At 39.3% G+C, this 72089-nt stretch overlaps 1 protein-coding gene across 4 annotated transcripts; it reads left to right on the forward strand.

Annotated features, from left to right (window-relative positions):
• Window positions 1–16574: 16574 nt before the first annotated feature.
• SH3BGRL2 (SH3 domain binding glutamate rich protein like 2) lies at window positions 16575–42526 on the forward strand. 4 transcript variants are annotated; one of them, XM_039367078.1, is made up of 5 exons: window positions 16575–16843; window positions 16956–17062; window positions 27502–27685; window positions 39840–39920; window positions 42184–42526. In XM_039367078.1, the coding sequence occupies exons 1-5, from the start codon at window positions 16799–16801 to the stop codon at window positions 42196–42198; spliced, it is 432 nt and encodes a 143-aa protein (XP_039223012.1). In that variant the 5' UTR covers window positions 16575–16798; the 3' UTR covers window positions 42199–42526. The 4 variants fall into 4 exon arrangements, with proteins under 4 accessions (XP_039223012.1, XP_039223013.1, XP_039223014.1 ...); XM_039367079.1 differs by lacking the exon at window positions 16956–17062 and having other exon boundaries at window positions 16582–16843; window positions 27500–27685; XM_039367080.1 differs by lacking the exon at window positions 16575–16843 and having other exon boundaries at window positions 27500–27685.
• The last annotated feature ends 29563 nt before the right edge of the window (window positions 42527–72089 follow it).

Here is a 72089-nt window from a genome sequence, read left to right on the forward strand (position 1 = left end):
AAAATAAGGGATATTTGATCAATACTTACCTGTGGAGATAAATTTCAACACTCTTTCTTGTACTCAGAGGAATGACACCAAAGAGCCGTGCATTTTAATCGCAGTGAGAGCTCGATTTAATAGGCATCCAGTGAAAATGAATTTGGCGTGCAAATAGCTCGGTTTTCAGGGCCAGTCATTTACAAATAAAGTCATTTGTGCAAATGGCACGAATCAGTGCAGTGCTGTTTCTTTTCATTTAACGGATATCTGTGAATAATGGAAAGCCTCTTTCCAGTGAGTACATTGGAAATGAGTACAGTGTGAATATCAATCGGCATATTCATTTAACACAGCTTCAAAATTGCTCCTTTTTGTTGTTTTTGCTTTCTATCAATTCACTCAGTAGTTCAAATACTGTACACTCCAAACTGCTTTTTATTATAAATGAAACCCCTATCCTTATTTTATCTGAATATATTTTATTGTGTTTTCACCTGAAGTGGCTCACAGCAGATTTTTTTTTTAATGTGGAATGCAGAGTTGAAACAAATCTTTGAATTTCAGCTCAAACAGTATAGGTTCTTTATTTTAAAAATACAGGTAGTCCTTGACTTATAACAGTTCACTTAGTGACCATTAGAAGTTAGAACAACACTGAAAAAAGTGACTTATGACCATTTTTCAGAATTATGACCGTTGCAGCATCCCCATGGTCACGTGGTTTACATTCAGACGCTTGACTCTTCTTTTGTTAAAAATTTTTTATTTTTTTAAAACATACAATCATTTATAAAAATACAATAAAATTTTAAAGTAGAAACCCCCCCCTTACCCTCCCTCCCACCCCCAACCCCCCTCCCTTCACTTCCCAGAGCAGAATACAGGGTTAATAATAAGAAAAAAAAATATAATAATTAAGAAAAAAGAAAAAAAAGAGAAGAAAAAAATATCATGATTAACCTTTAACTCCATAACCTATAAAACAATTCTCTATAATATTTAATATTCACTCATAAAATAAATGAAACTTTTTAATTCCATACTTTTTCTGAATATAATCTATCCACCTTCCCCATACAGTAATATATCTTTCTTGTGTATGATCCTTTAAATAAGCAGAAATTTTTGCCATTTCTGCGAAAATAGATACTTTAAATATCCATTCTTCTAAAGTAGGCAAGGAATCTTTCTTCCAATATAAACCTAGTAGTAACCTTGCTGCAGTTAATAAATTCAACATCCAAGTAGTTTCTTTTTCATTTAAGTCAACAAAAATACCACGTAAAAATAGTTGAGGTGTAAACTTTATCTTTTTTCTAAAAATCTTTTGAATGTTCCACCAAATCATAATCCAAAAAGCCTTTACTTTTTTACAATTCCACCAAATATGAAAGTATGTCGCATCATTATTGCCACATCTCCAACATTTGGGCTGTATATTGGAATACATACAAGATAATTTTTTAGGATCTAAATGCCATCTATAAAACATTTTATAAAAATTTTCTCTCAAATTTTGAGCTTGTGTAAATTTAACATTTCTTATCCAAATTGTCTCCCATAAATCCAATGAGATCGGCTCCTGTATATTCTGAGCCCATTTAATCATACAGTCTTTAACCAATTCTGTTTCCGAATCTAACTCTAATAAAACATTGTATATTCTTTTTATATGAGCCGGACTTTGGTTTTTAATCTGAATGACCAATTGTCTATCTTCTAGTGTTAATCCCTCTTTCTTGTCTACAGTCCATCTATCCATTATGTGTAAATATTGAAACCATGACTATAGAATATTTTGCTGCCTTAATACGTCTAGGGATTTCAAATGCCAATTCGAACCAGAGCAAATTAACAATTCTTTATACGAGATTTTGTCAAAATTTGTCCCCTTAGAAGTTCCCTCAATTGCATGTCTGGGAATCCCCCAGATAGGTATTTTATAATTTAATCTATAATAATACTTCTTCCAAACACGAAGTAAGGCATTCCTCAAAATATGTGATTTAAAAGTCCGATCAACTTTCTTATTAAAAATTAAATATGCATGCCAACCATATATTAAATCCCAACCTTCCAGAAAAAGAATATCCATATTTGTTAAATTAAGCCAATCACTTAACCAAGTTAGGGCGGCTGCATCATAATATAATTTCAAATTAGGTGCCTTAAGTCCCCCTCTTTCTCGAGCATCCTGTAATATCTTAAATTTAACCCTTGGTTTCTTCCCGGCCCATATAAAATTATTGATACCCTTTTGCCATTCCTCCAAATTTGCCTCTTTTTTAAGAATAGGTATCATCTGAAACAAAAAAAGAAACTTTGGTAGAACATTCATTTTTACAGCTGAAATTCTCCCCAACAATGACAATTGCAATTTTTTCCAATCTCTTAAATCCTTTTGGACTTTTGCCCATAGTGGTTCATAATTGTTCTTATACAATTTTCCATTTGAAGCAGTTAGATATACTCCCAAATATTTAACCTTTTTTACCATCTGAAAACCTGTGGCTTTAATCAAACTTTCCCTATCTTTAACTGACATATTCTTAGATAATATCTTAGTCTTATAATTAATAACTTTAAAACCAGAAACATTCCCATACTTTGTTATAAGTTCTAATAAACCATCAATCGCCTGATTCGGCTGTTCCAAAATTAAAACCAAATCATCCGCAAATGCCCGCAATTTATACTCATTCTTTCTTATCTTTACACCCTTAATTAACTTTGATTCCCGAATCTGAATCAATAAAATTTCCAATGTTAAAACAAATAACAATGGGGATAATGGACATCCTTCTCTTGTCCCTTTTTGAATATTAAAATTCTCAGTCAATCCCCCATTTACAACAATTTGTGCAGATTGCTGCTGATATATAGCTTTAAGTGCATGTAAAAAATTATCCCCAAAATTCATTTTCTCTACCAAAGAAAATAAAAATTGTCAGTCCAATTGATCAAAAGCTTTTTCAGCATCCAAAAAAATAAAAGCCACAGGAATCTGATTATTTTTATCCAAATACTCAATTAAATTAATAATTTGTCTAACGTTATGTTTCATATATCTCCCTGTTATGAATCCTGCTTGATCACTATGAATCAAGTCTTTCATAACCTGCATTAGTCTATTAGCCAAAATTTTTGTAAAAATCTTATAATCAACATTCAATAATGAAATTGGCCTATAATTCTTAGGCTCTGTAAGATCCTGATCTTCCTTCGGAATCACTGATATAAAGGCTCTTTTCCAAGAAGGAGGAACTTGCATACCCAACAAAATACTATTAAAAAGTTCCTTTAATGGCTCTATCATTTCTTCAGATAAGATCTTATAATACCTAGAAGTCAGTCCATCTGTTCCAGGAGACTTTCCAACCTTTAACTGCTTAATAGCTAAACCAATTTCCTCCACAGTAATTAAACTATTCATCCCATTTTGTTGTTCCTCTGAAAGTCTAGGAAAATGTACTGATTGTAAATATTTATCTATATCCAAACCCCTTATATTATCACTTGAATATAATTTTGTGTAAAAGTCCAAAAAGCTTTTTCTAATCAAATCTTGCTGAAAAACCTCAGTACCTTTATATTTTACTTTCTCTATGATTCTAGCTTTCTGTTTCTTTCGTAACTGATAAGCCAACCACCTCCCAGGCTTATTCGCATTGCAAAAAGTATTGTGTCTCATATACGACAGATTGGTAGCCACCTGATCTGCCATCAACATGTTAAATTGTTCCTTAAGCATCTTTATGGATACCTTTAGATTATTATCAGTAGGGTTAAGAACCAACTCTTGTTCTTTTAATTTAATCTCTTCTTCTATTTCTCTACGTCTTTGTAACCCTTTTTCCCTAAAAACTTTATTCAATTGAATCAAGATTCCCCTCATATAGGCTTTACTAGCGTCCCACACCATAGACATCGATGTTCCCTTATTCATATTTATAATAAAAAAGTCCTTTAAATGTTCTTTACACTTTTGTACGAACTCCTCCCGATTAAATAAGTTCTCATTCATTCTCCAAGATCTTCTATTCCCATCTTCCGAATATAACTCCATCCACACAGGACTATGATCTGACAATGTTCTGGGAAAAATTTTCACCTTCCTCACTCTAGGGAGGAAGTCACTAGTAATAAAAAAAAATCAATCCTTGAAAATGACTGGTGTCTATCAGAATAAAAAGTAAAGTCTCTGTCACTTGTATTCCTTTCTCGCCAAATATCAATAAGCTCCAGTTCTTCCTTCAAATCAAATAAAGTCATAGGTAGTTTAGTTTGAATAAAAGTTTTAGAGGAACTTCTTTTGTCTATGGTTGGGTCTAGAACCCCATTCCAGTCACCCATCAAAATTACTGATTTATAATCCAACTGAGATATCTTGCCATGCAGCAACTTATAAAATTGTTTCTGTTGTTGATTGGGAGCATATAGTCCAACAATAAGAACCTTTCGGCCTTGTAATAATAATTCCACAAAAAGATATCTTCCTTCAGAATCAGCCTCAATTAGTTTAGCTGAAAAAGTTTTCTTCACATAAATTACCACTCCCCCTTTTTTCCCAGGGGCTGGAGCAGTAAAATGTGAGCCCAGACGGGAATTCATCAAGAATTTAGAATCCTTTAAAGTTATATGAGTCTCCTGCAAACATATCAAATCATTATTATGTTGTTTCAAATAATGGAATATCTTTCTTCGTTTCTGTGGCACGTTTAAGCCATTAACATTCCAGGTCAGGAACCTGACCATCTCCACCGGCCTGGAGCCTCTGGAGCATAGCCTGCAAATCTGCTGTCGAAGATCTTTTTGGTCTTGCCCCTCCCACAGGCTCTGTAGCAACCAAACTTTCACCACTCTTCTGCAACTGCTCTTTTTCTTTACATTTATGGGCAGCTCGTGTCATCCTTTGCTCTTTTATGTCAGAATTCTGTGCAGCTTGTTCCATAACCATCATTGATGAGGCTCCTGCCATAAGAGACTCTTCCGTTATCCTTATTTGTGGAGGTGGTGACAATCTTGCTTTTAAGATAGACTGATAAAAATCTCTTGCTTTGGAAACAGTAGTTAATCTATGACGTATCCCTTCATAATTTACTATTATTCCTCTTGGAATCTCCCATCTGAACTGAATTTGACGATGTTTTAATCATCAGACAAGAAAGTAAAATCTTTTCTGGCTCTTAAAATTTTTGGAGGTATCTCTTTTAAAATTATCACATCTTGATCAGCAATTTGAAACTTTTGTTTGTAAAAAGCCTGTATAATTTCATTACGGATAGATCTTCTGGAAAAATAAATAACCACATCTCTTGGTAGATTTCTCTGTCTAGCAACCCGTGAATTAACTCTAAAAATTTTTTCTATCTCCTTCTCAATTATTTCGGGCCGCCAGCCAATATTAGGAGCAATATCTTTCACAATAAGCATCTTTAAGTCGTCCTGAGAGTTCTCTCTCAGGCCTCTGATACGCAATGCGTGTTCCATTTCCCTATATTGTGAAATAATTTGTTCATCCTGTGTAATTTCTATCTTGTTCTCTACCTCCTGCATTCTAAATTCCATCCTTGATGCATTTTCAGTAATCTTTTCCATCTGGTCATCAATCCTCTCTATGTGCAGGGCTAAGCCCTGAAAGGCCAGAAGGATATGGTCTCTTACTTGTTTGTTCTTTTTCTCCAATAATTCTTCTGTATTAGCCCTCTCTGCAATTATAAGATCTTTTACCTCCTCCTTAATATCCAAGGCATGCTGTTTTAAAGCATCTTGTAAATCATTAAGAGAAATTGCAGGAGGAGGAGGAGAAGGTGGAGGTGATTTTGGTTTCTGAGATGCAGGCTGAGGCATTGGAGAAGAAATAGGAATCTTAGGGGCGGGAGGCAGACGTTTTGAAGCCATTTTCTAAAGTTCCAAGAAGAAAGATTCTTATTGAAAAAAAAAAAAGGCACAGTTCTGTAACTTGGCAAATGCACCTCCTTTCACAGTTCTTTTAAATATTCTTAGAAAAAAAAACAGAGAAGAAAAGAGAAAAGAATAAAAGCCAAATTCTTACTTCTGTGTTTAAAGAGTTAATCTCTATCCAGGTTTTACTTTGTAATGCAAATCAGGCAAGAAAGACTATCGCCATTTTACTTTTCACTTTCCCTTTCTTCTAAAGGGAAAGTGAACAAAAGAAGAGGAAGAGGAAACTTGCTGAGATTAAAGGCACCATCAAACTTAAGCACAGTCTCTCCTGGTCTGCTCCGTCTGCTTTCAAATACTCACAAGCAGCTGGAAAAAAAAAAAGCAGATGTGGAAGCGGGAACTTGCTTCATCCCAAAAAACTTCCGGTGGTTCCAGCGACGACGAATGGTGGCGTTTTACAAAGCCGCCCGTTCCTGGTGCGTGTAAAAGCCGCGGGACTTTGACAATCAGCTGTCCCGCAGCTTGAATCTCCTCCCTGGGAAAAAGGGAGGAGGAGAGCTCTCAGGTAGAGGTAAGAGCTCCCCTGGATTCCTGTTATTTTGGGAATCAGAGGGTAGAGCTCCCTCGGAGCCTGAGCAACTCCGCGTTCCAGGGAGACTTCATTCCGAAGCTTGACCACTGACTCTTATGACGGTTGCAGTGTCACACAGTCATGTGACCATCTTTTGCCACCTGACAAGCAACATCAATGGGGAAACCAGATTAACTTAACATGGTTATTAATTTAACAACTGCAGTGATTCACTTAACAAATGTAGCAAGAAATCTCGTAAAATGGGTCAAAACTCATTGAACAAATTTCTCACTTAGCAACTTAATTTTGGACTCAGTTGTGGTCATACGTCAAGGACTACCTGTGTAAAGATATGCAAAACCAAAAAATGTGTCCACACATTGTATAAATAAACCTAGAAAAACATTGACAATTTTGCCACTGTTATCATCTCTTAAACTTGATTATGAAACAGGTTGGACCAATAATCTAATTTTATAAAATAGCGAAAAGCCAAAATTTAAATTTAAAAATATTTCCAGCTTGTAGAAAGAAAATAAAAATAGATTGTGCTTCATTTCCTGGGAGGCATTCAGCAATTTAATCCATTCCGATTTGATTAAATTCTTTATATTTTTTACATCTGTTCCATTTCTTCCTCTTTCTTCTGTGTTTTTTATTTGTTTACTTAGTTCTGAGTCTATTGTCTGATTTGCTCATCCTCAAGTTGGGTTAAAAGTCAAATTATACATCATAATCTTATCTACAAGCTTAAAGCACATGAAATATACAAAGCTAATTCATATTTCCTTCAGAATAATTACCACTGATTTAAAGAGCTTACTAATATCAACTTCTATCTAATTAGTTTATAAGAGTACAACTTCAATTCTGTTTTTATTGATGGCATGTTTTTATTTGAATAACAAATTGATACATTTCATATGTCATTGCTAAATGGATCATTATTTCTGAATTGTGGAGCCTGTAGGGTAGTTCACAGCTTTGAGTTATTAATAAAGATAATAAAGCCAGGGTATGGTATGTATGTATGTATGTATAAATAAATAAATAAAACATATATACATAAATGCATCTAGAAAATAAATATGTATGTTGGCTGAAAGGCATAGAAAATTGTTCAGAGAATATTCTGACTCATACATATCTGCCTATTATATTATTCCTTATGCAAAACGGAGGAAATGTGTAAGGAATAATAAACCAAATAAATTAAGGCACACATTAAAAAAATGAAAGGACATATAATTTATCTAGTTTAAACCAACGTCATCAACCATATTTCTCTATATATACTTTTATTCTTGCAAGCTATCTTTGCTTCTGTCATGCCCATGCAAACCTTTATACTTGCTTGTTCTTTAAACTTCTATTTTCTCTTTTTAAAGGTCTCCTCAACACTGTCCTAAAATAACAAACTCTATTTTCCCCTGCCTCTCTCATTTAACCTTCTTTCATATATTTGTTATTTTATTTTATTCTCATTCTCCCCGGGTAAACAAATTCTTTCAATGTATTTTCATGCAGTGTACATATTCTAGCTTATTAACAATAATTAGGGGCAAGAGCTCTGTCACTAAGTGATGCAGTTGTAAGGCATGATGTCACATGATCATATCAACGTATGACAGCAGTTCTGGGAGTTCTAGGTGCTGTCATTAGGGGAATCCAACCTTGTTTCATGTCACATAGTCAGATGATCACCATTTGTAACTTGCTGGTCTCCCCACTGACTTTGCTTTTCAGAAGCTGGCAGCAAAGATTGCAAATGATGTTAACATGATCACAGGATGTTGCAACATCACAAATGCAAGCTGGTTGCCAAGTGCCTAAATTGCAATCACAGCCGCATCTTAAGCCCCCTGGTTGAATGCCTTCAAACAGTTGCTGAACAAAAGGACAAGTGAGTGAGGACAACCTGTACTACCGATTACTCTTTTTTGTGTTCAGCCCATGTTCATCTACCCTCCTTTTTTGAACCTATTATATCACATATGTTTTTAAGTACTTCATTCCCACTGCATTCTATTTTCATGTTTCTTTTGATATATCCAATTTTCAGTTCCATATAACAAACTATAAACATATAAGAGCAGTCTTATGCATAGCCATTTTTGTAAAGAATATTCATTCTTTATCACTGGCTAAATACCATCTGCCATTCTTCTACCTACTCTTGCATGTTTTAAAATTTCCTCATCCATCTTCCTATCCTTAGTAAACATTCACCTACAATACTTAATCTGTTTTTGTCATGTATAGTTTGCAACTGTTCATTTCATTTTTCCTGTCAGATCAAAACTATCTTAATTTTGATACATTAATTTTCATATCGATCCTCTTTGTTCTGATAACACTATTAAAATTCCTGTCATTACTACTACTTTGTGCTTTTTGATCAGTAAATGAGGATTCATCCATTGGTGTACAAAGAATCCCATCAATTTTCAATAGAAAATAAGTGTTCCACGATAAGCTCTGCCCCTAACGAAACATTACAACGTATCTAGAAAAAAGGCAAAGCTTGCATAATGATGCTCATTTTGTAAAGCAATCCAGGTTCCTAGCACATATTAATGTATTTGAGTTTTGCATTGTTTCACTGAATTTAATAGTTTATTTCCTCCAAATGTGATTTATAGTTATATAATCAAGGGGGCAGAACATTCTAATGCCTGGATACGGTGGTCCTCAACTTAAAAAGTTGAGTTGGAACTAGAATTTTGGTTCTTAAGCCATGTGGTCATTAAGCAAGTCATCACATAACCAGACCTGATTTTACAACCATTTTACCATGGTTGTTAAGTGAATCGTCATTAAGCTAATCATACAGTTGTTAAGCAATTCACTTTCACAATTGACTTTGCTTATCTGAAACTGGTTGGAAAGATTGCATATGGCAATCATGTGGCTGCAGTTGTAGCCATTGCAAAGGAGAACCAGTTGCCAAGTGTGCAAATTGTGATCAAGTGACTATGGGAATGGTACGACAGTTGTACAAGGATAGGTCATAAGTCACTTTTTTTAAGGCTGTCATAACTTTGAACCATCATAAAATGAACTGTCATAAGTTGAGGACTACCAGTAGCTCAGTGTCTCCTGAATTAATTTTAGTTAAGTTGTGGTTTTCCCTACCTTCTCTTTCAACCCAAGTTGGTTTTTTTACTATAATAAATACTTTAAAGTACTCTGTTATACAGAGTACATTTCTTCTCCCATTTCTATCTAAATTTGTCAGTTATATCTACATGGGATTGGGAAGTCAATCTTCCAATTTATTTAATGTTATTATGTTCATACCCATTTTTCCTCCAAGAAAATTGGAGCATAGTATCTTACCCAAACAAAGTATTATAGGATTATTTTTTTTAAATTGTCACAAAAGTTGTAATTGACTTGAGAACTTCCAAGAAGACTTTTGTATCTTTTGCTAATAAGACTGGACTAACTTGTTTTATCTACTTTCTTGAATCTTTCTATCCTTCTACCTACTGTCAGGATTCAGTCACTCTGTTGTTTGCTTGTTTTTGGCTTAGCCGTTGTGGTCCATAAATAGTGTTATATGGTTTAATGTATCTGAACTCATCCAATTGTGACTTATTGGACATGCTGTCACTTAGCATATGGCGTGAACCATCCATCAGGGTCATGATTGCGATTAGTGCTACATTTGCTGCTTTGTGAAATGGATGCGAATATCCCTGCAGTTGTCTATGAATCCTCTGAGTGGAGCTTCAACACTTCTTCAGACAATTGTGATAAAATCCAGCTTTCTATAGCAGTAACTACATACTGGTACATACCAGTATCCTGTAGATTACTAGCCCTGTAAACATAGCTCAGGCACATATTGCAGATTCTATTTTAAATGGTTTGAATACTGATTTTAAGGGAAAAAATAGGGCACTTCCAGTCATCTGCCTTGTCCCAATTTATTTATTTACTTACTTCATTCTATCTCAATGGTTCTCAACCTTTTTAATGCCCCGACCCCCAACCGGTTGTAAGTCGAGGACTACTCAACCGGTCGTAAATCGAGGACTACTCAACTGGTGCAGCACCGTTTGCAGAATGGGACTTTTGGCGGGCTCAGCAGGGCAGAGACAGCCTGGACAATTCCTATTGGCTTTTCAAAGCCAATAGAATTAGACTCTATTCAAGAGAGTCTATTCTATTGGCTTTCAAAAGCCAATATAATAAAAGGGAGTAGCACAGCTAAGGAAAAGGGGAAAAAAAATGGCGGACTGCGTTGTTTGGCGACCCCCGTGAAATGGTCGTTCGACCCCAAATGGGGTCCCGACCCACAGGTTGAGAACCACTGTGCTAGAGCAATGTTTCCCAAACTTGACAATTTTAAGGCATGTGGACTTCAACTCCCAGAATTCCACAGCCAGCAATGCTGGCTGTGGAATTCTGGGAGTTGAAGTCCACATGCCTTAAAATTGTCAAGTTTGGGAAACACTGTCAGAGGATTGAGCTGAAAGTTAATCAGCTCAGCTTCCCATGCCCTCAGAAATCCTCCTGCATGGGGATGCAGGAGGAAATACTGGCCATTTCTGTTGAAAGGATCCCAGATCAGTATGTTTTGACCTCATAGGAAAATCTTGCAACTTGAATCCCAGTGCTTCAAAAAAAAAAAAAAAAAAGATAACAATTACAGGTAGTCGTCGACTTACGATCACAATGGAGCCCAAAATTTCCTTGCTAAGAAGGGAAATTGTTAAATGAGTTGTACTTCATTTTGTAACTTTCTTGCCAGAGTTGTCAAGTGAATCAGTTGTTACATGATTCATGTGGTCATTAAGCAAATCTGGCTTCCTCACTGACTTCGTTGGAAACCAACTGGGAAGGTAAAAATTGGTGATCATACAGGACAGTGCAACTGTCATAAATATATGCCAGTTCCAAGCACTTGAATTTTGAACTCGTGACCATGGGGATATTGCAACGATTGTGTGAAAAACAGTGTATAGTCACTTTTTTCCAAGTGAATGATTGTAAATCAAGGACTACTTGTTTCCTGTTCATTCTTCTGTTGTTGGCAAATGTGCATTACATTTTGAATCTCAAACAAAAGTACACATCTTCATTTTCAGGACTCTTGAAAAAAGCTATCAGGCTCTGTGTCTCACAGATTTAATGATTTATCTTTAGAAGTGTTCATATACAATAAACCAAGAGTTTATCCGAGTGCAGTAAGAACTCACAGCTTCATGATACCCTTCCCATCACAAGGCTAGGTTTATTAGACATTGCTTTCTTTCAGACAGGAGTGTAAATCCATCAATAAAGGAAGATGATCTATATGCTGCTATCATGATACTGCCAACTGTCATATATAATCATGACTGCTTTCTTCTTGCTTCACTTGCATTGTATTAGACAAACCACATGGAGATTAGGATAAGGCACAATTGTATATACTCAGCATTGTAAACGTCTAGACTGGATCAGGTTATTTTGGATTTTCTCATACCATTGACGGACTGCATTTCTGTCTAAAAGATCTCTCTAATCCATTTGTCCATCCTTCTGGGGGTCTTGGCTAGAGAATTCTTCCAGGCCTAATCTTAAATACAATTAAGAAAATAATTATAATTGAATATATTTTGAATATATAAATGTAGAATTGACAAATTTCAGATCTGGTACAATGGCCCCCAACCTTTTTTAGGCACAAGGGACCAGTTTCATGGAAGACAATTTTTCCACAGACCAGAGGGGATGATTTCGCTTGCTTGCATGCCATTCACCTCCAGCTATGCAGCCACGTTCCTAATAGGCCACAGAATGGTACTAGTCTGTGTCCTAGGGGTTAGGGTCCCCTGTTTTAACAGTTGGTTTCTGCAGAACTGGAGATTTTTAAACATTGCTTCTGTGGAAGAATGGCACATTATGGTGGAATTATGTTTTTTTTTTAAAGCAAAAATGAAAAATGATGGAGGATGTTGTACTTTCATGTGAAAATCTCTACTGAGTTTTCTAATCAATAAATTATATTTTTAAAAAAGAAGGGTGTTATTTCCTTGTATCTATGTAGTTACATTCTGCTAGTGACTAATTGTTTATAATAATTATCCACGACAGTTTATTTTGGAAACCTAATATCACAGTTAATCATTATATCTAATCGACATTCTGCTATCTATAAACCGATAGCCGAAAGCTCTGTCTCATTTTACTAGCTTTTACATAAAGTCTGTCAAGCAAAGAATAACTGGAAGGAGTGTGCATGTGTGGATACACTTGTAAATATATACGTATCAGGTTGCTCGAACTAACCAATTTCCTTTCGAGCAGTTTTTTTTAACAGTGTGGTAGAAACAAAGTGGATAGATTATAAATTAGCTCAACAGTAAATAAATAAAAAAAGAAATATTTCTCATTGCTCCCCGCCCCCCACATATACCCAAGTTCAGATGTTACTTTTCTCCTATTCAGAATCACAACATCTTTCTTTTTCTCACATACTGGGATGTGCATTTCTGTTTTTACACTCCGTACAATTTACTTCTAAGCAGCATATGATACTGAGCATGTGTGAGTTTTTCTATGAAAAGGTGAGGGGGGAGTGTTAGATTTCATCACTCTGCTGCTTTCTGGCAATTAAATAACTTTGAAAATACATACTGGAGGAAATATACAGTTAATGTATTATTGTCTGATTTGCCCTTAAGATACTTGGGAGGAGTCTTCTTAATTTTTTTATGGAGGTGTCTTAGTTCATCTAATAGAGAGCTGGCAACCCAAACATCCTAATTTTAGGAGCTAGAATTGCCCTAAGAAAGCAGACATGCTAGATGGAAATAACTCACTTGGCTTAACTAGGCCAAGGGGAGGAGGGTAGTCTCTTACAATAATCTTTGTTAGAAAGGAAAAAGGAGGATGAAAACTGACTTTGCTCATAGCAGAAAAACCTGTATCAATCACCCCAAAATTTGGTGGAGAGAGGAATCTCTTAGAGTACTAAGACTGAATACCCTTATCTTTCATTCAGATTGTATATGCTGTACATATAAGGAAGCTTTATGGCATAGAAACACCAAACATTTCTAGTGACTTTATCCAAGAAAACAATTTTGGATGAATATTGAAATCCCTGACACTTTTTAATTCTTGGAATGGGATAGATGCTTATAAAAATAAGTTTAGTTCTGCTCTACAACTGGATGTTTATAGATCTTGTTGGAATCCAGCAAAATTGCCAGGTTTTTTATTTTAGTAAGTACTTTTGTGGCGACTCAGCATTATAGACATGTCCTAAGTTAACATTTGCAAAGTAAACTGCCACCATAATAAATATTTAGTGAATAGAGTGGAAGAGAGATCATTTTAAATGTCTACAAAGATGGTAAGTCTAAACTTTAAATATAAAATAATGGAGGGGAACAAGATCTTCTTTTTCACCTCACTTGCCCTGTGGAAGAGCATTTAGATTACCGGAACCATATTGGACTTTCGCAAAGTGATAAAGATCTGGCTATTCCTGTAGGCATTTGGGGTGTGAAATAAATAAATACAACTTGGAAACAGATTAGGTGAGCTGCCTGTTTTTGATGTGAAAGAAAATGAAGTCTGACAAATAGCATAGTCACAGATAAATAGCATGTTCATAGAATTCAGTTCTTTTTCTCTATTTCTTCAAGTATATGGAAAGAGATAATCAGATTCACTGTCTGATTGCCTTTTACCCTACTTGGACTGGGATGCCAAATTTATGACTGTAAAGCTACATTTATTCAAAGATGCCAGTTTGCTGTGAGCCTGTGTGAGCTCCACTAGATTTCTTCCGGTTTATATAGCCACTCTTATGGTTTTTACTTGTAAATGGCTCAGAGTCATATAAATAGTGAGATGGCCAGTGTATAAATTTGATTAATAAATAAATGACTAAATCTTTCTGCAGTGGCAGTCTACATTGTATCTGAATGACCTTTCGGCAGATTCTATTGATATTTACAAAATACTTTTCCAAGTGGGTAGTAGAGGGCATCCACTGGGCTTCCATCCCTATCCATTTTGCTAAGGTGGTAGAGGTTTTTTTTCCCCCCAGCAGTTGTTTCCCCTTGGATTTATTATAACTGTTATTGCTGCTAGGTGTGCTACATTTATTATTTAAACCTGAAAAACAGTAGTTCTTTAGCCGTTGTTCTAGTGCTACTTTTCTGCCCTGCTTTCAATAGGCAAATGATTTAAAAGTATAATCAACTAGTGCGTCTATTAATTAATTAATTTATTTATGAGACTTATATACCGCTTTAAGTGCAAGCACTCTCTAAGCGGTGTACACCAGTAAGCAATGTATATATATATTTACATTGCCCCCAACAATCTGGGTCCTCATTTTACCTATCCCGGAAGGATGGAAGGCTGAATCAACCTTGAGCCAGTGAGATTTGAACCGCTGACCTGCTGAACACAGTCAGCTAAAGTGGCCTGCAGTACTGCACCCTAACTGCTGCGCCACCTTGGCTCTTTATTAATAATCTGTTTTGCATTTCATGTGATGACAGTACTTAAACCATTGCGAAAACAGGTTTCCAGAGAAGGCAAATTAGTAGCCGCTAGATGATACAAACCTCCTATCTGGCAGAAAGAAATTGGGACTGCTTAAGATCTCTTTCGAATGGTGGGGGAAACTCTCCGAGCCATTGCTAGTCTCTATGCAATGTTCTGAATAGGATCCTAGAGTAGAGTATGGGGGTGCAAAAAGTTGGTAGTTTCTCATGTTCCCTAGACAGGATTTGAACTTGGATTGAGCAAACTTTTGTTCCTCACCAGTCGCACTTAATATGTATAGGCCGGAAGGGGAAGTCCATGGTGACTATGAGAAAGCACAAATATATTCTAAATGCCGAAGTCAGTTGAAAGAATAAATAATAAAAAGAGATATTGAATAAAATATAAACATTAAACTAGATAAAATATAACTTGTGCTGCATATTTTGAAAAAACACACATATAAAATTATAAGCCCTAAATTATCAGACAAGCAGAGCTAGAAGATTGGTAGGGCTGATGTGTTAAAGATGGTCACAAGCTCAATCAGATATTTTCATGTTGTGATTCCTTGCCACAAAAACCTGCAGGCACTGAAACTTTAACTGTCAGGTCTTGGGTTTCCAAGGAGCAAAGAAAAACAAAGGTACAAGTTTGTAAATCTAAACTAAAATAGCCCCAAAGAAATTGAGAAAATAAATAAAAAGGCAACCACCATCTTTAACTCAAAAGCAAAAGATCAAGAGGAAGCATCTGATAAACGTGAAAGAGCCACCAATGCAATTCATGGAAACATTAGTGCATTAACCTGGGATTAGGAGCCAAATACAAATTATAGCCAAAAGGATGGTTGGAATCAAGGGTACATCTGTGTTAAAGATCAAGAATTTCCACTTTCAAAGCGAACTTTCTTAGTTCTTGCACACCCACAAGTAACACCTATTAATCCATCAACTAGTCCTACTTTAGCCATGAAAGCAGCTGGGTAACTTTGGGCCAATCACTCTGTCTCAGCCCAACTCACACCACAGGGTAGTTGTTATGTAGAAAATAGGAGGAAGAATTGTATATGTCACCATAATAATGGTGGGGTGCAAACAAATTCTATCTTGCTTTGGGTTCTTTTAGGCAAGGTTTTAAAATGGGGAAATTGCATCATTCACGCAGTGTTAGGGGATATAAGTATGTGCAGAAAACGCACAACCATTCAAAAGCTTTTGTCTTTGCATGGTTTCCCCCCCACCCATTCCTTTTTTGCATATCATCTTTCCATAAACATCTGTTAAGGAGGTCAGTGAAATAGCTGAATACTTGTCGATTCTTCATCCCACTGTTCTCAGTTCAGATGATATATTTTTTTATTCCACTGGTTTGTCATTGAAATGACTTTGCTATTTTTTCCGATAACAAAATATACTGTCTCTATTTATTTGTATATCACCTTTCTCTCAAAAGGAAGGGAAAAAAAGGAAGGAAAAAATTCCTCAGTTGGAGTCGGACAGCTTGGTTTTATGCCAGGGCCCGTAAAACTACATTTCCCAGACATCTCTGCACCCTGTATCCCTCCCTGTCCCTCCCCTCCCCTCCCCGCCCCTCCTCTTATCTTCGGATTCCTGCCGCAACTCGGAGTCACTCGCAGCCCTGCTTATCTGCGGCGCGCCCTGCGATCGCGGGCTCGTAGGGCGGAAGGGCTTAGGATCGAGGCAGGCTAGGCACTGGCTAGGCAGACTCTAGGCGAAGCGGCGCCACTCGGAGGCGCGGAAGGCTCGCAGCTTCTAGACTTTGGCAGAGGGAGCTGCCTTGAAGCGCATGTAGGGAGGGAGGAAAGAAGGGAAGATGGTCATTCGGGTTTTCGTCGCGTCTTCCTCTGGTTCCGTGGCGGTGAGTGGAAAAGGCAGGCAGGGAGGCTGGGGAGCGCGAAAGTCCAGCGATTAGGCGAGGGAGCCACTGAATTCATCGCCCCTGCCTCTTGGTTGTTTTTCTTTCCACCCAGTGGTGTCCTCAGATCTGTTGGGCCGGACTACAACTCCCATCACGCCTAGCCCCGCACGACCCATGGCTGGAGATGGTAGGAGTTGTCCATCGCACTCGGGACGCGAGGTTAGGGGAAGCTGTGCCTTCGACAGACCCCCCTGGGAGTATCTGCGGGCGGAGGCTGTCGAAAATCGAAAGCCGACCGAAAGCAAAACGCGCGAAATCTTTCAGTAGAGAAGCGGCGGAGCCGAGAGAGAGATTTCTGCCGAGGGCAAGAAAGTCCGTAACTCTGGAAAGCGGCATTAGTCGCTTTTTGTCGCTAATAGCCTTTTTCCCGATAGAGGCGAGCGGCGCTATCGCAGCCTCCCCTTTGCAGAATCGTTGGGTTTGGGCGGGCAATGCATGTTGTAATTTACCAATAAGTGTTGTTTACTGGTCGCTGGCCCATTTCCTTCAATTTTGTGATCTGAAAGGGTGAAAGAAAATAATGCATCAAAAATATTACTGTCCTTGTTACCCTTTCCGACAAACGGGAGTGACCCCCGTTTTATAATGAAGTAATTAATAGTTAATAATTAACGACCACAATAACACTGTACTTTTTTTTTTAAAAAAGGAGTCCATATGCAGAATTGGGACTGGTAGGTGCACCAGAAGCCCTTACGCGTTTTTTTGTTTTTGTTTATATGTCTGTTCATCTCACTTAAGTGACTCTGGGAGATGTACAGGATTAAAGCACAAAACCCAGCAAAGATATCCTCCAGCACCCAGTGATAAACAATCCACTCACCATCCAACATACCAGAGCTCATCTGAGCTCATAATAGCTTGTAATTATAGTTGAGTGTGAACACATTAAATTCACCATAAAATTGCTGCTTCAAAACATTTTTTAATCAACACAAAAACTCAGAAAATTGTGTTTCTGATGCAAGTCAAATTTAAGTCTTACTAAGATCTTGATATTATACTGTTATCTATTGAAGGAAGGTGGGAGGATTTACCCTAAAATTATTAGAAAGCATATACTAACTAAACCAACACCCACAGCTCTTCAAAAATAAACATTTTAGCTTTGCAGCATGTGCTGTTTAAATAATTAAGCTTCCTCTATAAATGTGCTTAACATTTCAGCTGCATGTGGTTGGATCCACAGTTTTTTAAACGGTTGTTTGAGTGGTCCCCACTAATATCTTTTCTCAGTACTTCTGTTTCTCTCTCAAGATACGCTCAGTCTTTAGATATTTCCCTTTTGCACAGACACAATGATATTTTGGCACTGTAAGGATTGTCACCCAAAGAATGTAGGATGTGCAGTTTGGAAATTAATGGGCACCAAGTTGTAGACATATTGTAGAGCTGGTTTATAATCCCTAGACTTTCTGCTGCTGTAACTAATTTTGCTATCTCTAGAGACCTCTGTTTGAGTTATATATTCTTGTCGAGGTAAATATGGATCTGCATGGCCTTTTTATGAGAGTCATTGAAGGAGATTTTCTACACTCATAATTGCTTATGCTTCAATATTGGTGATACTGAACTTTGCCTTCTATAAAACACACTTATGCTGCCTCTATGGACTGATAAATCTTTAGCTGTGTGATATTTGTGTAATAAAGGCTGAAGTACAGTGTGGTTTGGCACAAAGTATGTATCATGCTAGGTAGCTGTATGCTAACAGCCAATAGTAAGTAATTACCCATTTCAGGAGCCTGCTGAGTAACTATTAGAAGTTTTTAGAACCTGTATAATGAGTAGTCACTGAACATTCACAATAAAAACTCTCCTCCTGTTGATCTATTCTTAGCAAGTGATTTATAGTAATGCATCATCAAAATGTTTAATTTGTGTCACATATTTAAAAACAATGATTAAAATAACCAAGAAACTGAAGATGCTGTCCCTGTATTAAATAAAAACCTGAGATCATCTACTAAGTCTCACTAAGCTTAGTAGAGCTTATATTTTAGCAGGGCATACATCAAATTGCACTATTTATCTTTGGCCCTGTGCCTATTTGCCTTGTGCAACTCAGGAAATCCTTCCTTCTCTTAAAGTTTATTACTCATTTCATTGCCATATCTGTTTTGTTGAACGCATAAACTAATAAAATAAGCAAATTACTCTCTTGCTCAAAGCAAAGGGACTGGATGTCTAACAAATTGGTTTATAAATAAACTTAATGCTACAGTATTTTTTCTAGTTAGTACACTGTGAAAAGTGGTGTGGCCCTAAGCATTTTCACCACCCCTGTTCCTTTCTCAATAATCAGTAGTTCTGAGAAGTGCTACTGGCAAGTCTGAAGTAGTAATACTGCAACATCCATATTGTAGATCACTGCCTAGCATCAGACTACACCATTCTGCTCTTCCCTTTAGCTAGAACACAAATGATAGAGTACTTTACACACAAAGTACTCCATCAGTAGAATCATCTGTCAGAAGATAATGAAGAGTGGATTTCAGTTTTCTGCCTTTTATTTACTCTTTCTTAGTAGTCATGTGCCAGTTGCAAAAAACCTTAATTTCTTGCTTTCAGTTTCTTTCAATTTCTTCTTTCAATCTGGTAAGCAGGAGGGGGAAGGTTATTATTCATATGTTGAAATCTGAGCTTAATGCCATCTACCTCTGCTATTCCCCCCCCCTTTCCGGGAAAAGCTAGATTCATAGCATTGTACGGTTTGCTTAATTTTTACTTAGAATCGTGCTGTATGAATCTAGCTATTGTGGTTTGCACCATGTATAAATAATTTTGCGTTATTTGTATTATTGAGAAGACGATAGCTAGTGCAGTGGGCCAAACCAGCAATTGTATGAAGAACATTCTATACTTGTACCTATCCATGCAATAGTTTTACACTAAACCCTTTACAGTCTGAACAAATTGTGCTTTACATGCACCACTGGTCCTGTACAAAGAGCACATAGTAAATATGTGCTCTTCTTTTGTTAATACATCAGGAATAGCTGTTACTGCAACATGTAATAAAATATAGTAATAAAAATATATTCAAGGAGAACCAAATTCAGAAGATTAGATTATTTTAAATTTGCTGACTAATAAATAGGTTTTCATCTGGAACAAAATGAGGGTGAGGCTGGCCTCAACTACTATGGAGACAATCTTCCATAAAGGTGATGTCATATCACCTTAGTTGTTATTAAATAAAGACATTTTGAGAAGGGACCTCTTCTTTGGAACTTAAAGTATAAGCTATATAGGAAAAGTTTTGTATATTTGGCACCCAAACTGCCAGGGTTTTAAAGTTAGTACTAGAGTTTAGAATTGAGCAGGTAGTAGTGCTTGCTTAAATTTCATTGCCAATTTCAGTTATTTTTTAAACCTTCCTTTGATTCAGATAGCAAAGAGAGAGGTGACGTGGCATGCAAGTAGAAGACACCTCATGCCTTGATGGCAATGCATTGCTATTAAAAAGTAAAAACGTGTAGGATCCTAAAGTATAAATGCTATGGAATACAACCAATGTCTCCCACATTACCTATCCACATACAGTGATAACCTTGGTACTCAATTGCTTTGAAACTCATCGAATTTGGTACTCAATGCATTTTGATGTGAAAATTTTGTCCTGGTACTCATCGTTCTTTGATACTCAACACACAAGCTAGAACCTGTCGATATTGGCTGCCTTATGACTCATTACATTATTCCTTATGGGAAAAAATTGTTTGATACTCAAAGTTTTTATTTATTTATTTATTTATTTATGAGACTTATATACCGCTTTAAGTGCAAGCACTCTCTAAGCGGTGTACACCAGTAAGCAATGTATATATATATTTACATTGCCCCCAACAATCTGGGTCCTCATTTTACCTACCCCGGAAGGATGGAAGGCTGAGTCAACCTTGAGCCGGTGAGATTTGAACCGCTGACCTGCTGAACACAGTCAGCTAAAGTGGCCTGCAGTACTGCACTCTAACTGCTGCGCCACCTCGGCTCGTTTTTGGTACTCATCCTGCCTCCTGGAACCAATTAATGATGACTACCGAGATATCACTGTATATTCCTCAAGACAGAAGTGAAACTATTCTCAGAATTAACCTGATAAAATATTGTGATCATTTGTATAAAAAATAAGCTATAACTCCCTTCCTACTTCCTCAACTGACATTGAAAGTTCACTTAGCAGTTCATTGAGAGTTCACTTAACAGAGGGGCTTCATTTCCCTCAGCCTCCATTTCTTTATTATTACTCCAGTACACTGTTGTTATGGATAGTATATAGATAAATGAAAATGTCGAGGCTTGTGAAATCTCCTTTGCGTTTTATTACAAAGATGAGGTACTACATTTACTCAGTAAAAACAAGGGGAGAGTTTAAATTAATTTGAAAGCCAAGCCCTTTATATATTTTCCATATTTGTTAAAATGGACTCTAATGTGTGAATGTTTCTACCATTTTTAAAATTTGTAATATGCTATAAAATGTGCATTTTCCTACTGTGGATTAAAATGGTTGCCCTTCTGGGATTTTTTACATTTGGAAATACTCTCTACATTATTCAGGGACCTTTCTTCCACATAACTATTGAGGATTACAGCAGACAGTCATTTTTAATAAATTATAGAAGTTACCAGTAACTTCAGTTTGTACCAGAAATTCAGTACTTTTAGGAATAATAGATTCTAATAATGCTAGCAAAATGCAGGACTTTAATCTCAAGTTGCCATTGCTCCTTTTATTGAATGTACAGCACTTTTCAGAATGGACTATCTGTAGGATGAGACCTCTTTGTATAAAATTAAACAACCTATGCCCCATTGTTTCAAAGACATTTCCTTACCTAAACAGAAAAATGGAATAACCAATGTCGGGCAAAAAAGCAATGGGAGAAGTGACTTCCAACTTCCTGCTAGCTTCCCCATTGACTTTCTTAGTGGGAATCTGGCAGGGAGCATGGGAAATCTTCCCACTCGCTCTACCTTTTCTTTCCCCTCCCCAGCAGTCTACTGCTGGTTGAGGGAGAAAATGAGAGATTGCAAGAGACTTGCTGATAAACTGTCACAGAATGTTGAAAATGAAGATCACATGGCCACAGCAGCAGCCAGCAGCCCTGAGGCAGCCACAACTTCCCCAAATTTAATCCCTCAGAAGTCATGGCCCCCAGATTTTGGAGATATTCTGTAAATACATTTGAAGTACCTTGGTTCAAAAATTGTTGTCCTATGATGCACCATTTCACCCTATTAAAGGTCATGACAAGTGTTTTTAGTGGCATATAGATCAGGGTCTTCAAACTTGGCGCTTTTATGACTTGTGAACTTCAACTCCCAGAATTCCTCAGCCAGCATGTCTGGCTGAGGAATTCTGGGAGTTGAAGTCCACAAGTCATAAAAGGGCCAAGTTTGAAGACCCCTGATATAGATACATCTTGTTTTAGAAGTCCTTCCCACTTTATATTGGTCTCTAATCAGTAAGGTTTTTTTATCTCCGTATGTAGATGATTTCATTACATACTGGCATTCATTGGGAAGATGGGGACAGACAATACCATTTGTACCATCAGAAATAAGGGTGTCAGATGTATGTCTAGAAGAGAAATATTTTTAAGGAACCTTAGAAAATGTACCTAATACTCCTACCTCTTATTTTCCCCAAAACAACAATCCTGTGAGGTGAGTTGGGCAGAGAGAGAGAGAATGTTTCTCAGTCACTCACAGAGCTGGCTTTTATACTTAACAGAGGCATAGAATTCAGTCTCTTGATTCCTAGCCCAGCATCTTAACTAATACCAAACTGGTTCTCAGTTTGTGGAAATATATTACACAAATTTGATCAGATTGTGTGGTTTACAAAATATTCAGTATAGAGAATTATATATTTTGAATACTTTTCCTGGTTTCTGATCACACAGCATAAATATGCTGTTCCCCAAAAGCATTCTTAATCCCTTTCCTAGAATTCACATAGGCTTTGCTTAATCAAAGAATATTTCAAAATTCTAAGCCAGAACTCTGTTGAGCAACAGCTGGCATGTTTTTGGTCTTATTTTCCCAATCCCTGACTGGCTGATTTACATTTTGAGTCATTTTAAACTGCTTAATAATATTGATGTTTGCTTACCCAATTCTTGTCATCCATCTGCTGATGGTGATTCCAGATTTAGATCTGGGGGGGGGGGGAATCAGCCTGCAGAAATTCTGTTCTGTGCCTTCTACCAGTTGCTGAGCTAATTGTTCTTTTTAAACAAGAATGCATGATGCCAACAGAAAATAGTCATTTTCAGTGGCTCCATAAATTTTACTACTGTATGCTCTGCATGCAGCCCATTAATCTATAAATAGAGCATGCAGTTAAATGTATCTTTTTAAAGCAGAAGCACACACCACCTTTCAATCTTACATATCAGAAACGTTGACTTGAGGATTTTATGGTGGTTTTTTTTTCACCACAGAGAATATAGAAATAAAATTTGTGCAAACAGGCTAGTTATATTTGCAAGTCTCAAGTGCATGGCTGCATTATTCAGCTTAATTTCTAAATTCATAGAATACTGTACTCCAAAATGTGATTTCTTTAGTTCCAGCTTTGCACATTTTGACAATTTTATATTGTGATTTGTAAACAATGATCTAACGGTTGTACATTATATATAAACTCAGCCATTGTGGCTTATAGAAAAATTGATTAAAAACTATGCTGGCATAGTGCTATATCTGGACTCAGAATATATATTACAGTATTTTATCTGGATACTGCCTTAACTTTTGTGTCTTCAGTTTCCTTAGCCCTCTATTAAACATCTTCAGAATTGTTTATCAATTAGGTCACACCTTGCCACCAACAAAGTGTTCCTAAGCTGTCTATAAACTGCTAGCATTTAGAACATGCTGTGATTTCCGAACTGCTTTATGGGTGATAAGTGCACCATAACCTGGTTTTGACAGAATAATGCCCATTTTTTTTTCTTTTTAGTTCTTTTGCACCCCCCTTTTCTCAGTTACTTGGCACCGTTAATCTACAGAGACCTGCAAATTCTTTGAAAGAATAATTTAGAACAGGGGTCTTCAAACTTGGCCCTTTTATGACTTGTGGACTTCAACTCCTAGAATTCCTCAGCCAGGCACACTGGCTGAGGAATTCTGGGAGCTGAAGTCCACAAATCATAAAAGGGCCAAGTTTGAAGACCCCTGATTTAGAACATTAGAGCAGGGCTTTTCAACCTTTTCATTGATTGTACCATTTTTAGAATATGGCAACATTCGAGTACCACCAGTCACCTAGCGAGGTGTCAAAAACTTGACCCAAAAAAAATGGAAAAAAGTGATAAAATACAGGTAGTCCTTGACTTACAACAGTTTGCTTAATGACTGTTCAAAGTTACAACAGCACTGAAAAAGTGACTTATGACCATTTTTCACACTTATGACCATTGCAACATCCCCAGAGTCATGTGATTTACATTTCAATACTTGGCAACTGATTCATATTTATGATGGTCACATTATTCCAGGGTCATGTGATCACCTTTTGCAACCTTCTGACAAGCAAAGTTAGTGGGGGAAACCAGTTTCACTTAACAACCATATTACTAAATTAATCTCTCTCTCCCTTTCTTTCTCTCTCCCTCTCTTTCTCTCCCTCTCTTCCTTTTTCTCTCTCCCTCTTTCTCTCTCTCCCTATCCCTCCCTCTCTCTCTCTCCCTCTCTCTCCCTTTCTCTCTCTCCCTCTCTTTCTCTCCCTCTTTCTCTCTCCCTCTCTTCCTCTTTCTTTCTCCCTCTTTGTCTTTCTCTCCCTCCCTCTCTCTCCCTCTCTATTTCTTTCTCCCTCCCTCCCTCCTCTCTCCGATTGGGGATCAATTTGGAGGCGGGGAGGGGAGCGGCCAACGGCTGCCCGTGTGACTTTGAAGTGGCCACCTTTGGAAGCACCAACGCTGCTCCAGCCAGGCTTAACCTGGGCAGAGTGGGCAATGGGAGAGGAGCGGGTCGATCACCTTACCAGCAGCCGGGACTCCGGTGCGCCTTCCCGGCCAGCGGGGCCTACAGTATCAGGAGCCCCATGAGGGGACAAGCCGGCATAAAGAGTCAAACCCTTTCTGCGAGGGAGGGACGCATTGAGGGAGCCAGCCAATCATGGGACATAGATTCTGACGGACGGCTAGCCTGAGCCAATGAGGCGCCAGAGGACTGGGAGCCATAGTTGAAGGCTGAAAAGCCTTCAGCTGTAACTGCTCATACATGTGTGTGTGAGTGCGCTGGCCTGGATCAACGCCGCTTTCCAGGAGATTGGTGCTTCTTCGGGGCTCAGGAGAAGCACCAGGATCAGTTCCGGAAGAAGTGCCAATCAGGAAGAAAGGGGAGCTGATCCTGGCGCTTCCCCTGAGCTCTCACGGCCTCGGAGAAGCACCGATCAGACGGAAAGGGGCGCTGATCCTGGCGCTTCCCCTGAGCTCTCACGGCCTCGGAGAAGCACCGATCAGGCGGAAAGAGGCGCTGATCCTGGCGCTTCCCCTGAGCCCTCATGGCCCTGGAGAAGCGCCGATCAGATGGAAAGGGGTGCCGATCCTGGCGCTTCCCCTGAGCTCTCACGGCCTTGGAGAAGCGCCGATCAAGAGGAAAGGAGCACTGATCCTGGTGCTTCCCCTGAGCTCTCACGGCCTCGGAGAAGCACCGATCAGACGGAAAGGGGCGCTGATCCTGGCGCTTCCCCTGAGCTCTCACGGCCTCGGAGAAGCACCGATCAGACGGAAAGGGGCGCTGATCCTGGCGCTTCCCCTGAGCTCTCACGGCCTCGGAGAAGCACCGATCAGGCGGAAAGAGGCGCTGATCCTGGCGCTTCCCCTGAGCCCTCATGGCCCTGGAGAAGCGCCGATCAGATGGAAAGGGGTGCCGATCCTGGCGCTTCCCCTGAGCTCTCACGGCCTTGGAGAAGCGCCGATCAAGAGGAAAGGAGCACTGATCCTGGTGCTTCCCCTGAGCTCTCACGGCCTCGGAGAAGCACCGATCAGACGGAAAGGGGCGCTGATCCTGGCGCTTCCCCTGAGCTCTCACGGCCTCGGAGAAGCACCGATCAGGCGGAAAGAGGCGCTGATCCTGGCGCTTCCCCTGAGCTCTCACAGCTGCTTTACCTCATCCACTTTTCCTTTTTTTAAAAAAACTTTTTTTTTTACTTTTTTTTACATTGTTTTCAACCGGTCCTATGCGTACCATCAATGCATATCTCTGTTGGTACGCGTACCACCAGTTGAAAAGCCCTGCATTAGAGGGTACCCTTCTTTTTAAGCACTTAAAGCACCTGCCCCTGCTTTCAGCCTGCGTGATAGTTCAGAGGTTGCTCCTCATGGTCTCTGCCTCCGGGTGCAGCTATGGCTATTTTGCTTTGTATTAGAATTCAGTGAAACAAAATGCTTGTGAGTATATGCATGTGGAGATAGTCAGGATTAAATGAACAGCTGGGCCAAAAGAACAATCAACCAGAATAAAGCTGGAAGGGACTTTGGAAGTCTTCTAGTCCCCTGCTCAAGCAGGAGACCCTTTACTATTTCAGACAGGTGGCTGCCCAGTCTTTTCTTAAAACCGTCCAGTAATGAAGCACTTACAACAACTGAAGGCAAGCTGTTCCACTTGTTAATTGTTCTCTTTCAACTTTATAGGGAAGGGATCCCCAACCCCCCAATCTGTGGGCCAGCACCGGTCCGCGGCATGCCCAGCAATTGGGCCACACAAACAAGTGAAGCCCCATCCGTGGAATTCAGGCAGTATGTAAAAACCACACTCCCTCTGGTTCGTGGAAAAACCTTTCTCCATGGCACCGGTCCCTGTTGTCCAAAAGATTGGCGGCCACTGTTATAGGGGATATGGTGGCACAGAAGCTTAATGACACCGGAACTGCTGACTTTGAGCCCAGGTGCATGAGATGGAGTGAGTTCCCATCGCTTGATCCCTAGCTCCTGCTCACCCAGAAATTTGAAAGCAGGCAATATAGATAAGTAGATACATGGGTGGAAAAAAACTCTTTGCTATGTGTGCAGAGAGTGGAAGCTGGCCAGGTCCAGTACCAGCTTCCACTCTCTGCACACATAGCAAAGGGATCCCTTCCCTATAAAGTTGAGAGTTTTTATATAGTGTCTAGAAAAATTGTCTAGAATGTATAAAGACACTTGATACAATTTATATTGGAAATGTGAACAAGAGGAATGGATATTTCATCAAGTTTTGTGGACATACGACAAAGCTAGAAAATTTTGGATTAACATACACTGATTCAGAGGATTTTAAATATTAATATACAATTGAGAGGGTTTTCTTTCTGAACATATGGGCAGTTGCCAAAAACTTTGTATCTGTGCATGATAACTTCAGTGAGATAATTATAAGCACAAAGATATAAAAAAAGTTAGTACTATGCTCAATGAATGAAGATGATGGAACTTGCTCATATGGGTAAATTGACTTTTTCTGATCAAGAAAAGACAATATCGATATTATTGCTGACTGAAAACCCCTTTTTGTATACAATAGAAACTTTGCCATGATTGACTTCCATAGTTGGCTGGGCAACAAGTGATTACCTCTTAGTTTTGCCTTTCTTTTTTCTAGAGAAAGAAGAGGCAACAAGACATTGTGCAATTTCTAGAAGCCAACAAGATTGACTTTGAAGAAGTGGATATCACCATGTCAGAGGAGCAAAGGCGGTGGATGTATAAAAATATTCCTCAAGACAAACTGCCTGCACAAGGCAACCCACTGCCTCCCCAGATCTTCAGCAATGATGAGTACTGTGGAGTAAGTAACTTTCCAAAGTTTGCGGTTTGTCCATTTTGTTACAGAAGAAAAACGAGGAATGTGTGGACGATAACTCCAGATAGCATGAATATGGAGGGCATCATGATGATTAGATCCCCTCCCATGTGCTCTAGAGGAGTTTTCAGATTATGCCAAGGAATGATGGGATAATGAAATATCTAGTGATTGATTTTCCATCTCTGATGTATTTCTAGCCTTAGATGAAATTTAAAAAGCCCTTGCCTGGTGGAAACCAACAGGAAAGAGAAGCATGGCTGTTTCTTTAAAGCAGACATCTCTAAGAAATTTTGATTGTATCCAAATATATACATTTCCAGCTATATGTATCCAAATATATACATTCCCAGCTCACATGATATGTCAAACATCTACTCTCCATAAAATAAACACAGGGCAATTCCCCTGTCTTTATCAGATTCATTATGAAGAGTAATGCATTCACCAGTAGGTTAGTATATAATTTTTGTTGGGTCAGGTTTCATCTTATTAGATAATGTTTTGTTTGATTTTACTCTTCGTTCCCCTGTGTTCTAACTCTTCATAAGTTAGAACAGTGATTTAGATATTGATTGGTTGCCACTTCAATTGACTATGCATGAACCAGAAAGGACGTCTGTCTTTGTCTCTTCCTTCCAGTAAAGATGGGAGAAAGATTGCTGGTTTTGTCTATGCTGGTCAGTGACCATAATAAAGATTTTATTTGAGATTTTGGCTTTCTCCTAATTTTTAAAGTAAAAGCTGCAAGCATTTCTGTAGTCCATGAAACTAGAAGCACAAAGACAGGATCATGGTAGAATTACTTAAGCCGAGGAGGTCAGACTACCTTCTTCTGTTAGGGCCTAATTTTCTCTTGAATTTTTGGGAGGCCATAGACCAGGAATGTCAAACTTGCAACGTCACGTGATGTGTTGCAATGTATCGCAACTTTTTTTTCCATTGCTGGCAATGGGGTGGGTGCGGGTTCGCCATGATGCATCCAGCCCACTGGCCGGCAGTTTGACACCCCTGCCATAGACTAAAGGTAAATGAAGCTGAAATTAGAAGAGGAGGAATCATAGGAGGATGGGGTTCTCAGTTCCTTTCTTGGCCAATTACCTTTCTCTTTTTTTTTTATAAATCCCCCCCATTCTCTTTCCAACTCTTTTTGGTTACACAATAGATTGCCAGGGAGGAAAATTATTACTCTTGCCAGAGGAATGAATATGTTTTTTATTATTATTATTATATTTTTTATTAATTTTTTACACAAGCATAAGTCATTCAATAGTTGGTAAACAGTGTGGTGTCTGGGTTACATTTGTAAAAACAATTGATTTCTATAGTCTGTATTCCATATATTAATTTTGTTTACTTTCCTCTTTCCCTGAAATATCCTTTTTTGCAAACATTGCGTTAATACAATTCTTGTCATTTTAATAAATGACAATTTACTATATATTTTTTCCAATATTCCTAAAAAATAATCATCATATTAATACATTTCTTTTCTTTCCATTTATTTGGAATGCCTTATCATCAATCCTGTTACTGCCCTTATTTTAGTTTATTTCTCCCACCAAATTCTAAATATTTTTACTGGTAAAGGTTTTCTCAGCGATTAGTTACATTTACATTGACAGACTTGATTCTATTTTTTCCATATAAGCCATCTTACATTTTTACGATTCTTAAGTATTAAGTCTAAGAGTAAAAAGAAAGGGGAAAAGAAAAAGAATGAAAAAGAAGTAAAAAATAAAAAAGAATAGAAGAGAGCAGTAATAACGAAACATAGAAAATAACATAGTACTTAAAATATATATCCCTTCTAGATTGATAGTATTTATTTTCTCGAGTTTCTTATTCTTTTTAATCATAGTTAAGAATATATTTAATCTTTAAACATTCTATTCAATAAATCTAGTCATCTAATCCCTTAACTCTAATAGGAATGCATATGTTGTTGCAGAGTTTTTGAAATTAGATTAAGAATTCATGAGATATGATTAAGAAACTTACTGTATGTAGTCTGAGATCACCAGATATACAAGTTAAGGCTGTTTTTCTTGCCCTCCTGTCCCTGCTTGGACTATGTAATAAGATCTAGTACGGTAAATTGTTTTGAAGAGATTGCTTTTGCCCAGTGTATCGCCTAAATTAAACAGCGTAATCTAGTGATTCAAATTATTCCATTCTTTGGTTTGGGAATAAACACATTGCAAACAGTAACACTTCATCTTTTGCAGATAAGAAAAATATGTTCCTTCACTTTTATGTTGAATTCCTAACATTATTTTTTCAAAGATATAGTCCTGAAGTGTCATTGCTCTTGTATGGGCTCACCCACAACCCATTTGCAAGTTGATGAGTCATTGCATTAGTTAGCACTTAAAAGCCCTTGTCTATGCCGATTAATATTTCTAGCAATTGAGCCATATTGTTTATATTGGAATAAAGAAATGCTTTTTCCACTTCAGACTGAAAGGAGGCTGAATTGTAATGTGAAGTAGTTACTCAAATAGTAGAAAAAAGCTCCATTCGTATGTTATGTAGGCATTTCATATTTATGGGCAAGGTTCTTAGATCTCTCAGATAAATTTAAGGGTTTTAAAGGTTAAAGGGTCTATCATAAATAGTAAAAAAAACTACTATAAATTATCCATTAATAGAATACCTACTTAGCACTGAAAAAAATCATAAAAAGCACAACATAATGAAATAGTGTTAATGTGTAACTGTGTGTATTCATGTGTGTGTAGGAGTTGCACTTTTGTGACTAATGTGAGTGCAAAAGTTGCCAGCATTTCACTGGATTATTAACCAAACAGTACTGTTGATTCAGTGAATCTATGTTGTGAGTTTGATGTGGATATTCAGACATGGTTGGATGTGCAATAAAAAAGAGGAAATTTGGACTGAGCCAGCATCTGGATATATCTGCCAGTAGCTATGTTCTCTGCATAATTATCCTGATAGCATATCTGAATTCATAATAATTTGTTTAATCCATTTACAGTTGCTTGGCTATTCTGTAATAGAAATCTGAGCTTTCAAAATTGAAGACTAAAAATGACAGGTTCAGTTTTGTGATAAATAAGTCATGGGGAATATAAAAGTATTTTTGGTCTTTCTGAACAGAAACCAAGTGCTACACTTTCCAAATAAAGCAGTCCTTTCACAACAGTGCTTTATAAACAATGAAACTTAATTTGAAACACCTCCCAATAGCTTTCTGTAAAAATGTTAAATATTTCTCTGTTAACATTTCTTTTTCTGTATGTTCTCAAGGGTTCTGGAGAAAATGAAACAACAATCTTTGGATATTTTCTAGTGTTTGAGCAAAAACCGTGAGGCTACTACTTTCTCTGATAAATATATAACAATCAGCAGCTGGCTATGACACAATATTACCCCATGTGTGAACATTGACAAAACTATTGTATTTTTTTCTTATACTAACATAGGTTTTTGAGCTCTTGCTAAATTTTTAGTGCCATAAAGTTGAAATATTTATTTTTAAAGAAAATATATATTCTTTATATTTATACTCTTTATATTCCTGGAACTATTTCTTTAAATGGACAATGATTGGTCTGGTTTTCTAATTGGTCGTAGAAACAATAGTGTTTTTAGGATTAATACAAGTACCCCACAGTCTCAGATTTGATTCAGGGCTTCACAGATTATGAGGGCCATCAACATTAACTAAACTGGTAACAATAATGTGATAAAGTAGTCAGCCAATAAAATTTATAAATAAATAAATAATGCTGTAGCAAATACATTACTTCTGTAGCATATTGACCCTGGAGGAAGTAGAAGCATCAGAAAACCAAGTTATTTATTTACAAAAGGTTGTCTTTCAGGAAAAGGGGGAGGGGGGAAGCACGGGCATGTAAATGTCAAGAGTTGCTTTGGTGGGAGTAGTTTACTTTGGTGTGTTTGTTACAGCTGCACACATTGTTCAATGGAAAACTCCTGATCTTACGTAGGAGGCGGATTGCCAACTGATAAATAGGCTGCAGGTGGTGTTTTACAATCATAACAATACACAATGCACGCCCTTGTTCAGAATAAGATGGGGTTAGCAGAAAGAGCTCCCAGAGGTAGAAGCAGCAGATAGTTAGTGGGATGTACATAAGAACAGCCAAAGATAATTTGCAGGCAGATTAAACAACAACTGCCCATTCTTTCACTTGTTCTGAAACAATAGTCATCTTTGTTTGCACTAGGAGGAAGGTTGTTTGTAGTAATAGAGCTCCCATTAACCACTCAGGCAATAGCTTAAGGGTAAAAGTGGGTCATCCATCATTTCTTCCTCTTACAGTTGTCCATTTTAGACAGTTGATTTAAAAACCAAAGTGATGCAGTAAATGTGAACTCCTTGCTGCCATCTAGTGGTCAGGTGGATTAGTGTCTCCCATTGGTTTCCTTGTTTTTTTGCTATTTGCATCTTGATTCTCCTTTTCTTGTGCCTACTTGTTTGCTTCTTAAGAGCTTGAATTTTGTATTACAAGTAGCAAACAATGTTCTAAGCTAAGGCAATGGTTCTTAACCTGAGGTAATTTGAACATATCCTGGGGGTAATGGAGTGATTTTTTAAATGGTTTGTTTGTGAGCTGAGGATCCAGTTTAAAACTGCTGCTACTGAGACACTTGGGTAAAAGACTCTGGTTTTTGTAGGGATAGCGATATGGAGATAACAACATTATTTAAGACAGGAAAAGGATAACTGGGTCAAAGATGTTAAGGCTCACTGTTCTGATGGCTGCATACTTTCTGGAGCCATCTCCTGAAGGTCCACAGAGTCCTCCAACACCCAATTATGCCACTGGAACGACATGTCTAATTAACTGAAAAGCATTGGGATGTCTGTTAAGAGAGAAAAGTCTATTGCAGTGATTCGTGTTTAACTGTTTTTGGTTAGAGGATTTAAATTTTTCCGTTCATTTTTCTCACCTGGCCCTGCCCTTGTTTATGTATTCAACCAGCTGCATTTTTACCATTCCTCTCTCAATAAAAATGTGTGTAATCCTCTGCCAGTGAAAGACAGCCCATTGTTTGTGTAGAAACGCAGACAATAAATGGCAGAAATAGACATGGAAAAGCTAGGACAGCAGACACTTCTCATATATACATGAGGAATTTTTTTTTTTTTAAAAAGTTCAAAGTGTACTTAAATAAATTCCTGGAAGGTTAAACTTAAAATATGTCTTCTGTGGAGGGAAAGTATTACTAGCTGATTTGCATGAAAACCTGCTTAACTGCATGAGTTGCTGCAGAATAAAATATTTTAGCCCAAGGTATTTTACAGGTCAGCAGTGAAGACCAGATCTTTCGATTTCTTTACATTTTCAACAAGGAAGCTCCTCTTCAGAGCATAAGGCTGCTGGTGATAGAGTAAAGCAGCAAATAGGTTGAAAACCATGCTTCTACAACATTCTACACAGCTATTTTTGTGTCTGTGTGAAATGGTCAACACTTGCAAGCAGTGCTGAGAAGAATCCTTTTTTTAAACTCACAGGCCTTAATTATCCCGTGCGCATTCATTATCTGAGAAACAGGGTGCTTGACTCTGATGATTTGCCAAATTATTTTTCTTACCATTTCCTGTTTTCTATAAATGGAACAGATCGTTTGATTCTGGCTAGCACCTATAAAGGTAATTACTATAGGCAAGTGAATTTAAGTAGGTTAATTGTAGTATGCAGGGACTGTGGGAAAGGTTGTCTGGAGTAGATTCTAGCCTGTCTTGCTAGATTCCAGCAGCTCCCTGGCCAGGAGCCAACCAAAGTACACCTGGCTGGGGCAGCAGATTTTTTTCTCTCTCTCCTTAAGTAAGTAGCTGCCATCAATTTTGATATGGGACAGAAGTTCATTCACTGGATCAGGGATGGGTGGGCCAACTAGCCACATGCAGTTTCTTGCTTCCTATTTGCCTCCCAGAGGCCCATTTTATCCTCACCTTGACAAGTCCCCAAAAGAAAAAAAAAATGGACCACATTCTATCATTGGCTTAAGAAATATTGTACATTATGATTTTATTTATAAAATCATTCTATTTTATATTTGTATCTTTACTGAATAAAGTTGGAAGTTATTCTTTTTCTGAGGGTCTTTATTGACCGCACCCCCATTTTTGCTTTTTCCTTTCTTTTTCCTCTTCTCTCAGTTCTTTCCTTTTTTTCTTTTCTTTGAGTTTTTACACCTTTTCTGTATTTTTCATTGGATCATTCCTATTTTTTTAATTGATTACTCTGTGTAATCTAAGAACTGTATGTATGTCTTAAGATATTTTATTTGGCATTTTAGCTGTTGATAGAATTAAAAGGATCCTGATTTTTTTTTTTTTTAATTCTTGGGTGCCTAAGCATAAAAACAGACTTTGTATACTCCTATGAGTTTCCTCTGTTCCTCTCTCATCTATAAATCTCTTTACTTCCTTTTGTATTATCCTGCTTCACACCACATCCCTTTTTATGTACCATAGCACATATTTATATGGTGCTATTTTTGGTGCTAGTTTTTGTTAGAGTGCTTAAAAGAAATAGGACCAATCACTTCAGTATTCATGCTTGTAGAGTGACATGGTAAAATGTGGAATGCGGATTATTGCAGAAGTAAAAGGTGGGAGGGGGAGCTTGTTCATAATACAAAAACTGTAAAATGAACATAAGGCCTGCAAAAGGCACTAGGCCAGGGGTAGGCAACCTTGGTTCTTTTATGCTGGCTCAGGAATTCTGGGAGTTGAAGTCCACGAATCATAAAAGAGCCAAGGTTGCCTACCCCTGCACTGGGACCTATAGTATGGCTTTGTTTATAACGGTTAAGCCATCAAATGATTGTTCTTGCATTTAATTTAATGTAATGTGAGAACTAGATTACCATCGTTATTCAGCCTCTAGATGTGTGTGTGTATGTTCAGAACATGGCCTTGAACAAGATTGATTTCAGTTTTGGGGGATTTTTTATATGACAGGTTCAGGAATGAATTATAATGTTGGCTGAGAACCTGAATGAATTATAATTAATGTTAAATAGGTTGTGTGATGCCACAAACATGAAAATCTGAAAATTAATATAACAGAAATCAGGATGGTTCTGTTTGATAGGGAAGATGAAAGAAGAGAAGATTCATGCAAATTATGCATAAATGATGAAAAATTAGAACAAGTTGACAAAGAAATTTTAAGATATGTAAGCCATAATAGGAACACAGTGTACGGGATGTGGTCTAATGCAAGGAATGAAAGTTAAAAGCAAAAATCGTTGTGTATCAGAGTGTACTCCTGCCTACTTTATTACATGGAAGTAAGAGTTGTATATTATATGAATTACATAAAGCAAGCTGAGTGCAATGGGAATGGACCACTTAAGAGACACTTGTGGTAAAATAAAAAAGGTCAAAAATGAATGACTGATGAATGAATAAAAATTGATAAACAGCATGACATCTACAGTCATACCTTTTTTATTGAAAAGTTTTATACAAATTTATTATTACAATACAATAACTTTCCCTCCCCCCCCACCCCAATCCTCCCTCCCCCTCACTTCCCAGAGCTGATTACAGGGTTAAAAAAATAAGCAAACAAATTTTAACTAAGCTTATCCAACTATACCAATAACCAAATCCCTAAAATACTTTAACTTAAATACAAACAACTCCCAGTTTAAACTATAAGTTAATCAAAAACTAAATGATACTTTCTAATCCCATATTTATTCTGAACAAAATTTATCCATCTTGTCCACACCGAGATGTATCTTTCTTGTGAATGATCTTTCAAATAGGCAGAAATTTTGGCCATTTCTGCTAAATTAGAAACTTTAAACGACCATTCTTCTATGGTAGGCAAAGAATCTTTCCTCCAATATTGCCCAACCAATAACCTTGCCGCTGTAATAAGATTCAACATTAAAATAGTTTCTTTAACATCACAATCATCAATAATACCTAACAAAAATAATTGTGGTGTAAACTTTATCTTTCTATTAAAAATCTTCTGAATGTTCCACCAAATCTTAATCCCAAAAGCTTTTATATTTCTACACATCCACCAAATATGATAATAGGTTGCATCTAAGTAAACCACATCTCCAACACTTAGGCTGTAAATTAGGATACATGTGAGACAATTTTTGTGGATCCAAATGCCACCTATAAAACATTTTATCAAAATTTTCTCGTAAACTTTGAGCCTGAGTAAACTTCACATTCCCAACCCAGATTGCCTCCCATGTATCTAGTAAAATCCCAACCCAGATTGCCTCCCATGTATCTAGTAAAAGGCTCTTGAAAATTTTGGGCCCAGTTTATCATACAATCTTTGACTAATTCCGTCTCTGAATCCAATTCCACTAATACATTATAAACTCTCTTTATATTAGCTCGACTTTGATCTCTAATTTGTTTTATCAAATTCTCATCTTCTAAAGTAATACCAACTTTTTGGTCTAAACTCCATCTATCTAACAATTGTCTATGCTGAAACCAAGAGTAAACAATATTATCTTGCCATAATTCATCTAACAATTTTAACTGCCAATCCTTCCCTTCCAATTTAAGCAATTGGTTATAAGAAGTCCTATCCAACTTCACACCTCTCGATATCCCCTCTACTGCGTGTCCAGGAATCCCCCAAATTGGCGTTTTATAATTTAATCTACAGTCATACCTTGGTACTCATCGTTAATGGATTCTGAGAGGCACGATGAGTACCAAACAAATTTTTCCCATAAGGAATAATGCACTGAATCACCAGGCAGCTGACACTGACAAGTTGTAGTTTGTGCGGTGAATACCAATCAAATTATGAGTACTGGGACAAAAGTTTCTGTCAAAATAGAAAATTGTGTTGAGTACCAAATTTGACGAGTTTCAAAGCAGTTGAGTACCAAAGTACCACACTGTATATGATTTGGTCATACAAAGAGAATGGATTTCTTAAGAAGTATATGAAGGAAGAATGAATAGTTTGAGAAGAAAGGCAAGACCAAGAAAGTAGTTGAATGAAAATTCTCTCAAAGGGAGAGAAATGAAAAGTTTATAGAGAATAAAAGGCAACTTATGAAGCAATGTGTGAAAGTGAAGATATTTGAAAAAGAATGAAAAGGTATAGAGAAAGGTATTGGTGTGAACTATCGTTAATTTCCTTTCCTATTCTCTTTTCTACTGAATTTATTAACTTTTATTACATGTATTAAATATTTTATTGAATATTTAATTCACTTTAATGTTAAATACTTTTCTCACTCTTTGTCAGCATATGGTACAACATTCTGGCCTTGAAAGAGAATAATGCATATGGACCTCTTGTTTGTGTGTGTGTAGAGAGAGGGAGAGGGAGAGGGAGGGAAGGAGGAAGAGAAAGATCACTGTCAAATAATGCTGAATTATAATTCAACTTTTTTTTCTAGCAGAAATTCAGTGCAAGTTTTTCCTGTTAGAATGGAGTGATAAGAGAAGTTAATCTGCTTCATTTCAGGATATTAATTATTTTTTAAAAAGTACAAGAAGCCTTTCAAACAACAACATACACAATTTGAATTATATGTTATTAATGCACTAGATTCTCCACAGTAATACCAGATTTTAAGAGGTGTGATTAAAATGATTAAGACGGTGCTTTAATTTATGTGAGAAAGGAGTAAATGCAGTATTACATCTTGAATTGTAGTAGGGAAGGCCTGAGAAGAAGAGCTATAGAACAATGCTGGGCATTCAGAAGAAACTTAGCAATAAGTATGTTTCTTCAGCCTTATCGCTCCAATTAATTTGGATTATTTATTTTTATTTTATTTATTACATTTATACACTTCCTGTAACATCGGACAGAATGGGAAACTGTCATAATAGTTTATTTTTTTATTAGATTTTTATCCTGCCGTTGTAACTTTATAAATAATTTAAGGTGGCAAACATACGTATTACTCCTTCCTTCTTCTGTTTTCCCCATACAACAACAGCCCTATGAGCTGGGTTGTTTGAGAGAAAGTGACTGTTAGTGGGCTGTACTCATCCTGATGAGCCTTAATGGAGGAGAACCGCTTTCATGTTGGAACTTGAGGTTCACTTTCAGAAGCTTGTCTAAAAACAAACCTGTGATAGTTTTTACAATAGGGAAAAAGCTTATGGACAAAGAAAATGAGATGCTTGCTGTTTGCCATGAGGGGAGAGCCATTTTAGATTTATTTCATTTGGAGGAAAAAAGCAATGTGCTGTAGTGAACTAATACTGACAGGGTTCACGCATCACACAAACACATGGCTATATAAATGATATTGTAGGTTACCCATAAATAGTGAATTTACATATGCTAACCAATAAACTGGATTTTATAAACCATGATAGATGGGAGTTACATCATATATTTAGCTAAGAACAATTAGCTATCAATATGACAGTGATAATTTAAAGCAATAATGATGATTGGACACTATATGCAAAATACTGGCTTTGCATCTGGTTCTCTAAAGGTATGAAGACGATTTTTTTTCTGTTGTATGCCAATAAGAAATAAAGAAAACAAGGGTCATATAAATTTGAGTATTATGTCAAGGAAAGTTTTTTTGTTCCACTTGATGTGGCACAATAATAGAAGTAAATTATTATTATTTTTTTAAAAAAGTAACTAGCTATATCCTGCTATGGATAAAATAAAGTTGCAGAAATGAATTTCATCCTTACCCCACTTAAAATAGGTCCTTTTTTGTAATGTGTAATCTGAAATGTGAGATCCTCAGGGTAGTGGGTGGGCTACAAATATGTTTAATAAATAGGTAATAAATAGATATGAAATATTTTAAAATTGACAGATCATGATTTCAGGGCAAGGAACAGATATATCAGATTCGTTCTAAAATAAATTTAAAATAAAAATGATGGCACAGGATTTGGCGAACCTGCTTTTGGTGTTTCAGCTTTCATGTTAAAACCTGTTTTAAGATTTTGCTTTGTGTTTTGTTAAATCAGGAGATCCCATCCTGTCCTTGGCTAAATGGGAGTAAATTATTCAAGTCACTCAGTAGAGTTTCAGAGTAACGCTGGTTTGTCATGTTTGGCCTGAAGAGTTAGACATTACAGTCAGAAATCATGAACTCTGCTTTCTTTTCCACATCAACCTTGAAACCAGAAGAAGTTGTAGAACTTGTTTCAAAGGTGTTGGCGTGGCCCAGGGCTGTCTCTGAAGTCAGGGTACTTTGAGTGAAATGGCAAAGCAGGGAATAAATGAACAATGAATCTATATATAATTACCTTATTATAAGTGGGTTTGAGTGGTTAATTATTTACACTTCTGTATCCAGTCTGACAGTGGAATAGATGAGCAGATTAAGCAGCCATTTATAGTCCTTTGATCTATACTGATCTGTGGGGGAGTGGTACTAGGAAGGAAAGTAAATATTTAATTCATTGTTTATCCTGTGTTTTCATATCATAAGAAAAGTAGTACATTTTCTTGTGAGAAACGCTGCAACTTCTTCTATCGTATTTCTACCAAATACTTTGAATGAACAAAAAAGAATTATCTTCAACTCTAAATGTAGTTTATTAAATATGTTATAGTTGTGCACTTTGTTGGATTCCAGGTAGCCTACAAAATCCAGAAGACAATAAAAACAAACATGCACATAAATATAGCAGGGGCCCTGAAAATACATAAACACATGAACCCCAGACCTGGGAACAAAGCCAATTCTTAAAGACCTTCTAGAACCTCAGGAAAATGGGCACCATTTGCATCTCCAGCGGGACATTATTAGTTATTTGTTTATATATCTTAACTGCTTGATCGCACTGCAATTTTGACTATATACCCCACTTTCATGATGTACTGGACTAACTTTTATAATCCATGGCTAAGTGTCTCTCAACCTTGGCAACTTGAAGACATGTAGACTAAAACCCCCAGAATTTCATAATCAATATTGGGAATTCTGGGAGCTGAAATCCACACATCTCAAAGTTGCCAAGGTAAAAGAAACACTGATTTAATTTATGCTGGCAAAGGATTGTGGCAAATAATCAAATACATCTGGAGAGAGAGAGAGAGAGAGAGAGAGAGAGAGAGAGAGAGACCCCAAAAACATATATTTATGTGTTGAAGGATGAACATTTTAAAAGTATACTTTTTAAAAATCCTTTCTTTATCTTTAGGATTACGACTCATTTTTTGAATCCAAGGAAAGCAATACTGTCTTTGCATTTCTTCGCTTGAAGTCTAATTTGGCCTCACAGGTGAATACTTTATAAACTAAAGTTTAATGTGTTGGCATTTGGTGTTTCAATGTATTTTACCTTTCTTGTGTAATCAGAGTGAAATAGGGAAGCAGCATAAGCAATTTTAGGCACCTGAACCAGGAACCTCCGTACTTGTATATGGCTGTCATTCATGAAGAAGTGGAGGCAATTAAAATGTTGCCATATCTGGGCTGCAAAAATCTAGACAGCCACTAGATGGGAGCAAAGCATTAAAAGTTTTCTGTACCTTTTTGATACCATATATTGGGTATCCACACACAATAGCCCTATTTAATTATGTCTGAGTAATTCAGCTGATTTTCATTTGGCTTTTTCGGGAGGGTTAATTCTAATAGATTCTCAAATAAATTTGGCCCTTTGTCACATGGAAAAGATATATTTCTTGTTGGTATTTGTTATGACCTTATTGATCTCAGTGGGAAAATAGTGTAACTTTTCCCTGACTAGATCTCTCTAGTCTAGATAAATGATCTGGAATCTCCATAAGAAGAAAAATAACCTGAGAGGAATAGTTGTGTTGGCTGTCCTTGAAATTTTGAGAGAGACTTAGTGGCAAATGTTTTACATATATATTTTTATGAAGAGAAATGCTAAATGGCTACCTGGTCCCTTATTTATCTGACGTTTTCTCTATATCACTCTGCTGAATATTCAGCATGTATTTATTAGAAAAAAGACTTCTTGTGTAACAAGGCCAGTTTTAAAGATAATTTTCTTAAGGGAGCATTGCGACAGTGCTGGCTTTTAAAGAAGAACTTTGTGATTACTTGGTTTGGAGGGTGTGTGCTTATAATGATATATGTGAGAAAGATCTTGAGAGACAGAGTAAAGAAATTCTGCCTAGGGAACAGTCAAATAAGAGGAGGCATAGTCCACAGTTGTACAGTGGATGGAGAAAGAGGCCCAGAATACCTCTTTAGCTTCTTAGGCTGTAAAGGAGACAGCAGGAGATACGTACTTTCAGAGTTGCAAGATTTTGTTAATGTAACTTTATAATAAATAGAATAGGTCATCTTGTTGTATTTCCTGTCTGGTTTACCTGGGAAACCGTGCTTTATTAAATAGAACAAAAAGCAAAATAACAAATAACAAAAACAGAAAAGGCTAAAATATGAGCTGTGCTTGATTTTTTGGCAACTGTTTGTTACGTTGTATTTTTAATTTTCAATATTTTTAAATTTAGTTATAACTAAACTATTTAGTTATAACTAACTTTTGCTAAACCATTGCTATAATTATGCTTTTTTAATTGTTTATTTTAATCCCAAAGATGCCTTTTCACAAGGCAACTGGACTTTTTTGTTTTTGTAATAGTGGCAAATATCTGTAGCTCAGGTGTAGGATGAGGATGAAGGTTCATTCTCCAAGCTTGTGGGTTGGTTTCTGAATGTTTTGTTATCAGGCTAGGTAACATCTTCAGCAGTGTTTAGGGGAGTTGAAATAGTTCCAAGAGGGCTCCACAGCCACTTGCACTACTCAGGTGACTCTGATGATACAGATAAACTACCAGGAGGCCTCAATGACTCTAAAACAGTGGTTCTCAACCTTTTTAGTGCCGCGACCCCCAACCGGTCGTAAGTCAAGGACTACTCAACCGGTCGTAAGTCGAGGACTACTCAACTGGTGCAGCACCGTTTGCAGAATGGGACTTTTGGCGGGCTCAGCAGGGCAGAGACAGCCTGGACAATTCCTATTGGCTTTTGAAAGCCAATAGAATTAGACTCTATTCAAGAGAGTCTATTCTATTGGCTTTCAAAAGCCAATAGAATAAAAGGGAGTAGCACAGCTAAGGAAAAGGGGAAAAAAATGGCGGACTGCGTTGTTTGGCGACCCCCGTGAAATGGTCGTTCGACCCCAAATGGGGTCCCGACCCACAGGTTGAGAACCACTGCTCTAAAACAATGCAAATGACCAGCTGTCTGCAAGGTGTATAAATCCTTTTATTCTTCACCATCTAGTCAGAGCTGAAGAAGCTTCTTGGATGAGAAGCGAAATGTCTTCAAAGAAAAACAAGAAAGTCCAATTGCCTTGTCAAAAAGCATCCTTGGGACAACCATGACCTGGATGACCGAGAATCTCCATAGACATGTTTATTTTGATTTTTATTGTTTCACTAATTTATGTTGTACACATTAAATTATTTTTATAAGCTTCAACTGTTTGTTTAACAGTTAAACAAAAGCTATAAGCTTCAAAAGGCTGTATTAATTTATATACATTTTTTTTAAAAAAAAAATAGGAATCAGAACCTTAGGAAAACTGCTTGAAGAATAAAAAAAAAAACACATTGTCCGGCCGAATGAATTCCTCGATGTTCAGCCCGCTATACCTTCCCTCGTGGATCACTGTGATACCAGCCAATATGCACCATTGGTATTTTGCTTGCTGCTGAAGAGGTGTGAAATAAGACAACAGATATAAAAACGGGGTGATTTGTTGTGTTGGGTGCTCTTCTATCTTTGCAAATATATCTGTAGTTAATCCTGTGGATCGTTGTTCTGATATGCACTATTCCATTCAAATGATGACCTAAGGTTCTCAAGAATGGCAAATGGCAGCAGAATCAGATCACCCATTATATAGTATCAGAGATTCAAGTGTTTACACTTTGCTGAGTTGAGAATTACTGCAGGGATGACATTGTTCTGTGTTTACAAACATCTTGAGCTTGCAAAGTTCTCATTTTTCAAAATACCAAAAAAAATAATAATTCTCTTTGCAAGCATCTCACTGCTGTGCTATATGTGCTAATGTGTTTATTGTCATAAATGGGCCTAATATATATTCCTGGGAGAAGCAAGGGCATCAAAATATGGCTGGGATTCAGCAGTACAGTGTATAAGCCTTTCTACATAAATGCCCAACTCGAGTAAGGATGTTTTTGCTTTGATGGCCATTCAAGAATGATCACTTTGTATGACCCAAGAGAAACTAACTTCTGGTGTTCAAGAACAATCCCAAATCAATTGATCAGCAAAACTAGCAAAGAAAAAGTATCAGCCATCTGTGACATTCTGAACAATATTGCCAAATTTTATATTTCCATATGATAGACTGCCTTCTGCCTTCAATTTCAAGCATTTGTAACAGTTAACGCTGTCAATTGTAGAGTTAAGTTCAAAACATGGAGTGGTCCATACAGGGTGAGCAACGTCTGAACAAGATGAAAACCATGTTCAATCACTTTAATGGGGAAAAGGGCAGGGATTCTTCAAGAAAGGAACTTTTTCTGCCTATAAAATGTGGTATTTCATATGATTGGGTTAGGTCACAGGTCGGCAACCTGCGGCTCCGGAGCCGCATGCGGCTCTTTGAGCCTTCCCCTGTGGCTCCCAGCCTCCTCTGCCTTTGCAGAGAGAGACAGAGACAGAGAGAGGCAATTGCGCTTCCCTGCTTCCTTCTCTCTCTCTCTCTCTCTCTCTCTCTCTCCCTCTCCCTCTCTCTCTCTCTCTCTCTCTCTCTCTCTCTGTGTGTGTGTGTGTGTGTGTGTGTGTGTGTGTGTGTGTAAAAGATTGCACTCACTGTTCTCCGAGGAGCTGAAAAGCTTTCTGGGCGGAGCTCCTCCCTTTGCTGCGTCTCTGCAGGAAGCAGGAAGGGCAGGAGAGAGCTAGATAGCCCAGCTAGGCTGACTCAGGAATTCTGGGAGTTGAAGTCCATGAGTCATAAAAGAGAGGAGGTTGCTTACCCTGAACTTGTTGGACAACAGCTTGAAGCTTGCCAGGTGAGCAGCAGATAGGAGAGAGAGAGAGAGAGAGAGAGAGGGAGAGAGAGAGAGAGAGAGAGAGGAAAGAGAGAGAGAGAAAGAGAGTGGGGGAAGAGGAGTGGCAGGCAGACCAAGGGCAGATAGAGAGGGAGGGAGAGAGAGAGAGAGAGGCAGAGAGAGAGAGAGAGAGACCCTTTTGACATCTAAAATGAAGATAACACTGCATATATCCTTTTTTTACCTGTATGTGTATGTATGTGTGTGTGTGTGTATACATACATACACACACACACACACACACACATATATATACACACACACACACACACACACACACACAAACACACACACACCTATAATAAAGGTAAAAAAGAATATATGCAGTGTTATCTTCATTTTAGATATCAAAAGGATTTTGCGGCTCCCGGTGTTTTGTTTTTGGTGGGAAACGGGTCCAAGTGGCTCTTTGAGTGTTTTGGGTTGCCTACCCCTGGGTTAGGTGAAGACAATTTGGTATCTTCCACTTATAAGGCACATAAGAACAGACAACCCAGTGGTATACATCTCTAAATGGGTGGGACTACAGAAACTAGGACATTCCTATTTAATTAAATTTAGCCCCTGACAAGTGCACACATCTTATTTAGGTTCTCAGACTCTTATAAAAGCATCACACCTCTTCATCAGTACAGCTAGTTTTGGAAATCAGCTGCCTTCTTGTCAAAGGCACTCTGGAGTTTTTGCCTGCTTGCTTTGGTTTAAAATTGGGCAGCTTCTGTTTGGACATAGCTACCATTCCCCCAAGGATTTATTTATAATTCTTTAAAAATGACAGCTGACTGCATCAAAACTGTTTGGAAATGGAAGTATGCAGAATAAGAAAAGGAAAGGGAAATTGTGAGAGCAGAGGGGTCCTGATGGCATGGCAGAAAGCAACTTCCTGTGTCTTGACAAACGTGTATGTTTTGCGATTGATCACACCACAGTAGCATCCACTGTGTGACTAGAGAAGCTCCTTCATCACAGACACTTTGTAGTAAGAGCACCCGGGACATGTTTCGTTTTGAAAAATCCAAATGTTTCCCATCCCAGTCTTGCATTCTAGAACAACATGTAATCTTTGGGACTAAATGACTTGATGAAGTATGTTAACTTTATTGTATACATAGAGTTTCCCACCTGTTAGAGTTTTGTCTTCTCTTTCATCAAGATGTCTTCTCTATGAGCCTCTTGATTAAGGCAATAAATCCAGGTATTCTGTTTAAGTAGATCTGGGGTACAAATACCTGGATGACCAATCAATCAGGGGTCCCCAATCCTTGGGCTATGGACCAGTACTGGTCCATGGCTTGTTAGGAACTGGGCTGCACAGCTGGAGGTGAGTAGTGGGCGAGTGAGTGAAACAAAACAATACCCCCCCTCCGGGCCCATGGAAAAGTTGTCTTCCGTGAAACTGGTCCCTGGTGCCAAAAAGGTTGGGGAGTGCTGCAATAGATGTTAGGGAAAGGCAGCAGCCACCAAAACCTCGCCCTTAGTTGCCAGGTTGTGATTTTTCAGCCCAGATCAGTTAGCTGCATCCGGGTGAAAGCTTATATTTAAAAGTGAAAACAGGTGAGCATCGTCTATATTCAGTTACTCACTCAAAGCTCAGGGAAGTTTCTGAAGTAGTTGTTATGAACAGGCATTCCAAGGGAGTGGGCAACTTTTAAGAAACCACTGTGTTATCCATTCTACTGTATACATGCAAACCCTTTAAGGTAGGATGAGATTTTAGCTAATTTTAATTGTAAGATGATGTAAATTTCAATTTTCTTTTTGGATTTTTTGGAAGAGGGCGTGTATTATTAGAATGCAGTTGCAAAAAGTGTCCTGTTTTCATGTCTAAATCAGATCACTTAAGCTCACTAGTGAATGCTATTCTGTATGTAATTAAATGTTTGGCTTTTTTAAATTAAAAAATCGGTCAGTCTTTCATTTCTGCTTACTATTAAATTTCTCGTCCTTTTTTTGTTTTAAAATGATTAATTATTACAATGCATCTATCATCTGTTCCTTAAAGTTATCCTTTGGTGAGGCTTCATTCAGGCATTCTAAATTCTGGAGCACTTCCCATGTGTTAGAAACTCTTCTTACACATTTCTATTATGTCATGGGTGGGGTAGAAGATGACCTAGTTGTTTTGGTTGGTATCTTGCCTTTCTCAGGGAGAACAATATTCCTTACATGGGGAATCAAAATGACTTTGCAGATAATAAATAGAAAAATAGGGTTAACATTGGAGTGTGTGTGTACAGGCGTGATATCAAAAACACTCCAAAGGCTGCATCAAATCTCAGTTGCCGGTGGAACTGCATGGATGCAGGAGTTGAGTTTGACTTCAGTGTGTCTTTCTCTTTCTTTTCTCTCCAGCGGTATCCAGAATCATTTCATGAAATTCCCAGCTAGCATGACTTTATGACTAGGAAGGATGAGAATTAAAATTCAGCATATCTGAGAGTATCATTTGGAGAAGGTTGCCTTAAAATAGTTGCTAAAAATAATTACTGCTAAATGGAAGGGTGGAGGGAATCCCATAGGAGAAAGACAGGGGGATTTGAATAAATTAGCCGTCAGGAAGTGTCTTCTGTGAGATAGTTTTGTCAAAACAGATTAAAATTGGCTGCTATTATTATAAAAAGCATTAGGTTGTCTAATTTATTCCATGAAACAAATTTAAAGCATCCATCTTAACAAATATTAAGTTTAATCAATGCAAAATATTTATGTTCTTTATTCCTCATGGACGTTTTCAAATATAGCTGATTTTTTCCCCCTTTTCTCATTTTCCTTTGAAATTTAAATGATCAACCCAGTCTTTAGTCATCACATGTGCTCTCTGCTGGTCAATTGCAATGCTTCAACAAGCTTCAACTGATGCAAAATGCACCCATTAAACTAGGGGTGGTGTCTAGTATTCGGATCCAAGTCCAATATGGAAAGATTTGCACTGATTGCCAACTCTTTCTGAAATCATTTCGGGGATCAAGATATTAAGATATATCAAAGATCAACCCCAGTATTGAAGCCTTCAAGCGAAGCCTTCCTTCTTTAGCAGATTTCCCCAACATAGAAGGAGAATATTCCTGAATAGGTGAGAAAAAACGATGTTCTCCTACATCAGTGGTTCTTAACCTTTTTGAACGAATCTCCCCCTTGAGCCAATGAGGAAGTTGTCATCGCCCCCCTCCCCCAACATAACCTCTCAATCACAACATAGGAAATAATTCTTCAATTTATGCAAACACTTTTTTTGTTTTCTTTAAAACTGTCATCAGGACATATCAATGCAAATAATTTATTTCCAGTCTTTTCCCCATATCTCCCATATTCTGGCCAATGGCGCGCCATTGTATGGGTAGAGGCTGCTGCACAACACGCATGAAGATAAGCGATGCGTATTCACATATGCACAGCGTTCTGTACTGAAGCTAGCTGGAGGAACATTTGAAAACACAATCTACTAATAGCGATCATCTGATGTTTTTGTACGACAGATATACAGCAATTCACTGTATGAAAAAATCTCAAAAGTGTCCCCAAAACTTCTCACTCCATCGCCCCCATATCGCCCCCTTTTCGTTCCTTTGCCCCCACGTCGCCCCTTTTCGTTCCATCACCCCCTTGAAAAACAAAATCGCCCCCTGGGGGGAAATATCGCCCAGGTTAAGAACCACTGTCCTACATCACAAATGTGAAGCTTTTTATCCTACAATTACAGGATTTCTATATGCAGTTTAAAGACTGAATTCCATTTATTTTGTATTTCAGAAAGGATGTGAACACATCTCTTTGTTTTGAATTTGTCCTGCTTAAATTGTTAGCAGCAGAAGGGGGGGGGGCAGAAATAAAATACCCATGGAAAACCATTGAATAATGATAATTTAAATAAAAGTGAAGGCACCACTATTAGCCTAAGCCACAGGCTTGCAAAAGATTGGCCCAATGTACAAAAAAAAGGCAGCAGAATAGAATAAAATAACAGTTGGAAGGGACCTTGGAGGTCTTTTAATCCAACCCCCTGCTCAAGCAGGAGATCCTATACCATTCAGGACAAGAGGCTGTCCAGGCTCTAGTGATGGAGCACCCACATCATTAAGGCCACCCCTTCCAGAAGACTCTGGCCTTACAGTATCCCCCCAAATCCTAAGCAATAGCAAAGAGCAGGAAAAATCCTGCCACTGAGAGTCATCAAAATCCAATCAGCTCCACCAGTCTGAAAGCAAAGCCAGGATTTGGGGGTCCTCAAGACCACCCACAGAGGGGCACCGTCTGGATCTCTGGGGGAGAACTTCTCATTCTTTCTAAGAACCAACCACCCAGTGAGATGGAACTTCTGGCATTTCGACTCTGGAAGGCAGTAAGTCCCATCTCCATCTCCGTGTGGATCCGTAAAGACCCCTCTCAGCTTCAGCCCCACTTCTTCCCCAAGAGGGTCTCCTCGCATCCAGCCTCTCAATGGCCTGTGGGGACCCCACCGGCAGCACCCTCAGCTCTTGCCCCAAGAAGAGGACCCAGGGAGCAACCACTCAGCCCAAGTTCTCTGCCCGTGAGGAGCTTCCTGGGAGGCGGGGGTCTAGTCAGCCAGCCGGCCAAGGACACCCCCCCCCAATCCACCTCAGGGCTCAGCTTGGTCACCACCACTCACTTGGAATGTTGTCTGATGGGGGAGAAGCATTTGTAAAAGCCAAGATTTGGGTTCTCAGTTAAAAACACATAATCATAGAGGTGTGCATATGTGCATATCTCCAAGGGACATACCTCTAACATCACCACAAACGTCAATTTACATAAATCCATTTATACATTAAACAACCAGGAAGGCATATGCCTTTGTCATCCTGCTGAGTGCTGAACCATTCAATAAACATTTCATTCAGACACATGCTGCATTTCCATTGTACACAGTTTTAATTGCATTCAACAACTGAACCAACTCCATATTTGGACAAAGCATTCCTTTATTCATACTTATTCACTTTATAAGTGCTCTGTCTAAATCGGCAGATAACACCATTTCCCCCCTCATTCTAAATGACTTGCTGAAATACCAAAATCTGGCTGCACATCTGCCCAGCATAAAGCCAGGCTGTTTTCCCAAATACAGTCTGCTGCAGTGATGGCGAACCTATGGCACGGGTGCCAGAGGCGGCACTCAGAGCCCTCTAAAAACCCTTCAGCTGGGTTTTATAAAACCTTTTCGCTTTAGGCCTCCACTGCCATGTACAAAAAAAAAAAAAGGTTCAATCAGTCAATTTCAACTTCTCGCAGGACAAAAAAAGGTCTTGCAAAGTTGGAATTGATTGAACTTTTTAGTCCCACCAAGTCTGCCGTTACCACCGCAGCCATGACCACCCAATGGGCCATGCCCACCCAATTTGCCACACCCAGCCAATGGGCCACACCCACCTGGCACTCAACAATGCGTAAGTGGGTTTTGGGTTGCAGTTTGGGCACTCGGTCTCTAAAAGGTTCGCCATCACTGGTCTACTGTAACCTTTCGCACAGAATTAATGAGAACTGTGCCAAACGTTTGCAAGACACCAAATAAACTAAGGAAACAAATTACACCCATGTTTTAATATTCCTACAGTGTGGGGGAATCTGCACGCGCAGCAAACTGCCATGCTTTCCCCCCCCCCACAAACCTCATAACCTTTTGATACCCTTTGTCCTAATGAAGCAGCCAGAAGTTCATACCCTTTTGACTTAATGCCTTACCTATCTAAACAGATAATATGCTTAGTTCCTTCTCCTATCTCTTCCTGTCTTTGTTAGTTCTTTCTCCTGTTTGCTCTTTACCTGATCTCTGACCATGTAATGTTTTACTAGAAAATAGTTGCTTACATGAAGACATTTTCCAGTGAAGAAACCTTTGTCAGCATTTAATGGTAAAGCCTATGTATGTAACAAGTATATAAGAAGCAATAAACTCAGAGTTTGTCAAGCTGTGTCCTGCAGCTTCAAACCTCTGCTCAAGAAATGCCTGCCTGCGTCTTTTTCTTAGCGTCCTACACTACAGTTATACCATCCATGAAGGAAGCTTTCCATTCTTCAACGTTTTCCCAGCATTTATAACTTTGTTTTCATTCTATGAATCCTTCATTGTAACCAAATCAATAATGCTTTTAGATTACTATATATAGTATTTCATTATGTGCTTGTATGAATACTATATTTTTCTTTTTTTACTTAAACCTCATACCTGAAACCAACAACTTTTTCTGAGCAGATTCTCAAACCATTCTCAGGTCCTCAGCGGCCATTCTCATTTATTCCTGGGTCTCCAAATGGCCCAATCACTTTGTTCTTTTCTCGTTCCCACCCATCCTTTTATGTCATTTAACAGAACAATTTCCCCCTGAATTGGATCAATATAGTTCCTCTGTTAGCTCCATTCACTAGACAATAAGGTGAAACTATCACCGACCTATGAATTTCTACTTGCATACATAGCCACAACACCTGGATGACATTTTCTGATATACACTCTAGCTCTTTTATTCACAGTTCAACTTCTCTGCATGTATTAATCAGTTTCACTTCATAAAATCAGACTCCTTTCGTTTAGTTCTATTATATCCTTCCCCTTTCTTAGTTTCACAGGTACACAACAATCCTTCCTTCCTTCCTTCCTTCCTTCCTTCCTTCCTTCCTTCCTTCCTTCCTTCCTTCCTTCCTTCCTTCCTTCCTTCCTTCCTTCCTCCCTTCCCCTTCCCCTTCCTTCCTTCCTTCCTTCCTTCCTTCCTTCCTTCCTTCCTTCCTTCCTTCCTTCCTTCCTTCCTCATTCCTCACCATAGTCTTATGCTATAGCCATCAACTGATAGATACTGGCCTCTAGCACCCATTATGGTTTGTTTTTTTGCACACTGAAATACTTTTTAGTAAGAAAGAGAAGGAATAGACTAGTTATCAGCCTTCGTTGTACAAATTCTATTCTATGATAACGGAAAAGACGACACCAGTCAATTTTGACACATCTTAGCCTGTACTACAACCAAAGCCAGACTTAGCCTATTTTGTACAATCTACGATCTTTGATTTAGAGATACAGTGTAGTCCACATCTTGTCACTTAGGAGTCGTATGCAGTCTGCTGACACAAACTTTGGGTGCCAATGTAATCGTTGCTATAATTTTCAAATCTCTAAAGTGAGAGATAAGACCAAGACGTTTAACTTTTAAGTGCAATGAGGCATTCCCCAGCACAAGCCTACTAGCACTTATTATCTGTTCTGGACTGTTGAATCAAGTGTAATTATTAATTTTTAATTGACAGCATGAATCTTTGCTTGAATACTTGCAGAGTGCTTGTTCTTGGCTTAGCACACTTCAACACTCATATGCTTCATCAGCATTTTCATAACCATGGCCATAAGTGGCCTCTTGAGCCTTGTACAATTTGTCTATATGACATATGGATATTATTAATGGTGAGTAGAATGTAGAGAGACATGGAATGTGCATTCTCGCATCATACAGGTGTTATGTTCATATTAAACACAAATTAACATACATTTTGTGCAAAAATGTCCACCTTTTTCTGTTTCCAGAACTTATCACAGTACTTTATCAAGTAGCTGCGTCAACAGAATATAGAAAAAAAGCTATTTAGGAACTTGACTGAGAATGTCTGCGCATACCACTCACAAGCTTTTTCTTAGTTTAAAAAAGTACATTTGTTTCAGTTGCACAATCTTTAAATACTAAAACCTTTGGCAACTGGAAGGCACGAGGATAAAGCAGAAGTTACTTTTTGCTGTTAGAACCCCCTTTTTCCAAGTCTTCAAGATCTGTCAGCAGAACAGAGAAGAATCCAAAGGAAAGGAAAGGAAAAATTGAGTTATATCACATTCAGTCTCAACCAGTTTAGGGAATAACCTATGATATTGATCAATCATATAGGGGAATGTAGTGAAGAGGTGGATCCCCAGAAGGGAGGGTGTACATTCCAGAAGAGTAAGAGGCAACTCAGCCCAGATATCATGTTTGAGAGAAAGAAGGTGAAGAAAGCTCCTTCCTTATAGTTGGAAAAATTGCCATGGTTTTGAGCCTGATAAAACATACCAAGTTGAGGGCCCAGCAAAGTAATTCCCAGTGAATCTAATGGGGTGCCAAAAAAGGGAATTGCAGTAATTTGAGGTTGTAGAAGATTTAGATTCAGCACTAATTCAAATGACTTAATGCTATTTTGGCTACTTAGAGCTGACTTAGAGCAATTTATTGCTGGAGATGCATGCATTTACTCAACACTGGACTGTCTAAGAAGAAAAACAACTGAAAAAGGTCTAGATCATCTGTTTCTTCCAAGATCTTCTGAAGTTGCAGCATAATCACCTTCTCTAGAATAGAAACTTGGAAAAGGGATAAAAATTGTCCAGGACAGTTATGTCTAGTGGTGGTCTCTTGAGGAAGCATACCATCACTTCCTTCAAGATGAGCAGAATCACCCCGTCCCTTAGAGAGGCTGACAACACTGCATGGATTCAACCACATGTCACATCTCTGGCAGCCTTACCAGCCAGGAAAGGCATAGACCTAATAAACAGGTAGCTTGATTAATAGTCTTAAGGACCTATCTACTTCTCTAGGAGTTACAGGTTCAAACTAATTTCAGCTAATCATGCAAGACCATGCTTCTGTCACATGGTAGGATTTGCCAAAATCAACTCAGAATTTGAGTGACTTTATTCACCAGATAGCCAGGAGCTGGTCCTGTAATTCAACCCGCCCCAGCAAAGAATGGGTCATTTGAAAAAGGTTGCTGGACAGTATCAGCAGATGCAATAACAGTGAAAAAAAGTCCCCCCAGTGTTTTACTGCATTCATTACCACAGTGTAATCCCTAATATGGGCTCTTGCCCATGTTTAGTTGGATTCTTTCTTGTTTTTTTTCTTTTGTTTATTTCTAACCATGCATTTGGTACTCTCCTGTCATTTCATTTCCGAGAGTGCTTCAGAAAACCAACGAATACCCCAGGATTGAGGTACACAGATAGCTGCATAGGAATGAACTAATCCATTTCAGGCCAAGACTGAGATCTTGGTCAAACTACCTACTAGATTCTGGGCTGAAATCTCACATTCCCCCTGGAACCTCTTAGGGTCCTTTAGTTTCCCAGGGCAGATCCTCTAATATTTCCAGGCAGCTGAAAAACAGTCAGAAAATGATTTTGCCAGGAGAAAGAACTGGAACTCCACCATCAACCTGGTGACAGAATCCAGTAGTTCAAGGGATTATGTCACTGTATATCAGGGAGGCCAGTGTAGCAACAATAAATCCAAATTCTCTCTAACTTCAATAAGAGAGAGTCTCACATTCAGTTATCTGTGTAGCAGGATTCTGAAAGCCACCCAAGCTTTCCAGACGACAATTGGCTTGAATATCTGGAGGAAGAGGGGCACAATGGCTTGTCAACTTGAAAACTGAAAGCCCAGATTCAAGACCTGAGCAACACGTGAGAGGGTGAGTTCCCATTACTTGCCCCAACTCCTGACCACCTAGCAGTTCAATAGCAGCCCCAACTCCTGACCACCTAGCAGTTCAATAGCAGGTAAATGCAAGTAGATAAATAGGTACCTCTTCGGTGGGGAGGTAACAGTGCTCAGTGTGCCTCAACGTACAGTCATGCTGACCACGTGACCATGGAAATGTCTTCAGACAACACTGGCTCCCTCAGCTAAGAAACTGAGATGAGCACCACCCGCTAAAGATGGACATGACTGGATAGGGAAAACCTTTACCTTTACCTGGAGGAAATGGAGTGGGATATAAATTTTACTGATGTAACCATAAAATATGCAATTAGCGAATGCATGGGGCCATGAAACAACCATGTTTATATTAGGGCTGTGTGGAGATCTGCATCTGAGAGGCAAATTTGATTCAGAGCATGTGTGTGTGTGTGTGTGTGTGTGTGTGTGTGTGTGTGTGTTGCCTTCGGGGAATGTTATCATCCAAATAAACTGTTGTCTGGGATTACAAATTATCCTGCAGAGGCTATTGGCACAAACCCAGGAAAAGGCTACAGATAGTTCTCGACTTAACGATCACAACTGGAACCAGAATTTCCATTGCTAAGCAAGGCGATTGTTAAATAAATCACACCATTTTATAACTTTTTTTTTGCTACTGTTATTAAGCGAATCACTGCAGTTATTAAGTGAATTGTGGAATTATTAAATGAATCCAGGTTCCCTGATTGACTGCTTGATAGAAGCTGGCTGGGACGGATGGCTGGGAATGGCAATCACATGATTCCGAGATGCTGCAACTATGGTAAACGCAGTTGCCAACTGTCGACTGCCAAGGATCTGAATTTTGATCATATGATTGGGATGCTGTGATCGTTGCAAGTGCCAGGACCAGTTGTAAGTCGCTTTTTTCAGTGCTGTTGTAAGCAAACGGTCCACTTCAAATGATCATAAACAAATGGTTGTACATCAAGGACTACCTATGTCTGCTTTAAGGTGTCTCCAGCAGGTGCTTCTGACATGCATATCCACTGCATTTTGAAGATTTTTTTCTTCCCCTTGGAATCTGTATCTCTGCATAGTCAGTATATAACAAAGCATTCCTTCAGACAACTCAGATACTCAGGATTTCTGAGCTCCTATTATTAGTTAAAGGAAGAAACAGTTGTCTGAATTTATTCTGCAGCAGGGGTGCAATAAAAGTCTACTCTGAATGAATAAAGCACTCAAAAAATTGCACACATCTGTTTCTGGATAATTCAACAACAAATTATATAATTTTAGAAATTACATAACAACTGTTGCATAATTTACTCAAAGACATTGCATTAGGCCCATCCGCTTCAATATGGATTACAACTCCCATAATTCCTGGCCAGTGTAGCCTAGGGCCACTTTGGAGAACGGGATGCTCTGTTTCTCAAGAACACAAAGATGGGAAAGCGGTATGAGGAGTTATTCCTTTTTCTTTCTTTGAATGTTACTGACATCTAGAGGGCTACAAAGAAGTTGCAGGATATTTCACAGTTTTATTCACCAGTTAATGTCACCTATGACACTGTGGAGGCTCAGAAGGCCTTTATGGTCTCTTAGGGGTCCACTTAGGCCCACCTCCCATCAAAATAATATATAATTAACTAAGTATGCAAATGCACATTTGTTAACTTTGTCTGAAAGGGAAATGACATTCTTTCTGCAATTTAGCTCTAATTTAAGAGTGCCATCTTATTTCTCCTAAGGCAGTGGTTCTCAACCTGTGGGTCGGGACCCCATTTGGGGTCGAACGACCATTTCATGGGGGTCGCCAAACAAAGCTGTCCGCCATTTTTCCCCCCTTTTCTTTGGCCACACCCCTTATACTGATGTATAAGTGGTTGGGGGTCACCACAACATGGGGAACTGTATTATGGGGTCGCGGCATTAGAAAGGTTGAGAACCACTGTCCTAAGGGTACAATTGTGGGGGCAGGTGGTGATGAAGTTGTCTAATCTTATTTAAGATTACTTTTTTAAAGTTGTGTGCACGCGCATACACACACACACACACACACACACACACTTTAAAAAGATATATACATACTTAAAGAAGACGCTTGCCTCCTACTTGGAAAATTGACAGTTCAACCCTATGTAGCAGCAGATATTTCTCTCCTGCTGTGAACTCCGCGTGGCATCAGGAAGGGCATCTGGCCAAGTAAACGTTCAGCTCCAACCAGTTGCCTGACTCTACCCTGAATTAAGGGATTACAGCAGAGGTTCCCAACCTTTTGAGCACCAAGGACCAGTTCCACGGAGAGAGGTTTTTCCGGATGGGGCTTTGCTTGTTTGCACGGCCTGGTTTCTGGCATGCCGCAGCCTGGTGCCAGTCCACGGACCGGGGCTTGGAGACCCCTGGATTACAGGATCCAGAGTACCTTGAAGGTCTTCTTGTCTTCAAGGTCTTCCCAAGGTCTTCCCAAGGCAGGAGTCCTTATACAATCCAGGACAAATTTTTTCTTCTCCAGGGATGGAGCACCCAACAACGCCAAGAAGCAAGCTGTTCTGTTGATTAATTGTTCTCACTGTCAGGAAATTCGTCATTTCCAGGTTAGACCTTCCTCTGATGAGCTTCCGCCTAATTACTTGTTGTCTTGCCCTCAGATGCTTATTTAAATAAGTCAACCTCATCTCTGTGACTGTCCCTCAAGTACTGGAAGATAGCTAATATATCACTCCTAATCCTTCTCTTTGTTAAGATAGACATATCTAGTTCCCTCCACTGTTCATCATATGATTTAGCCTCCGGATCCCTTTGAGCTCAAGTTCTTCTAAAGCAAGGGTTTACCTTGCCTTCATCTCCCTTAACTCCTCATTTCCCCCCACCTGCCATCTCTGCTCTTTTGACCACCCGAAAAGGCCACAAGCAGTCCCATAACTGCACAGCTCAGAGACCACTTACTCTCCTGTGACTCAAAAGCAGCAACATATATAAGGACTCCACTCTCAACCTGCCCCAAGGTGTAGGACAGTGTTTCCCAAACTTGACAATTTTAAGGCAGGTGGACTTCAACTCCCAGAATTCCACAGCCAGCATTGCTGGCTGTGGAATTCTGGGAGTTGAAGTCCTCATGCCTTAAAATTGTTAAGTTTGGGAAACACTGGTGTAGGAGAATAGCCAGGTCTTTTATACTCCATCTTTCTGCCTGTCAATTGTCACCATCTTTACCTTCTTCTCCAAATAACAGACTAACAGGTCTCTTGACTTTCCTTTTATTCCACATATACCCTGAGAATATGTTTTGTTGTTGTTGTTATTTTTGGCAGCAAATGCAGCCCAAATGAAAATTTTTAAAAAACGCTTTTTAATGGGAATCTGAGATCAGTGACCAATGCTTCATCTAATAGCATAATACTTTCCATTTCTAATGGCATGAACAACAGACAATCGATAAGAAGATAAACCAACACATTTAATGACTGAAAATGGAAATGGCAAAATAATGTCTTACTTCAAATTAGACGAGCTGCTTTATCAAAAAGAATGAGTTTTGCATAGAAATAGAAATAATAGAAAATCAGAATCAAAACAGAAGATACATTTCAGCTTCCTAATACTGGAGAAATTCACTAGTCCTCTAGGGTGCACTAATGAGCCATATTATAATCAAAGGGCTTGCTGTGTAGGTAAATATGGGTTAAAATGCTTATGGTACCTAGCCACAATCCGGATGCCATGATTCTGATTTAAGGCTGTTTGGGTATTTTTGTAATTTAATAATATATTAGTAAATATATTGGGGAGTTGTTTTCACATTTTATCTTTTTATTTCCACATTACTTAATAAACATCTTGTACTGCTGAGTCTCAAAGGTGTTTCATTGACTTGAATTTCATAAATCACGGGGTTAAAATCTATACCAGTGATAGCGAACCTTTTAGAGACCGAGTGCCCAAAAACTGGTCCCGCCCACTCCACCCTCTGCCCCCCCACTCTGCCCTCCCATCCCCTGCCCCGCCTGCCAGCAGGGCCACTCAACACTTCCAGGGCCCACCGCAGATCGCCCAGTCAGCCCAGCAGCGCCATGGTGGCCACGCCCTCTGCCCGTGCCCCGCAGCATCAAGTGGCTGCCATGTCCTTGGCTGCGCTGCTCCACGTGGGCCACGCTCGGGGGCGACTCTCCTCCAGCAGGGCTGCTGGTGAGGAGGGGATTGTGGGGGAGGTGAGGCTGGGGCAACGGCACGTGTGCCCACATAGAGGGCTCCGAGTGCCATGTGCCATAGGTTCGCCACCACTGATGTATACAATAAAAAAGAAATGCTGCTTAACACCTGTGTTTAGGGGTTTTACCAGGCATTGATATCCTGGTAAAGCTGTGCATTGAGCAGTTTCTGAAGACATATCAAGCCTGAAGAAAGAAAAGGTGGATGTCTGTATTTGGAAGAATTGGGTTCCCAGGGGTCATTTCTGTGGCTGCGAGTGAGCCATGGGAGAACTGATAAATCAACCCTGTCATTGTGATGAAAATGACTTTTTCCCAATCATTCATTAGGAATGAATGATTCCTAATGAGGAAAATAATGAGACTAATGAGAAAAATAATGAGACTATTTTTTACATTTGAAGAATTTAAAGGGAAAGAAAGTGTGCAGATGTTCTGGCACGAAAACCCTTTGTCATACTGAATACTAGAACAAGGGAACCCAGTTTATTGCTCAGAGCATTGAGGCAGCTGGATCTCTTGACGGCCTGCACAGCATCTTGGAGGCCCTTGTCCAACTATCGAAAAATTTGCATAGATGCACTGAAAGCTGTTCCACTGGTTCTGCTGCGAAAGATCCCATCTCAGTTACTTACAGAGCCTTGCTGGCAAATGACTGCCATGAGTGCAATATCTGTTTGGGAGAAATCCTATTTGTGCCTTGAATTCTTGAATGCTACATAGAGAAAACCCTGTAATTATCTTGGCAAGGTTTTCATAAGTGGTATCTCCTTGCCTTCTCCTCTCAGAGAACTGGGAACCCAAGTAAAATATTTCTCTGGGAGGCATGTACCAGCAGAGTTGCCTCTATGGGGAGGTGCTTAGGAACCAATTCATATAATGCTTTATAGGTTAACACTAGCACTATAAATTGCGCCACCAGGAAACCTATTGGTCGTCAATGTAGTAGCTGCAGTACAGAGGTTCTACAATTGTGCTAATCCTCATTTGTCAGCGAGCAGGCTGCTGCATTTTGAATCAACTATAGTTTCCAAGTGGCTCTCAAATGCAATTCCATGTTAAGGGCATTGCAGTAATCTCACCTAGTAGTAATAAGATCAGGTGGTAAATGAACCTCCGGGAATTCCTTGGGATCAGTCAACAAAGGAGTTTCTTGGGAACAATCATACCAGATGCTCTGGTGGTGTGGTGGCGCAGTAGTTAGAATGCGATATTGCAGACTGACTCTGTTCAATGCCAGGAGTTCAATCCTGATCGGCTCAAGGTTGACTCAACTTTCCATCCTTCTGAGGCTGGTAAAATGAGGACCCCGACTGTTGGGGGTCTGACTCTGTAAACTGCTCAGAGTTTGCTGTAAAGCACTATAGAGTGGTACATAAGTGCTATTGCTATTGCTCTGGTTGCCTCCTGATTCCAAGAGTCCACCAAGTGCTTGTCTATTGTTGGGAAAGTCCTCAAGTACTCTTTGGAATCCATCTGGATATCAGTGGCCCCATCTGTCCTACAGAAGCAGTAGACAGTGAGAAATCTAACCTGGACCAGGAAATCACCCAACATGACAAAGGATTCATTATTACATATACTGTCACATAGTGTCTACTTTGAAAAAAGAATCTCTATATGAATTGAACTAGAAATTACTTGAAAAAGGCCCATGGTTATCAAGGAGGCCATGGTTACCCAAAACTTCCCTTAATCCACCCTTCAGGCATTAAGATTGAAATTTTCCAGCACTAGTAGCAAAAGTAACTGTAAATCAGCTCAATGACAAGGTCTAGGAGCACAGGAATTTAATTTAATTTAATTGGCTTAATATGATTGCCTACTCCAGAAGATTCCAGAAGGGCTACTGCCACCAACACAATTGTTACTGGTAATGCTTAAGCAAACTTAATCCTGTTGTCCAACTCCACACTGGAACTTTTGGAACAGAGAATCTATTCACAGGTAAGATAGGTCTCATGATCATTGTTATCTCCTTCCCTGCACAAGAATCTGAGGTCGCTAAAGAATCTAAAACTCAGAGGCCACATCTCTGAATGGGAAATGTCAGGTTTTGGTGAGTTCTAAGTGTGAAGATAGCTGGGTGGGAAATGGAGTGTTTTTTTGAAGATGGCAATAAAAGTGTAGACAATTCCTAATTAGCTGCTCTTGTGAGACTTAGCTTGTCTGGATTGCTTGCATATTTTGAAAACAAAAGTTGCTATGTAGCAAAACAAACAATGAACATGAGACTAATGGTTCTTCAAGATAACTGATAAACCGTCTTGCCCCAATGGGAATGACCCATCTCACACGTTCCAGCAGAAGAAGCCAGTGCTGATCCCATCAGCCAAGGTGGTAGGACCTAGAAGAGCCTTTTTCACCCTGACCTTTGGAACATCCTGCCACCAGAAGTGAGATCCACCCACAGATTTCTGGCCTTCCGAAAGAGCCTTAGGATTTGGTTCTGCTAGTTGGCGTGGGCCCCAGTCGAGATGTTGCAGGCTGGAAGTGGTTGGACTGTAACAGAAGAAGGCACCACCCCGCTTTGCATGCCTGTAATTCCTGTATTTTTAATTTTTAAAACTATTTCTTTGGTTTATACACTTATTTTACTGCATTGTAAGAGCCCCAGAACTGCTCTCAATAGCAAGATGGGCGGCATATAAATTTAACAAGTAATTAAATACCCATAAATGCTGGCGTATAAGACGACTTCCGCGAGCACTGAAATCGGCACCAAAGATGGGGGTCGTCTTATACTCCGAGTCGTCTTATACGCCGGAAATACTGGTAGTTTCCGGCGTATAAGATGACATTCTAGGAATGCGGCCCGGCTATAAAGACGTCGGTCGTCTGATACGCCGGGTCGCCTAATACGCCGGCATATATGGTAATTATAGCTGGTATGCATGAAATATAACACAAGCCAGAAGCTCCTATGAAAACAACATTTCTGTATCTCTTGGAACTGAGAGATAGCCAAGAGAGACTGTACAAGTCTTTAGGAGAGTAAAAGAAAATACACAGAAGAGGTGACGAAAGGACTGAAGGGACTGTCTCCCCTTTGGCTCAGTGTGGCAGTCACTGCCATCAGAACTGCCATTAAAAGGTCTGGTAGCAGGACTTGAGTCCATACTAGGTCATTGTTGGGAACTCACTCATTTCTGCCTTATATGTTCATTGTTCATTGAGCATCAGACGATATACAATTCAGTCATCACAGATTACTCACCATAACCAGATGTTTCAAAATTACTCTTATTGACATCAGTTCACAAGCTTTATTTATTTATTTATTTATTTATTTACAGTATTTATATGCCGCCCAATCCCAAAGGACTCAGGGCGGCGTACAAAGTTAAAAACAATGATAAAACAGTAAAATAAAGCAGTCATACCACAGTCATACCGCGAGTCCAATCATATCCCGGCCCCCCCGGGGACATCAGCTCCAGGCCTGCCGGAACAGGAGGGTTTTAACAGCCTTCTTAAAGGCCGGCAGGGTGGGAGTTGTTCGAACCTCGGGGGGAAGTTGATTCCACCAGGTCGGAGCCACCACAGAAAAGGCCCTTCCCCGAGGGCCCGCCAGCCGACACTGTCTGGCCGACGGGACCCGAAGGAGGCCCACTCTATGGGACCTCACCGGTCTCTGGGAACTATGTGGCAGAATGCGGTCCTGTAAGTAACCTGGCCCTATGCCATGAAGGGCTTTAAAGGTAATAACCAACACCTTGAATTGCGTCCGGAGACCCACAGGAAGCCAGTGCAGCTCGCGGAGGATAGGTGACACGTGGGCGTACCTCGGCGCGCCCACAATCACTCTCGCGGCTGCGTTCTGAACCAACTGCAGCCTCCGAACGCTCTTCAAGGGTAGCCCCATGTAGAGCGCGTTACAGTAATCCAGTCTTGAGGTGACAAGGGCATGAGTGACTGTGAGTAAAGCCTCCCGGTCCAAATAAGGCCGCAACTGGTGCACTAGGCGAACCTGTGCAAAAGTCCCCCTGGCCACAGCCGATAGATGTTGTTCCAGATTTAGCTGTGAGTCCAGGAGGACACCCAAGTTGCGTGCCTGCACTGAGGGAGGTAAATTTGCCCCCCCCCAGGACTAAAGATGGACCATCCAGTTGGCCTTTGGGAGGCAAGACCCAGAGCCACTTGGTCTTGTCAGGGTTGAGTCTAAGCCTGTTCACCCCCATCCAGACCCTCACATCTTCCAGGCACCGGCACATCACGTCGACTGCTTCACTGAAAGGACACGGGGTGGAGATATATAATTGGGTATCATCCGCGTATTGATGATACCTCACCCCGTGTTGCCGAATGATCTCACCCAGCGGTTTCATGTAGATGTTAAAAAGGAGGGGGGACAGGACCGAGCCCTGAGGCACCCCATAATCGAGGCGCCTAGGGGTCGATCTCTGTCCGCCCGCCAACACCGACTGCGACCTGTCAGAGCGGTAGGAGGAGAACCACCGCAACACAGTGCCGCCCACCCCCACCTCTCCGAGACGACGCAGAAGGATACCATGGTCGATGGTATCGAAAGCCGCTGAGAGGTCAAGAAGCACCAGGATAGAGGAATGACCCCTATCCCGGGCTCGCCAGAGGTCATCGGTCAGTGTGACCAAAGCAGTCTCAGTGCTGTAGCCGGGCCTGAAACCAGATTGAAAAGGGTCCAGATAATTGGTTTCATCCAAGGATCGCAAGAGTTGAGACGCCACCACCTTCTCTACAACCTTCCCCACAAAGGGGAGGTTGGAGACGGGACGAAAGTTCTTCAAAACAGCTGGGTCCAGGGAAGGCTTCTTGAGGAGGGGCCTCACCACCGCTTCCTTTAAAGGTTGCGGGAAAGACCCCTCCATCAAGGAAGCATTGATTATCGCCTGGAGCCAGCCTCGTGTCACCTCCCTACTGGCAGAAACCAGCCAGGAGGGGCACAGGTCCAGTAAACAGGTGGCGGCATTCATTGCCCTCATGGCCTTGTCCACTTCATCAGGGGTCACAGGGTCAAACTCGCTCCAGATAACATGACTAAGACCAGCCCCTGGCAACTCGGCTGGCACTGCCCAGTCGGAGTCCAGGTCTCTCTGAATCTGAGCGATTTTGTCCGACAGAAACTGAACAAACTCCTCAGCTCTCCCCTGCAAGGGTTCCTCCGCCTCCTCCACTTTAAGAAGGGAGCGGGTCACCCTAAACAAGGCGGCCGGGCGAGATTCTGCGGACGCAATAAGTGCGGAAAAGTGAACACGGTTTGCCGCTCTTATCGCCACTAAATAAGTCCTAAGATAGGCTCTTAATAGCGATCAGTCAGATTCAGAGTTACTGGCCCTCCAACGTCGCTCTAGACGTCTCTTGTGGCGCTTCATCTCCCGGAGCTCCTAAGTAAACCAAGGTGTCCTCCGGGGACCACCACCACAGAGAGGTCGCAAAGGCGCAATTCGATCCAGGGCCCCGGACGCCGCCTCATTCCAGGCCGCAACCAGGGACCCGGACGAGTTGTGGACAAGGGAGTCAGGTATTTCCCCAAGCTCCTCCTGGAACCGATCTGGGTCCATTAGGCGCCTGGGGCGGAACCACCTAGTCGGTTCCCTCTCCCTGCGATGGGGGAGTGATGCTCTGAAGTCCAGCCTCAGTAGGAAATGATCTGTCCATGACAAGGGAGAGATCTCTATTCCCCTTAATTCCAGATCATGTCTCCATTGCCCCGAGAGAAACACAAGGTCGAGTGTGTGACCACCCCTATGAGTCGGATCCTGAATTACCTGGGTCAGGTCCATGGTTGCCATGGAAGCCATGAACTCCTGCGCCGCCTCTGAGCGATCGCCGAGTGATGGTAGGTTAAAGTCCCCCAGTACTATAAGTCTGGGGAACTCCACCGCCAACCCGGCTACTGACTCCAGCAACGCAGGCAGGGCTGTTGCAATGCAGCTGGGAGGTAGGTACGTCAGCAGCAAGCCCAACTGAACCCGTGAACCCAACTTCAATAGGAGGGACTCACACCCAACAACCTCCGGGGCAGGAATCCTACGAGGACTCAAGGACTTCCGAGCGATGACTGCCACTCCCCCACCCCTGCCCTGATGTCGAGGCTGATGAAGCACCACAAACCCGTCCGGGCACATCTCCGAGAGGGAGACACCCCCCTCAGGGCCCAGCCAGGTTTCGGTTATACATGCCAGGTCCACCCCGCTGTCCAATATTAAATCACGGACAAGGGGGGCTTTACTGACAACGGACCTGGCATTAAGCAACAGCAGCCTACAATCAGGGCCCTGTACTCCCCTGTCACCAGTACTACAGGATGAGCCTTTTGAGGGGCCGGAACAAGGAATCGCTCTAACATAGCGAGTCCTTGTTCCCCAAAGATGGCCTGCCCCTCGGCTCCCGCCATATCTGCCCATCCCAGTCATGACCGGGATGCTCCGACCTTCACCTTTGTCTTGGGGTTTCGTTAGGTGACAACTTGCAGTGTTGGTAATTTTGTACAGCCCTGGATAAAAATGGGCATTTTTATCTGCATCAAAAGGTGCTGTCAGCTGGTTGACTGACATATTTGAACATTGGAACGTAACTGTGGATATGCATTATGTATGCACATCTTTTAAAGATATTAGATGTTGTGCTCAAAAATTTTCCCAGGGTGTCTGGTGATGGCATCAGCTTATATAAAAAGGCAGGATGAGAATATCTGCATGAAGATTATCAGAAAACCAGCTTTTGGACATGTGATTGTGTAACTATAGCTTGAATATTATCAAACTTTGCCCTGTTCTTAGGTAATGAAAGAAGCCAGAGAGTAAGATACTCCATTGAAAGGTTGTCTAGACTTGCGCAAATGATTTGCTTTCCTTAACTTTTCCCAGAATTCAAATGAGGCTTGAAAGGAATATTTAAATTGCTTGACTAGTCTATCTAATCTTCTAGAGATGGAATGCATAGACACTAGTTCTGTATTGGTGAATTTTCAGGCAACTTGCAATAAAATGGACATTTATTCTGATCATCAGTAAAATGATTCTTGAATTCTAAATCACACTCTTGAGAGGAAGAAAATTTGGGGCAACCGGGAAGTATGTTTTTGTGTGAACTCTATTCAGGATATAAAAATGCACTCTTGGGCTTCAGAATTCTTTGAAGGCATTTCCATTAAATCTTGAGGTCTAGTTCAAAAAAGCAGGCCTGAGGTCTGTCTGCCAATGACTTCAAGTTTCAACAAAAATATAAACAAGCTAGGTTATTATTTAAGATCAAATTATAATCCATAATTTACACACAAAGGATCTCGTAATGAACTGGGACATAGGCTTCTCTGTCCCTGTGAGGTTCAATGAAAATCTAAGTGGAATCTTTTGGAAGAAGAGTATTAAATGTAATGAGATAAGATATTTTACTATTGGTACACAGGCAGTTTTCATTTACCAACTGCTTTGTTTAATGACCGTTTGAAGTTATGCCAGTTCTTGCATTGATGACCATTGCAGTGTTTTGCAATCACCATTCATAGATTTCATAACTAGCTGTAAACAAGCAGAATTAATGGATAATATGGAAGTGAAATAACATGTTATGATCATGTGATGTTTCCTTTAACAACTGCAGTGATTCACTTAATGATGGGAGCCAAAGCTAGGTCATAATTCTGGTGCATTCACATGATGTTTCACTTAGTGACTGCTGTGCTTAGTGATGGAGTTGTTGGTCCCAGTTATAGTCGATAAGCAAGGATTTCCTCTGTATTAATTGCTAAAATGGACAATTTATTTTCTAAAAATGGTTGAAAAATACAATGATCAGATGGGACCATTCTTCTGTATTTGGTGACATTGTTATAAAACTGAATTTTGGAGAATGGTTTGTAATAGAATGAAACAAAATTTAAAAGCTGAATTTCCTTTCCAACCACCTATTTTTCTAAATTTTACCTTTCTGCAAAGTGCACTGAATTAGCTCTCTTCATGGTAACTGCTGCAAAAATATTCTATGCTTCTCATTGAAAAGTACAATCAATATACTTCTGCAGAAGAATGGCTAAAGTCCGGGATTATGTTTAAAACAACCTTGTCTTGAAATGTAAGTCTGACATGGAATTTAATTCAACTTGGCAAACATTTTTTACTTATAATATTATATATAAACTTCTACCAAATCTGAAATTTGTGGTTTTGTTAACATCAAGACTTTATTGTTTGGACAGGAAATCTCACTTTATTATTTATACTACATTGGTTGTTGCTGCTGATATTCTTATATTAACTGGAGTTTAATAGCAATAATTGGTAGCCTTTAAAATGATATGGTAAGTTTAGTTACACAACAAATTAAGGAAATGTTGTATATTTTAATCAAATCCTAAGATGCTTGGTTTTCTACGTGTTTTATTTTTCTTTTCCCTTATTTTGTTCTTCTTCGCTAGTAAGTTTCCATTTTCTCTTTTTTCTTTCCCCTTTTCTTAAAAATTCTTCTTCTTCTTCTTCTTCTTCTTCTTCTTCTTCTTCTTCTTCTTCTTCTTCTTCTTCTTCTTCTTCTTCTTCTTCTTCTTCTTCTCCTCCTCCTCCTCCTCCTCCTCCTCCTCCTCCTCCTCCTCCTCCTCCTCCTTCTTCTTCTATCAGATCAGTGTTTTGGAGGAGATTATTCCTTATCTGGAAGTCTGCAACCACCTTTCTTGCTATTGTGGGAAGTCAGCCCCCCCCCCCAGAGAAAGAAATATTTTTGGAAATATTTAAAAGGCAGAATATATTTCCCTAAAGGATTTTAAAAACAGAATCCAACCCCCAAGTCTCTCTGTTCCAAACAGAAACCAAATCTGCAGAATTGCAGATGTGATAATCTTGTCAGAAAGACTGGAATCAGGAAACTGGGATTAGGAAGAAAGATCCCTAGAATCAACACACCAAAAATCTAAGAGTCATCAGCCACAGCCACAGGGAAGCAGGATTGATTTTGGGGACATACCATATATGCCGGCGTATTAGGCGACCTGGCGTATAAGACGACCCCCGTCTTTATCGCCGAGCCGCATTCCTAGAACGTTGTCTTATACGCCGAAAACTACCAGTATTTCTGGCGTATAAGACAACTCGGTGTATAAGACGACCCCCATCTTTGGCGCCGAATTTAGCGCTTCCAGAAGTCGTCTTATACGCCGGCATATACGGTAATAGGATTAACCCACCACCATCAGAATACCAGAAAGGCACACTCAGACTCAGGTCAAAGTTCATGCCACAGGAACAACTCCAAACAAAGGCTCAAGAAGGTATAAAAACCCATTCCCTACATGTGCTCACTCTCTTTTCTTCCAGAGCCATCTTTCTGTCTGGCTCTCCTCTTCAATAAACTGCAACCTTCTTTCTAAAGCAATCGCCATGTTGCTTATTCCCGGCTTGGACTGAACCATGATGAAGACTTTTCCTTCAACACATTGATCCAGAGTTATTCTTTACTGTTCAGATATTAGAATCTTCCAGAGGCACGATTAATTCCACTAGATTAACATTTTTTTAAAAAAAATATACTTTATTGCAGAGGACTCAGTTTTACTTCTTGGCCATTTGGATCTGTAGAACCTGTGGGAAGTTATAGAAGTTGAAGTTCAATAAATCTGGAGCAGCCAGACTGAGGAAACCTTTTTATTTAACAGTCTCCTGTTAGACAGAATGAAGTATAAATAAACACATATAGCTGAGAAACTGGTTCTGGCTAGGATGTTAGGAAAACATGCTGGCATGTTAGAAGGATTAATTCCTCTTTGCTTATGAGAACTCTGGGGCAGGAATCACTTGATGAACTTATGAGAACCAACGTAAGTAGGCAAGGAAGCCATGCACCCCTTCCCCGCTTCTTATTTCCTTTGTGCTCTGAGGGCCCTGCCTTTTCGTGGTCCTAAACTCCTTCTATTCTGCTGGAAAGTTATAGGTATGTGTACAAGTGTGTGTATATGATATATATATATATGATTGGTGCATGGTCTTACCCCCAAGGCCTAATTTCACACCAGTGCTTTCTGAGCAGACAAACTGTTTGTAGGTAAAATGTCTCATAATCATTTCTATCCATTTCCATGCCCAAGGAGCCGAGGATGCTAAAAAAAATCCAAAACTCAGAAAAATTCAAAACTCAGAAGGACACATCTATAAATGGAAAATGTCAGGTTTTAAATATGGAGTTACAGGGTGGGAAATGGAGTTTTTTTTGAATATTGCAGTTAAAGTCTGTTGTAGAACATTCCTGACTCACTGCTCTTACAAGGTTTAACTAGGCTGGGTCACTTGCATATTTGGGGGGGGGAAGCTGCGATTTAACAACAATGACAAATCCCTTCTCCTTATATCTGTGTTCGGGATTACATTCTCAAGTGCATTAAAATTGTATTTGTTCAGTGCAAGTATGTCCACCCATGGCCCATGTGGCCCTGATTAATTAGTAATGCAGTCCCACAAGATCATAAAATTTCAACATTATTAGTGATTTATATACATTAACTATAATATATTATATAGTTAAAGTATATAAATCACATAATAATGTTAAAACTACATGTGGCCTAAGATAAATCCATATCATTGAATGCAGCCAGGAAAACCAAAAGATTGCCTTTAGAGTATGGTTTCATTATTACAGTTTTAAATGTTGAGCTATATGATCAGTGCATGCTCTATCACAGATCGGTTACCATAAAGATAACTTTTATTTTATATATTTATTTATAATTCATCACATAGGCTTCTATATCAGGTTTGAATAGCTTGCAAAATTTCAACATGATAATTAAGGTGGAAAATAAATGATACAACCCTCTGCCTCTAAATTACAATATTTTCAACCACACATTCCTAATCCATAAAGTCACTTTCAGAGAATGTAAATCATACATTCCATCTCTCTAAATCAGTGGTTCTCAACCTGTGGGTCTGGACCCCATTTGGGGTCAAACGGGGGTCGCCAAACAACGCAGTCCGCCATTTTTTTCCCCTTTTCCTTAGCTGTGCTACTCCCTTTTATTCTATTGGCTTTTGAAAGCCAATAGAATAGACTCTCTTGAATAGAGTCTAATTCTATTGGCTTTGAAAAGCCAATAGGAATTGTCCAGGCTGTCTCTGCCCTGCTGAGCCCACCAAAAGTCCCATTCTGCAAACGGTACTGCACCAGTTGAGTAGTCCTCGACTTACGACCGGTTGAGTAGTCCTCGACTTACGACCGGTTAGGGGTCGCGACATTAAAAAGGTTGAGAACCACTGCTCTAAATCCTTATGGAAAGCTATGTCTTCTTGGTCTTCCTAACTACTGCTAGGAGTGAGGTGATCCTTATCTCCAAGGATCAACTGTTCTGAGAACAGAATTAGCAGGCTAATTCCCAGGGTCCCTGCTGTTGATATTCCCTTGTTGTTGCAGGAATCCTCCTTGCTGATGAGCATTTTCGATATGTTCTGCTCACTTTTCTTTTCTCCTCCACACACTCCCACACCAACATTTTATTCATTTTTTCCCAGTCTTTAATCTCAGCCATATCACCAGAAATTCCGGACTGTAATCTCTTCTGTAAGCACAACCTTCTTCCCTAACTAACTTATCTTTACCTCATTTCTATGCAACATCTTTTAAAAAAAGTAAATGCTTTTTCATTGCAGTAGTTAAGCTAAAAATCCTAGTGGCTAATCTTAACAAGAGAGGAAATATTAAGTTGTTTATATGCACATAAAAATTGATCATTATCACCGGGACATATCTAAAGAAGGAGGTTATATATTCATAGGTGGAGTTTCATTTGAAAATGAAGCTTTCTCTCCCCTTAAAATTATGTTTAAAGCTAAAGAATATTCTTCTATGTAACTTCACCTATGAATAACAAGCTTCCTGTGGATAAAAGATAAGCAACTCTATAATTTTAGAAACTGGACACTACAAGAGATTGATTTTAAGTAAAAAAAAAAAAATTCAGGGCAACCTTTGGTTGTAAGTCTGAGACTTACAAAATGATACAAAATGTCATAAAACTGGAAATATTAAAGGAGATTTTTGAAATATGGACCTGTTAATTAGTAATCACAATACCAATAATGTCAGTAATGGTGTCTCATTCTATGGATAGACAATATCCAAAATATGTCAATCAGGAAATGATAAATGTGGAGAAATATTTTGTTTGACAAAACAGAAAATGTACTGGAAGTGAAGATACAAATGACAGACCAAGAGAATGATTTAGAAAGGGATGTATTATTGGATCTACAAATGAAACTGGCTGACGTTTTAAAAATTAAGGGGGAAATAGAAATGATGAACTAAGAGAATGGCCTAGAACAGTGATGGCGAACCTTTTAGAGACTGAGTCCCCAAACTGCAACCCAAAACCCACTTATGTATCGTCGGGTGCCAGATGGGTGTGACCCATTGGGTGGGTGTGGCCTATTGGGTGGGCGTGGCTGCAGTGGTAACAGCAGACTGGGTGGGACTAAAAAGTTCAATCAATCAATTCCAACTTTGCGAGATCTTTTTTTCCCATGAGAAGTTGAAATTGATTGATTGAAACTTTTGGGGTTTTTTTGCACATGGCGGCAGAGGCCTAAAGCGAAAAGGTTTCATAAAACCCAGCTGAAGGCCTAGGACTGGGGCGACAGCACACGTGCCCACAGAGAGTGCTCTGAATGCCGCCTCTGGAACCCATGCCATAGGTTCGCCACCACTGCCTTATACCATCCAGGACAGTTTTTTTCTTCTCCAGGGTTGGAGCACCCAGCAACTCCAAGAAGCTAAGTAGGTTGTGATCTACTGTATCAAATGCCTTACTGAAGTTCAAGTAAATTATATCCACAGCATTCCTCTGGTCCACTAATTTTGTCACCTGGTCAAAGAATGCAATAAGATTTGTCTACCCATGTTGGTAATGACTTTTTTTGCCTCTAGGTGTTCACTGATTTGTTGCTTGATTATCTTTTCCAAGATCTTCCCAGGTATTGAAGGGAATGTGTGTCAAAGGTTACCAGAAGTCCTCATGTTCTCCATCTGTCAGGCATAGCTTTAAATTCAAATACTGTCCGCCTTTTTGAGCATCTCTTCTTGAGCAGGTTTTCTCCATGGTGCAACAGTCCCCTAATAAGTGCAGGTTAACAAGCTGTACCTGTGACCTTAATTAGTTGATAAAAATCCTCCCTTCCTATAGCTTCTGCAGCTGTCTGAATCTCTAATGATATGTGAGAAAGACCTTGAGATATGGTGTAAACAGGGAACAGTAAGATAAGAGAGGGCATAATGGGTGGAAAAAGAGGCTCATAAGGGACCCTCCTTAATTTTTCAGGCTGTAAATGAGACAGTGAGAGATTTGTATTTTCAGATCTGCAAGATTATATTGATATGACCTTAAGTTAAATTAGGATTAGTTCATCTGATCATCTTTTCTATTTAGTGTACCTGGAACGGCTGACAGCAATCTTTCGAGTCTGAAGGTGCAAATCTCCCATCATTTCCTTTAAAGTCTGAAAAGTTAGGCTGAATGCTATTACTTCCTATTTGACTCTAGCGAATTGATTGAAAAAAATGGAGGGTTTTTTTGTTGCGGAAAAATAGTAATTTCATATATATGTAGGCCTAAGTCCTTTTTTGTAGTTTTTCACTGTGGTTTTTGTTGTTGGGAAGGTCGAACCATCACTGTGTCCTCCTTTGCCCCCGTTTGTCCTCCTTTCTGGTTGTCTGTGTCTTCCTTTCCTGGTTCAGATATGTTGTAACTTTAAGTGTGCCAAACTTTCCCTATACATCTTTATATATATTAAAGCAATAAACGGGATGTTTGAATAGAGCACTAATCCATCTAAATTAATAATCCTGTTGTGGGAAGCTTAGCAAGGCAGCCATGCAGTAAAGTAAATGGCCTGGGGAGTTGGTGAAACAATGGGAAGGGAAAAGGTGAACCTGGAAGGGCAGGAAGAACTGGTAGGAAAGTGTTATTATCCTACTGTAGCTTGGAAGGAGAAATTCATAAAGAAACAGGTTGCTGAAATTCTGAGTCCTTGGTTGAAAAGACAAAAAGAGTTAGACACTTATTTTGGACTGTTCTCCACTATTATATTATGCATGTTTAAGTTGATTGCAGGGAAATACTTGTAAGAAATTGTGTGCTAGTTAAGTGAAATAAAATAGTGTTTGTAAAATATAACCTACAAAATGACTATCGTTTGTCTCTGGAAACAACCTCAAAATATTAGTTTCTTATTTTAAAAATAAAATAATTTATCTGAAAGCTTAATGTATTCAGAAAGAAATTTATATGCACCAAAATCCTACGGCTATTCACACTCAATGCATTTCAAGTAAGAATATAAGAATTAATTTGATCTTACCTCTCCACCCTTTGGGCCAACCCTCTCTTCGTTCTATTTCACTTATGTCTTTGCAGGTTTTGACTTTGAAGCAACCGATGGGGCTTCCTTTTGCTACCTATTTACTTTAAATAAGTGTTGATGCAAGTTCTTTTACACAAGTTTTTCAAAATTGCTTTCTAGTTAGCAGTTCCAAACCAAATTAGTTTGAAAATCTCGAGAATGATGGAGCTGCTGTTTATGATAGTCTGCCTTCCACGGTTCAAATATTTATTTTTCACATTGGTGAATTATTTCTATTTAATTTTAAGGTATTCCTGACCACACACTGTTACTTATTTACTTTATTTGTTTGTTTGTTTGTTCGTTCATTTAGTTTTTATCCCACTTTATTACTTTAAAGGTAATTCAAGGTGGCAAACATATTTAATATTCCT

This window comes from Crotalus tigris, unplaced genomic scaffold, assembly GCF_016545835.1.
Source record: "Crotalus tigris isolate CLP2741 ecotype Arizona unplaced genomic scaffold, ASM1654583v1 scf7180000020550.821452, whole genome shotgun sequence".
In the NCBI taxonomy this organism is placed as follows: Eukaryota; Metazoa; Chordata; class Lepidosauria; order Squamata; family Viperidae; genus Crotalus; species Crotalus tigris.

Coding starts and splice junctions, on each gene's coding strand:
- SH3BGRL2 (XM_039367078.1), top strand. CDS start 16,799: ATGGTCATTCGGGTTTTCGTCGCGTCTTCCTCTGGTTCCGTGGCG. Junction 17,063..27,501: donor CATCGCACTCGGGACGCGAG/GTTAGGGGAAGC, acceptor TTTTTTCTAGAG/AAAGAAGAGGCAACAAGACA. Junction 27,686..39,839: donor GCAATGATGAGTACTGTGGA/GTAAGTAACTTT, acceptor CTTTATCTTTAG/GATTACGACTCATTTTTTGA.